This window comes from Podarcis liolepis (genome assembly GCF_965112155.1).
Source record: "Podarcis liolepis genome assembly, chromosome: 17".
In the NCBI taxonomy this organism is placed as follows: Eukaryota; Metazoa; Chordata; class Lepidosauria; order Squamata; family Lacertidae; genus Podarcis; species Podarcis liolepis.
The window spans coordinates 25,272,979-25,345,067 of NC_139571.1; the positions used below are offsets into that span (position 1 = coordinate 25,272,979).

Genomic DNA, 72,089 nt, shown 5'->3' on the forward strand with positions numbered 1-72,089 from the left:
GAATGAGTTTCCCCCAAAACCACTGGCTTTATATACATTATTTACACAACAGGTCCCATGTGATTGGCTGGTTCTGCTTCCCTCCTGGAGCCTAATTGGGCTGCCTAAACAACAACAACAAAATCTATTTGAACTGAAAGGTTCCTGCTTACAATAGAATGGATTCTTTAGTTTGCCTTTTGGAAAAAGGTATTGGCTTTTTCCTGCAAGCACAAACAATTTCCCCGTATGCTGGTGTACCTGTATGTAGCCATGTGACCCTGTCACAGCTTGGGTGTCAGTTGTGCCTATCTTTATTGCAATTGCTGCTTTCCCAACGATCAGTTACAGTATATTACCAGGGCCAGTATATCCAGCAGGGGTGTAGGGACAGCGTAAACAAGGCGACACTTATTCCAACCACCGAAGACTGAGGACACCTCAGTTTTGTGTCTTGTTGGGTGTTTTGATAAGATGCAGAGGGCTGTCCCGGTAGGCTGCAAAAGAGTTTAATTGCAGATTTATTTGTAGAAACCTGGTAGACGTTCACAGTATATATAATCTGTTATGACCCATCTGCTTCGCAAGTATAATTTTGGAAATTACATTTTAAAACCTTAAGTTTAAAATGTAATTAATAAGCTCAGTATGTGTGAAACCCTAAATAGTTATGTTGCCCTTGGTTGACTCGTTTTCTGTTCTTCATTGTCGTCTTTACAGTTTTTCTCCTTGTATTTGCAAAAGAAGAAGATTTAATGAAGAAATAAACAAGACTGTCATTCTGCCTCCTTGCAAAGTCATGGAAAACTAGAGATCACTCTTTAATTATTGCTGTATTACCTGGCATGTGTGCCCTTCCCTTGCCCAGCAGATGGCATAAAGGCTGCCTATAAGGAACAGGCAGAGCTGAAGAGGGAATTGAAGATTGGGGACTTTACTGAGGTGGCACAAAAATGACGCAAAAAACAGTCACATGCCTCAGAGCTGCCGCTGCAATCCAATCTGAGGCCCCCATGCCATAGCTGCTTTTACTGTATTTTTCCATGTATAACATGACCCAATGTATAAGGTAAAGGTAAAGGGACCCCTGACCATTAAGTCCAGTCGTGACCGACTCTGGGGTTGCGGCGCTCATTTCGCTTTACTGGCCGAGGGAACCGGCGTACAGCTTCCAGGTCACGTGGCCAGCATGACTAAGCCGCTTCTGGCGAACCAGAGCAGCACACGGAAATGCCGTTTACCTTCCCGCTGGAGCGGTACCTATTTATCTACTTGTACTTTGATGTGATTTTGAACTGCTAGGTTGGCAAGAGCAGGGACCGAGCAACGGGAGCTCACCCCATCACAGGGATTTGAACTGCCAACCTTCTGATCGGCAAGTCCTAGGCTCTGTGGTTTAACCCACAGCACCATCCGCATCCCTGACCCAATGTATAAGATGACCCCTATTTTTTTGAGAGCCCTCAACAGTTATTGAGCTTCTTTTGTAAGTTTGCTGAGCTGTTGAGCAGCTTTTTGATGATCCCCCGCTCTGGCTGACAGAACTCGTGCCATAATACACCGCATATCGGCACTCACTAAATACTCTTCCTGAGCTGGGAAGAGCAGGTAAGCAGCCAGCCCTCCGACATTTCCCTGCTACCACCACAGCACCAGCCCTTGCTTCCTTAGCATATTAACCCATGTATAAGACAACTCTCAATTTATCACACACACAAAAAATTCAGAAAAAAGTCATCTTATACATGGAGAAATACGGTGAGTGGAAAGTAAATCATTGAAACTTCTGCAAGTTTTTCACATTTGGTTTGTATCCAGTGAAGTCACCCCACTGCTGCCTCTCTCAAACCCTCCAAGTGTCCCTATTTTCCAGGGACAGTCCAGGATTTATGGAAGCTGTCCCAGTTTCTGATTTGATCCCGAAATGTCTCTCTTTTCCTGAGGACGTCCCTATTTTCATGAGTGAAAAGTTGGAGGGTATGGAATAGGACAATCCTATTTTCATCAGAGAAATGTTGGAGGGTATACGCTCCCTGAAAACCCCCAAAATCTGTTCTGAGAGTCCTCCACACACCCTCTGGAGCAGATTGGTTGGCAGGGGACCCACGGAGAGAGGAGATGGAGAAGAAGCTCTGTGGTTGCACAGGCAGGAATCCTTGCACAAACAGGATGACTTCGTTGGATAAAAACACTGATCTCTTTTTAAACAGAGATGCTTGAGGAATTGGATCATTGCAAATTCCACTACAGACTGACCTGAGCTGTGCCTCTCAGACTAATGAGTGGCTAAGAATTGAGTGATTCATTGGTTTTTTTGCACTTCCCAAATGTGCTGACACTGTTGTCAGTTCAATTTTTAAAAAAGAAGAAGTTAAAATGCCTATTTTGAGAGAAAACATTATTGTTATTTTCTTCTGCACTAGGTGCGGATTATGGGGAAGAAAAGTAGGAATCCTTCAAATCAGATGCAAGCCAGATATAAGGTTTGGGGAAGGGATGGATTTTAAACACACCTTTCCTCTGCAACAACTTTTTAAGGAAACCCTCCCACCTCCCTATTTTATTACTCAGGAGAATTGAGTCAGTATCATTAATGCAGATTTCAGATCTCACTTCAAACAACTCACACATTCTTATTTTGTCACCCATTAGGTCTCACCTATGCAACTTGCCCTTTCATGTCTGATGTCTTGAGAAACAGAATCAGGATTTTGACTCTCATTATTATTATCATTTACTGAATTTATATACCGCCCTATACCCAGGAGGTCTCTATTACCATTAACCTCTTGACTGCTTCATACCCTCCAACATTTCTCACATGAATATAGGGATGTCCTATTTAATAATAATAATAATAATAATAATAATAATAATAATAATAATGGTGGTAATAATAATAGCTCACCCATCTGATTGGGTTGCCTCTCTGGGCACCTTCAACATATATAAAAACATAAAAAACTTCCCTATACAGGGCTGCCTTCAGATGTCTTCGAAAGGTTGTATTGTTATATAGATTGGCTCGGGGGGTCACATAACTCCACACCCTCCAACTTTTCTGTGATGGAAATAGGGAAGTCCTGAGGAAAAGAGGGACATTCTGGGATCAAATCTGAAAACAGGACGGCTTCTGTAAATCCAGGACCGTCCTTGGAAAATTGGGACACTTGGAAGGTCTGGCTGCTTGGATAGTTTTGCCATCCTTGCTTTCCCATGAGAGGTGGTGGACTCTCCTTCCTTGGCAGAGGTTGGATGGCTTCTAAGTAGAGGTTAGATGGCCATCTGTCCTGGATGCTTTAGCTGAGATTCCAGCATTGCAGGGCGGCTGGACTAGATGATCCTTGGGGTTCCCTCACAACTCTAAGATTCTCTGATTCTATGATTCTAGGGTATGATTGGGCATCAGTGACATGTCCCTGCATGGTCAGGGGAAAAACAATGCTGTCCAGGGTTGTAAAGATTGTGGAGAGAATAACTGGGTGCCCTCTTCCCACCTTCAATCAAATCTATGCTTCCAGGTGTCATAAGAAAGCTGCAGAGATATTGCAGGATAGTGCACACCCCGGAAATTATCTCTTTCAGTTTCTGCCTTCTGGAAGAAGGTACAGGGTTATATAGACTAGGACTAGTTGCCTGAGAAACAGTTTCTATCCAAATGTGATTTTGAATGCAGTGTAAGGTAGTCTCTATGGGAGTATATTGTATTTAATTATGGGGTATCAGAGTTTTTAGGGGGCTAAACAGGCTGGGATAGCAGGGATAGCAGGCTTGTTGGTTTTGAATGTCTGGTGTAGATTTTTTCAATTTTGTTGTTCTGTATGGGAAAATGACAACAAAGATTATCGTATCGTATCTGAGCACCATTGGTGAAGCAAAGGAAGCATGGTCCTGATTGTGTGCTTGGATGGGGAAACAGTCAAGAACTTCATACAAGAACAGAAAATGACAAACATTTCTCTTTTTTTAAGCAGATGATCAGATGATCGGCTCTTGCGGTATCTTGAACCTGTGGTTCCTGGCGCTGCTGTGCTCTGGCTCCAAAGAGTCTCCAAAGCTGGAATGTGATCTCTGCAAGCGAAAGCGGCACAATCCCCCAAGATTGCATTTTTCCACGTTTTCTAGGCCATTTGCACAAAAATCACCTGCAGTTTCCATTTCACTTAAGTAGCTTTAAGTAGGGCCCCGTTTCCTTTGTATGTCGGCTTGATCTTTCTCCTATTGAAAAAAATCAAAGGAAAATTGGTCATTTGACTTGAATCCGAGAAGGAACCGCATGTCTCTTGCTTACAGAAATTCAACTAACTCTTGAATTTTTTTTGCATCTTACAGAGGAGATTCTGATCCCTGTGCTTAAAAAATAGGGCCAGTTTCTGATAGCTGTTTCTAAGGAAAACACAGACAAAAATTCTGAGTTACACAAGGCCGTTGAGTAAATTCACAGTTCTGTCTTTTCAGCTTTTCACTCTCCTTCTCTGTCTCTCCACACGCACACACACACATACATATACAGACACTAGAAAGTTCAAGGGGATTATTATGGTGCAAGGTTTTTGTTCTGGTTGCTGGGGGATGGCAAGCTATGGTGAGGTAAATATCCCACAGTTGTATTGCACTCGCAGATCATTAGTGTTAAAACACTGAGCTGTAACACCATTATCAATCTTCCTCTGCTTACTGTTGGTCTTCACCCCAGTAAAGTTTAAAAATTAAATATAAAAAAGAGTCCACTGAGAACCTCCGCATCAATCCTCCAGAGAGATGTAATCTATGCATAACAATGCTTAAATCAGCATGACATTTACAACACATATTAAGTGGTTTGTTATTTATTTCAAGACTTTAATTGGCACAATATATTAGCAGCATTGTCGCAATAGTCCCACTTAACGGCTTCTTTTCCCAGCTTGTAAGAGTCGCCCTACCCCTCTATTCCCATTTTCATTACCCTTTAACCCAAATGAATTGTTAAAAACAATTTTTGCTTCAAAAGCTATCCACAGATAGGAAAGCAATTCTGCTTTGTTGAATGTGGACTAGCTCCCTCTGACTTTTTACCGAGCCTGTTAATATGGGGTTTTTCCGGGTGTGTCCCCCCCCCCGGAAACCCATCCCCCTCCCTCAAATTCCTGCTCTCATTTCCCACCCTCCTTGACAAACCTCTGACTTTTCTACTTTTGTTGCTGGTAAGAAGGGGAAAAAACTCATTAAAATATTATGAAGCATGCAGAATAATTATACATGGCAAGCTCTGTCAATGAATAACATCTGCAGAAATGTGTATGTATATTTATATCACAGTAAATTTGAACCCGACCATTTTTATATTTATTTTTTGCTTTGCTCCATTTTTTAAATAAAAAAATCCTTTGTCTGAAGCAATGCACAAGGAAAATTTTTAAACCGCAGAGGCTACAGTACAGCCATTGTTCCTGAGCTGGATCTGCAGCCATCCTGCGCCAAACATCATTATCCCATTGTTTAGATCCTGGTTCACAATGAGGCTGAGTCTCATGTCTGTTCAGTGTTTTCCTTTTCCTCCACCCACCCCCCCCATTTAAATTTTTATCATGATAGCTTTTCACAAGACTGGCAAAGCTATAATGTAGTCACTGTGTTGCGAACATGGTCTGAAACAGTGTTGGGGTGGAGTGGGGTGGAGGGTAGAGGGAGAGGAACCTAAAAGAAAAGCCTGAACAGGGCCGGCCCTACCATTAACCAGAGTGAGGAAGCCACCTCCTTAGGCAGCTTATCTGGAGAGTCAGATAACTTCAGTAAATTGTTAAGAAATTAAATTAATTATTATTGCATTTTCACTGTCATGGAAGGGAGAGGCACTTGTAGGATTTTCTGCTTCAGGTGCCAAAAAAAAATGGCCAGCCATGGGTGCTATGTATTTTGATTTGCGGGGGTGAGATTTACTGTTCTGCCTCAGGCAGCAAAATGTCTTGAGCCAGCTCTGGCAGAAAACATTTGACAAGAGAGACCTTCTAAGACAATGGTACTCCGTTTTCCATCTCTTTTGGTAGGTGAGTACATGGGGACAACTGTGTCACAACAGCTTCAGAATGTTTTCCGGATCTCCACCTTATCTCATCATTTAGGAAAGTGGGGGGAAGCAGAGCTTTTCATATTTAAGCTGCTGCTGATTTTAAAGGTGTACCTCTTCTCAGAAATAGATCTCATAACAGCTTATCACCGTAACTGCAACGTAATTTGGTGGGAGGGAGGGCATATTTGGCAACTTTTCAGGGGGCTGAAAGGAGGTGAAACTGCACAGCAGCAATGTCCTCACCCAAGGGACATTCAGGAGGTAACCCCCCACTCCAAAAGAACAAACATGCATATATTCAGGCAGTATCCCCTGACAACTGAAAATCTGCTTTTGTGAGCTGCAGGTGAATGTTTTTCCAAGTGAACTTTAATAAATATTTCCCTAGATAAAGCAGCATTTTTCAAAAGGCATTGAGAACAACCAAACTGTGCAGCTGTCTTTCTGTCTGAGCTTTTCACAGCACTGCTGGCTGCTCCATTAACTTTTTTTTATTAGGGTTTTTTTTTAAAAAAATAGACTTCTTTATCCAAGTAGCAGTGATGCTATCATGCAACCAATCACATTTTGGTTACGAGGTGACAAAACAGAGGGCAAATGAAACCAATTCAGAGTGAGTGCAGTGGCCTCGACTGATTCAAAAATAATTCCACCAACGCCTTTACTCTGAATAAGCTACGTGATACCATGAGCCACATCCAGCTCCAAATGGCTGCACAATGATGGCACTGTTTGTAGGAAGAAAGCGGCTAAATTTAAAATAAAAAATGGAGATGCAGCAGTTTCTGATCAGGACAACAAAAAGCAGTGAAGCAATGCAAAACATGCCTGCTTTCAGTGGATCTAGTTTCAAGAAACATTACATATGCCTCAAAGCCCCCTTTTTGCACTGAATAATATTGCTCCATGACTACTCACCACAGAACTGGTTTTATACCAGGTTAATGGCAATGGCTTTCTCCAAAGAATCCAAAGTTTGGTGAGGGTGCTGATTATTTTGTTAGAAATCCTAGCTATCTCCTAGAACTACTGTTCCTGGGGCAGAGATAATGCTTTTAAAATCATATTAAGTCTGTAATAAGACATATTGCATGATCCAGAACTCCGCACTGAGCAAGTTTCCACACTGACTACTTCGCCTGTTTGAGATGATTCTTTCATATGTTACATCTGACTTTCAGTACTCCTCTGGTTACTCATTTGTTTAAAAATCAGAGTTAACGAAAACATTCCCGTTTATAACACAGCTTCTTTTGCTGAAGAAAGAAGGTAGCAGATCTAGAGAGGAAGAACACAACTTCAGAGAGAAAGTTAATAACGCTGTGTGAGAGACAGTACCAAGGCGATGCAAAGAAGATATTTTAACATGTACTGTATGCAATGCATGTGGACATGTGTTGAACAGCAGGAGCCATACATATAGAGGATGTCCCCCTCTCCTGCTCCTGCTATTGCATTATGCAAACGAAACCAGGATTCAGGTAATGTTGTGGCTGCAGTTTTCACAACATTGAGGTCCTTCCTGGCCTGTGTTTGTTCGTTCTCTCTCTCTGTCTCGCTCCCTCTTTCTTTCTCCCTCTCACACTACTCAAGAGCTGCAATGCAAACTGTTTGCCAAGAATCTGACATACATCTACCCTCTCATTTTAAAGCTGCCTGCTTTTGTGTGTGTGTGTATGTGTGTGTGTGTGTGTGTGTGTGTGTTTGGGTGGTTTTTTTTTTTTTTTGTTCTTATAAATAAAACCCAGCTTGAAAACAATTTGGAGCCTAGGACAACCGATAAAAGCTACAGTGCACAATTCTGGTTTATGCCTTTCGCTCTCGTATGTTTTTCTTTCCATTGTAGCAAATGCTATCCTTTGGGAACCCTCTTGGAGACTGGACCATTCCCAGATTTTCCTCCTTTGTCTGCCAGTTGTTTGTAGCTCTAAACCATTTTGCTCGACGATTGCTACCATACGCATTTTACTTTTTTATATGTATAAAAAAAGCTTAATTAAGTGAAACGGGAAAACGTCCCAGTAATCTCCCCGTATCCTTCACCTCCACAATGGTCACATGTCTCCAATCAATGCAGTTTGAGCAGTTACTTAAATGTGGGGAGCGTAGGGGAGAAGGCATTAGCCGTTATTCCTTCTGATATTTTTAGAAGTGAACCTTGAATCTCTGACTTAAGTGTTTTGGTATGTTTCCAGCCAAGCCCAGATTACAAACCGTTGTTCCAAAACTCCCGTCACCCAGTTTTCTCAAAGATCACCGCCGCAATCCCCCTTGCTTGATTTTCATTTGGACAGCCCAAACCGACCCCTTCAGTTCTCGATTATTCCAAGTATGATTATTAAGAACAGATATTTCCACCACACACACACATGGCGTATTGCAGAAAGGAAGGCTATACTGTATTTTAGAAAAAGAAAGAAAGAAAGAAAGAAAGAAAGAAAGAAAGAAAGAAAGAAAGAAAGAAAGAAAGAAAATAACTATTTTTTTAAAAGATGTTACCATTCTGAGGATAGCTGTAAGCTATCAATTTACAACCTGATTCAGTTAACATATGTCCCTTTTTGTGGAGACTTTCGCTCAGAGAATTGTAGGGCGGGGAGATTTGTTTACAGGGAGGAATCTCCCTACTTGAAGATGTGCTATTCTAAGCAAGAGGAGCTTCACACACACACCAAATTCCCACACTGGAACAGATAATTGGATCGGGGTGCAAGCACACCATTTACAAAGAGCTGAATGCATGCCCGAAAAAGAGGCATGTGTATAGTCTTTGCAGATCCCAGAAGAGCAGACTGGTTTGGCTCTTCAGCTGTAGGAGCTGCTGTGGCAAAAACTGCAGATGTGCACATGTGGTTCTCTTTTATGCTCTCATCCAGCTCTTTTGGATTAAGGCCCAGCATCATCTCCCTCTGTCTGCAAAACGTCTACATGTGAACAACAGAGAACATCCCCTCCCCTCTCCCTTGCATTGCCGTCTGATGATGTGCCAGTAATGATGAGCACAGCCTCGCAAAGATTCAAGGATCTAAACACAAAAATTTCTTCTTACTACTGCCATCTTTCTACATCCCCTGAACTGGCCCCCACAAGGAGGGATAGGGGAGGAAGCCACCCTACTCAGATTCCAAAGCAGGTTTACCTGATCTGTTCTGGGTAGATCAGGACCTGGAGCAGATCAACGGTCTACTTCAGAAGCTGCAATCTGGTCATTTCCTGTTCCCCTCCTTTCCCTCTTAGCCTTTAAAAACAGGGCAGCATCCAGTCATAGTCTGAGTGGCTAGTGTGTGGGGCTCCTTACCCCACACCAATATCTACATGGCGAAAGGAGAAGCAGGAGCAAATTTCATGCTTTGACACTTTGGGTTGAGGGAAAGATTTGGGAGAGGGAGAGTTGGCTGGCAGTGAATGCGTATGTTTCCCTGCTGTGGCAGCCATTTTGTGATGGTGCTCACAACACTCTCTAACTACTAAACATGCCCATGAGGCTCCAAATGTTTAGGAACCCTGGAAACAGGCTGGACACAGATATAGTGCAAATACGGAGCTCCCATGATCTTCAGCCATGTTCCAAGTCTGCCTTCACAATGGAACTAGCAGATGAACACCAGAGACCTTCAGTTGTGCTTTTTCCATGCTCACCACCTTCTCTACTGCCAACTACTGTCATCTCCTCCTTCACTCCCATGGATAAATTCTTTTTTTGGATACCCTTTTGGATACTTTAGCTATGTGTTACATTAAACCCCTGTGAGCAGACTACATAACCATATTCCAGAATACCAAACAGGGTTTTAATAAATCACGTTTTATACCTAATGTCTCATCAGCCATTGAACACTTCTTCCCCAAACAACAGTCAAGCTAAGTGGTGATAGTTAAGCATACTATATTTTAGATAGGTGCCATTATCCTTTCTGTATTTCTTCTTCTGTCAGCAATCATTTCAGAAAACCATTTCCCCCCCACTGGTCAAGATTTATGGGACACCTAAAGTACAGTCCTCAGCCTTGATCGGCAAAGCAGCACATAGCCAAATTCCACCTCCTAAAGAGTAACTTTTTGAAAAAACAAATTCTTTTGTCTGAATGTGTGAGAGACAGACAGAGAACGAGAGTCAATGGCTAAGCAGGAATATGTTACTCACCATATACAAGAATCTGAATCTTTTAAGTCCTAATGTAATCTCACTGAAATTATCATCTGCGCAGAACCCCAACATTCTACTTAGAAGTATTTGTTTACATTTTCTTTATTTCTTTAATGTTTACCTGCTGATACCTAGAAAAACACATTTCGTTGTTATTTAAGCAGTAGTGTAGCGTGGGTTGCAGGCGTCCAGGGCAGGGTAAGCGTTGTGCCTCCCAGTGGACTGGGCAGCTGGCATGGGGACGTGCATGGAGCCCTTGCAGAGGGTGAACGGAGCCCATATCCAACAGGTTCCTCGCCTGCAGTTTCCACCCACCTGTCCACTAGACCAGCATTTCCCAACCTTGGGCCTCCAGCTGTTTTTGGACTACAACTCCCATAATCCTCAGCTAGCAAGACCAGTGGTCAGGGATGATGGGAATTGTAGTTCGAAAACAGCTGGAGGCCCAAGGTTGGGAAACACGGCACTAGACCAACCCACCTACTGCTGTGCCTCAGGTGCCAGGGTTCCATATGTGTCGTGGGGGGGGGGGGATTGGTTGTGCCTCCTCAGAAATGTGTGTCTGGGGTCAATGTTCCCTCCCACTCTGCCTCTGTATTCAGCCAGCTGATATGGCTGAACAACCAAGTCAATTGAATGTTCTATAGCTATACCAATCTAAATAGGGGAGGGCAGCAGGATTAGGGTTAGTTGCTATTATTGCACATCCTGCTGAACCATTTCCCCAAAGGCACCTTGAGAAAAAGAACCTGTCTAGTGAGGAAGACGAGCAGCATCCTACCCTTGAGGCACAGCCTAGACACATAGCTATGTGGAAAATGCTCAGTAGGCGTGGCCAAACTCTCTAGGGTAACCCATTCATGGCGGCCTCCAGCTAGGGATAGGTAACAAAAACCAGATCTCCTAGTGTTCCCTAGCTGGGAGTGGAAAAAGAAATGGAAGGCAAGAGGATAAAAATAGTGGCAGCCGACAAGGATGGGCAAGATTGACAGGCTGTTGTCCTTGTGTGACTGTTCCATTATTAAGGGTGGTTCAGAGCTTTGCAGACACATTGTGAGCTCTGCTTTTATCATCTCTCTCTCTCTTAAAACTGTTGTAGGGGAAGAGAACCAACGGTTCTGTGTCACTGTAAAATCCAACTGCCTTATTTCAGCATTAGATCTCCTGAGCAACAGCCTCTTTGGCGTCTTTGTGGTGCTTCAGGACTATTTATTTAAAGATGCAGCTCAGCAGATAAACCTTTAAAAGTTCGAAAATAACTTGAGTGTGTGGGATCCAAGGAATTACAGGAAACCAATTGTGTGAACGATCTGGTTAGAAGCAGAGGCAAGAGGGAAGCGAAACACATCTATTTTTACTCTATTTTCTGTTTCCGTTTTAAAGCACTGCATTTCAAAAATACAATGTCCAGAACACATGTTTGCCAGCTTGGAAGGAATGTTGAATGAAAGCCCAGTTAGGAACTTCCATAAACCCCAAGCAAAGTGAATGGCCAAGGTATCCCCGGTCTAATGAGAGCAGTGGGACAAATGGAGTCATGTAGTTTGTACACTTTGTGCCTGGGTGTTGTTCTTGCAGGCTGGGAATGCTTGCAGATGAAGATGCATTCTTATAAGAATGAGGTTTAAGAAAATAATCCACTTGACACCACTGCTTCAGTCGTATTCTGCTGGGCTGCAACCCAAATTATAATTGCACACAATTAAGGAAAGCTGTATGCTATGAATTCACTTAGCTGTCCTAATGGTTATATCATCTGCAGAGCTGCAAAAGGTCCCTTCTGCAAAACACAGAAGTCATCTGCAAAAACTGAAGCCTGCATTCTGATCTACAAATACCTATGAAACTCCCCTTGCAGTTTTGCTTTTCTCTAGACCAGATCAACATCTCCTCTAAAAAAGAAAAAAGCATCAGAAGGGTATAGGAAACAGTGCGGCTCTGAATACAAAGTGCACTTAAGCTCTGTGAAATCAATGGCCATGCAATGCAATCCTATGTATCTTTATTCAGAACTAAGATTAGGTGTGTGCAACAATTCTTGCCAGGTAAGTGCACATGGGATCGTGGCCTTCAGCATACATTCCTCTTTGATGTATTCTTGCCAAACTATAACATATGTACTTCTTTATTTCCATGAAAGCTTGGCAAACAAACAAAAGAATCCCTGACCAATATGCTTATGCTTCTTTTGTTAATCCTTACAATGTGTAACATACAGTCTAAATAGTCTGCTGATATAATGTCTATTGTTGTTCTCTCACCACAGGTAACATTTACTCAACGTGGAGCCAATTTGCACATTTTAGTTGTTGTGTTATTAATATAACTGGCATATTATTAAGCAGCAGAATAGCAAGCCAGAGTCAGCATAAATGTTGCAAATATTCAGGAAGTGTTAACCTGAAATTGTTGCTCTCAAACACACTAAGATTCTGGAGTAAAGGTAAAAGGTAAAGGGACCATTAGGTCCAGTCGTGGCCAACTCTGGGGTTGCAGCGCTCATCTCGCTTTATTGGCCGAGGGAGCCAGCGTACAGCTTCCGGGTCATGTTGCCACCATGACTAAGCCACTTCTGGCAAACAGAGCAGCATACGGAAACACTGTTTACCTTCCCGCCGGAGCGGTACCTATTTATCTACTTGTACTTTTGACGGGCTTTCAAACTGCTAGGTTGGCAGGAGCAGGGAACGAGCAACAGGAGCTCACCCCGTCACGGGGATTCGAACCGCCAACCTTCTGATCAGCAAGTCCTAGGCTCTGTGGTTTAACCCACAGTGCCACCCACGTCCCTCTAAGATTCTGGAGTAGGTTTGCCATATTTCAAAAAGTGAAAATCTGGAAGTTGTCAAGCTTTTCTTGGCAAAATCACAAAAAAGGCAAAAACTACACTGTTGGCAACCCTATTCTGGAGGGCGCAGCAGTCTCCATTTCCCAAAGATTTTTACAGTCTGAACTTCCTATTAGCTATGAAGGCCCAAGAGAGAGTCATCTCCTTCATCTTATGAGCAATTGAGGGAAAGGAAAAGAGCAGGGGGTTTCCCAAGCAGACTGAGGTTGCATTGCTGTGACTTAGAGTGTGATCTTTGAGCCAGGAAGGCCGTGCACATGCTATATCTATAAAGCACATTCAGAGCACATGCACACCAAGAATATGCTTTGAATGTGCTTTAAATTATATATTGTGTACAGTGGTACCTTGGTTCTCAAATGCCTTGGTACTCAAACAACTTGGAACGCAAACACTGCAAACCCAGAAGTAAGTGTTTCGGTGTGTGAACATTTTTCAGAAGCCAAATGTGCTCTGCTTTGAGTGTTATGCTTCCAATTTGAGTGTTACGCTGAGGTCTGTCTGTTTTTGCTATTTATTTTGCATTTTTGTGACTCTCTTGGTTTTTTGTGGCTGTGTGGAACCCAGTTACTGGTTACTGGTTCAGCTACTGGTTGAGTAATTGATTGATTGATTGATTATGTGACTGCAGTACATTGTTTATTACTTTCATTTTATGGATCAGTGGTCTTGTTAGATAGTAAAATTCATGTTAAATTTCTGTTTTAGGGGTTGTTTTTAAAAATCTCGAATGGATTAATCCATTTTGCATTACTTTCTATGGGAAAGCTCACCTTGGTTTTGGAACGCCTTGGTTTTGGAACTGACTTCCGGAACGTATTAAGTTTGAGAACCAAGGTACCACTGTATATGGTCCAAGCTTTTGGTTCAAATCCCACCTCAGCCATGAATTCATAAGGTGGCCTAATGTAAAAGTTGTATGGTTACTTATCTGCTTGCCTCGGGGGGTTGGGTAACCCCAGCCCCTCCAACATTTCTCCAATGAAAATAGGGACATTCCGGGATCAAATCAGAAACCGGGGTGGCTTCTGTAAATCCATGACTGTCTCTGGAAAACAGGGGCACTTGGAGGATCTGTCAGCCTCAAACCACCATCTGTAACACAGGGATAATATACGTGAAGAGTTTCAAATGCCTGAAATGTACTATAAGAATGCAATACAGTGGTACCTCAGGTTACAGACGCTTCAGGTTACAGATGTTTCAGGTTACAGACTCTGCTAACCCAGAAATAGTACCTTGGGTTAAGAACTTTGCTTCAGGATGAGAACAGAAATCGTGCTCTGGTGGTGCGGCAGCAGCTAGAGGCCCCATTAGCTAAAGTGGTACCTCAGGTTAAGAACAGTTTCAGGTTAAGAACGGACCTCCAGAACGAATTAAGTTCTTAACCCAAGGTACTACTGTATACTATTGCTCTACATCTAGGCAAATATTCCAGACCAGGTCTGTAAAGTGTTTAAGCATCTGCATAACTTTAGGAAGCCGAACTTTAAATCAAAAGAACTGCTGCACATTATTAAAAACCCACCTTTAAAAATGGTTTGCAAATCATGCAGAGCATTCCAGGCTCTTCCACATCCATTCCTGAAGCTCTGCCGTGCACAATGGATTTCACAATGGGGAGATGCAGGCCTGTCATCCGGTTTGAGGAGCTAAATCACTGTTTGCCATAGGAGAAACTCAGCCGTTGTATGCAATTTGTTCATTTCCCACATCAAAACCATGTCACAGTGAGTCAGCTCCCCACAGTCAAAGGGAAGTGAAGGGAAAGTGGATAATGTTGGCATGATGCACTGAGCCACCACATCAGATCTGTTGAAAGAAAGAAAGGGGGGGGGGACCGGGAAAAGGGAAAGTGATAGCCAGCTGACACTGCTGGAAAGAGTCATTCCTTCCAGGGGCCGTACATCTGGAATCCGCAGCTGCCAAGTTCACAGTGACTGACTGGTTCTAATCCTGGAGCAATCAGCGGTGAAGCAAGAGCTGCCACACAGCCCAGCCGATGACATTTAAAAGATACGAGCAAGGCTGTTTACTGCTGTGTTATGAATGCTGCAATCTGGCATGGAACTGTGCACATGTGGGATTGCACCTGTGAGTTTGTGTGTCTGTGTGTCTTTTTGTAGTGCAGGATTTGCTGTAAGAAACTTAAAGCTGTGCACACTGGTGTAATTTTGGGCAAAGCCACATGGCTAACAATATGGTCCTTGCACTCCTTATCTTGAAAGATTTGTGAGAAGGCACCTGACTGCCGCTCCAGAATGATATTCTGCTCAGTTCCTGTAATCAATAAAGTTGTGGCCTAATTTGACCCATTAACTTGAATTATTGCGTCCAGTGTCTTTATTTCTATGGGGGGGGGAGGCGGGAACTCGCCATGCAACTTATTAGCAACGCACTGCTATTAAGAGCCAGTGTGGCATACTGGTTAGAGAGTTGGACTAAGACCTGGGAGAGCAGGGTTCAAATCCCAGTTCAGCCCTGAAGTCCACTGAGTGACCTTGGGCCTCTCAGCCTAGCCTACCTCAAAGTGTTGTTGTGAGGATCAAATGAAGAGGGGGGGGAAGGATGAATGCCATGTTGGAGAAAAGTGGGATATCATCATCATCATCAAGGACATAAGAAATCAGCACATCACATCTTAACTGACTAATCTTTCAGAAGAGATTGCAAGGATACATCATCAGTTGCAGGAAATGTTTTATCTGCTACATAGAAGGAGGGTAATATTACTCAAAATTCAAACTGGCCCAGTTGGGAAGTTGTTGTCTCCCAAAAAAGGTCAACAACTTTTGTGTCCAGATTTTTACTTCTTGAAATATGGCGATCCTAATATATCCTGATCACAGGAGTGATTCTTTGGGGGAAATTGGGAAAAAATGTCTCAGCTGACCTAGCCACAAAACAGAGAAGCAGATCATCTTAAGTGTGAAGGACTGGGAAATCTGACATTGGTGGGGAAAGCAGGAGGAAAGCAGCACAGAGACTTTAAAAGCAGCAGAGCATAATCAAAGCAACCGGAGAAGAAAATGATATAAGCAACGATTATTTCACTGCTGGGACTTTGGGGGTGGCTGCCAACCACGGTTCCAAAGAAAACATGGAAGTGTAAACAAGACCTCATCTAATCAGATGTGCGGGTAAATCTGCATTATTATTTACGTAGCCTCACATAGTTTTAGAACAACACGGAGCTGAATATTTTTGCATAACGGTTTAGACCAACTTGAGCAAGAACACTTTTGAGGCTGCAGTCCTGTTTACACTTTCCTTGGGAGTACGTCCTATTGAACACAGTGCAATGTAAACATGCATAGAACTGCACTCCGTGAAATTATTGGGGAAGTGTTATTTGGAAATCCTCTGCTTTTATATTGTAATTGAATTCCATCTATTTTATTCTTCAGTGTTTCAGTGTTAGCGTGTTCTCCAAGAATCTAAATTGACAAACATCAGGCGGCGGGTGGACGGATAGTGTTCAGTGGCCGGATCGCCTTTGAGTAGGGAAGGGGATGAGATTTAATTCTGTTTACATTTGAAAGCGAGTGTTGTGGGAGGCCCATCTCTCAGTCCCACCACCTTCACAGGCATGCTTGGTAGGGATGAAGGAAAGGGTCTTACTGACTGAGACTGAGAGGAGATATGATAGCCATCTTCAAATATCTCAAGAGCTGTCACGTGTAGCATTCGTACAGAGCCCCTGGTCGTCTCACGGACTATTGACCCGTACACCACTAATCCACTGCCACCAACCAGGTCCTCCCTGGAAAATCACTTAGTCTCAGTCAGGTTCTCAAGTTAAAAAAGAAGAGTGTAGTTTATTGCGGACACAAACAAATTTTAACTGCGTTCCAAACATTGTTACTCTTTACCTTCTTAGTTTTATTTTATCCTGTCTCTATCTCTTCTACCTCCCCTCACTCAAGAACCAACTGCACTAACTGTCTCTCTATTTCCAACTGCCTGCCAACTGCTTTTCCAACTGCCTTTCCCCACCAATTAACCCACTCAAACAAACCAACTACCCACTCAAACCTCGGGCTAAGCCCTTTTACAAACAGGTAGGTTCTGCCTCCGGCTTTCCTATTGGTCTACATTTTAACTCTTTCTCTCCCCCCTGTACAGACATTTTCAAATGAACGGGTAAACGCCACAACAGAGAAGATGCAGAAAGCTTCTTTTCTCTTGCTCTGGAGGGTAAGACCCAAACTGATGGCTTCAAATTGCAGGAGAGGAAATTCTGACTAAACATCAGGTAGAACATTTTGACAGCAAGAGCTATTCAACAGTGAAACAGACTCCCATGAAAAGTTGTGGACTCTCCTTCCTTGGCAGTTTTAAAGCAGAGATTGGATGGCCATCTGTCATGGATGTTTTAGATGATATTCCTGCGTTGCATGGGGTGGACTAGATGACCCTTGGGGGTCCCTTCCAACTCTACAACTCGATGAATCTATGAAACGCAGCCATCCTTTGAAATCTGCACTTCATTGAAATTTGCAATGCCAAGTAATGTGCACAAAAATGCACATACTGGCGAAAATAACTTTAAAATTCATTGCATTGGGGAATATTTCTTTGCAAAAGTTTTCAGTATTAGGTGGAATTGCATTTAAAAATATCTATCCGGAGAAATTTGCACTAAAATGCTGATGAATTTTCACGAGAATGTAAAAAGAAAAGAAAAATCCCCAAAACTGGTGTGGAAATGTGAAGTGAATTCAAGATTTGGAAAATGAAAACTGGAGAGAAACTGAAATTGACAGACTCGCCTACCCCCTCCCTCTGAGGTCATGCCCCAAGATAAGTGTTCAGGAATAACAGGAGAACTGTGAACCACAAAACACCACAGCATTCAAAACATTTGCATCTGCCTTTTGCATGCTTTTCTTTTTAAGATACCTTCTCCCCCTCCCCTTTCAAATATGTGGAGCCAACAGCTGCTTTTGATCAAAGCAGTACTTCGACACCACAGACCTGGGGAGCTCCTTCCCCCGGCAAAGCAACATGGAAGAAACACAGCACATTCTTCTCTCATGATTTCCTTCCTTCCTTCAGAATCTATTGGTGTGACCGATTTAAGATCATCAAGAATAGGCAGACCTTCTTCCTCCAGCTTAACTCTACACTTTCCCCTTACAACGTCTGATTCATTTTAATGGAAGGTAAGCTGAAATGTGCAGCAAATGGGCGTTCCATGGTATGCACACCTTCAAAATGTTCATGATCTTCCCATGGGACTAGTGATGAGCCTTTGGTCTGATTCTACAAGGCTCTATTTATGTTCTTGCCAGAGTCCAGATCAGGCCTGTGCAGTGGGAATGGGGCAGCCAGGTACATTTGCCCCAGACCTCAGAGGGCAAAACTGGCCAGGTGGGGGCAGGATCTAGCTGTTTTGTTTTTGTTTGTTTTTGGTTTGGTTTGGTTTGGTTTTGGTTTTAGTTTAGTTTAGTTTACAGCGGTACCTTGGTTCTCAAAATTAATGCGTTCCGGAAGTCCATTCCAAAACCAAAGCGTTCCAAAACCAAGGCAGGCTTTCCCATAGAAACTAATGCAAAATGGATTAATCTGTTCCAGACTTTCAAAAACAGCCCCTAAAACAGAAATGTAACATGAATTTTACTTTCCAACAAGACCATTGATCCATAAAATGAAAGCAATAAACTATGTACTGTACTATAAAATCAATAAAACAGTATTGTTGATTTAAAAAATTGAAAATGTGATTTCCCCCCTCCTTACCAGCACTGATGATAGTTGTTGTTTGGATGGGGGGGGGTCGGGGTGCTCTTCCAGAATGACAATCGGTGACTCCTTTCCTGCCATTGCTTCCCTTGCTTCCGAAGCGTGGCACTCAAACAGGAAGAGGAACACTCTCCAATCGGAAGCGGGGGACTAAAAACAAAACATGTTCGGCTTCCAAAAAAAAGTTCGCAAACCAGAACACTCACTTCTGGGTTTGCAGCGTTCGGGTTCCAAGTTGTTCAAGAACTAAGCTGTTCAAAAACCAAGGTACCACTGTATAACTTTATTCTAACTCCTGCCCAGGCCTCAGACAAGCTCTGCATGGACTTGGTCCAGATCCTGTAATTTGGAGGACTCACACCTGATGGCCAATCAGATTCACAGAAATACTGGAATGAATTACTTCGATGGGGATATAAGGGAAAACACTGCATAGACTTCCCGGGCTCACATTCTTCTCATTGTCATTCTGCATTTGTTTTGTCCTGCCTTTCCAAATTGTAAATTATTTCCAGTGAAGGCCTGACCTGAGCAAAACCAGAATGACATAAGCAAAACTTTTGCTCTGAGTCAGTATGAAGCTTTATGATTATGCTTGCAGGTAACAAAAACATAGAGGTGGGTGGAACATTATTTCTCAGTCAGGTAGCTGGCAAATTGGAATTTGAACTAAATTAAGAAAAGCCACACAGAGTTGGCAGAGTTTGGGAAGAGCAAAGATACAGTGAGGGATAGACCAAGAGAACAAAGGGGTATTTTAAGAAAGGAGGTTAAAAATAATGGCTTCATCTCTTCTTTGAGGGTAACTTCATCTTTCACCCACATGGTGCAGGTATCACACCATGTAGCTAAAAAGAATGATGCAAAAATTAGCAAAGAGTTCCACGAGGTCATCAGACAAGTGTAGGGAATGGAGGATTCTAGCATGAGGAGAGAATGGAGAGTTACAGAGGGGGGTGGGAAGTGACAGGACACAGAATAAAATCGACTCCAGTTCCGTCAACTGAAGAGGAGTTTTTCAAGAACTTCTCCCTCGACAACAGACTTCAGGATGGTCGACTTGCTCTATGGCGAAGCTTTGTCCTGGACTGACCATAAAAGATTCAAGACTCACTTTTGCCTGAATCTTTGCTGAAAGAGTAATTTTGGTTTCAGTAAGCCACTTTTCATCAGTAATTATACCCCTGTTGATGCATGCTAGGATTGTGGACATGTGCATGGCTCCGATCTGGTGGAACACTCTGTCACAAGAGACCAGGGCCCTGCGGGACTTGACATCTTTCCGCAAGGCCTGCAAGACAGAGCTGTTCCACCAGGCCTTTGGCCAGGGCACAGCCTGACTCCCTCCCTCGGCAATCTTCGCGGAGCTCTGGCCCAATGGTTGCCAGTGGCCTGAATTAATTAATTTTACAATGAATGATTTTAGAGTGTTGTTTATGTTATACTTTTATACTGTTTTATTGTTGTTAGCCGCCCTGAGCCCGGCTTCGGCTGGGGAGGGCGGGATATAAATAAAATTTATTATTATTATTATTATTATTATTATTATTATTATTATTATTATTATTTGTACTCAATAAAACGGAGTTGTAGCTTTCCCCCTTTTTCGGTCTGGATTACTGTTCCTGATTAAAAGGCCTGCAGAACCCTGTAAATGAGGGTTCATCAGTTTGGTACCTGCAGGTACACATGTGCCCGCAGAGGCCTTCTTTGGTATGCCAGGGTCCCCTCGCCATGCTGAAATTCAGCCTTATGAAAGCATTGTACTGCAGCCAATAATATAGGCAGAATAATATAGGCTGCAGCTTTCATGCTTTAAAATGGAAAGCGTAATGCTGGTGGTCAACAAAAGAGGTTCAAAGACTCTCTCAAGGCAAATCTAAAAAAATGTAGTATAAACACCGAGAACTGGGAAACACTGGCCTGCAAGCGCTATGATTGGAGAACAGCCTTTACCAAAGGTGTCATGGGTTTTGAAGACACTCAAACTCAGGACAAAAGGGAGAAACATGCTAACAGGAAAACACACTTGGCAAACCCTCACTATGATCTACGTGCATACAGCTTGAACACATAGAGACTCATTCAGACATTATGCTGCGAACATACAATGCAGCAGGAATAATTTCACTCCCCTGTATATGCATCTCTGAAAAGTTCTGTTGTGGCATCCATATGTCAACATTTTCAAAAAAAGGTCACCAATTTAGGAAAAGCAATAATTCTTTGTGAGTATAAATCTCCTCTGTCCTGTCAAAGATAATTTCCTTGGGCTGTTTTAGACAGCAGAAAAGCACCTTCCATTTCAAGTGCGCACACATTAATATATGTACATTTAAAAAGTAGCTTGACTATTTATACAAGTAAATCCATCTCACGCGATGCTTTGAGCAATTTAGATTGAAAGATTTGTCTGAAAAAGGTCTTGTGTATTTGAATGCTAATTAGTAACTAGTCAGAGAGGAAAAATTGCTTCTCTGGCTGTCAGAAGAGTTCTCTAAAGTCAGCATTTTTAAGGACATAGCCTCTGCTTCTTCTATGCCTTCAGCACGTGTTTGGCCCAGTTAGTGAAGCCTTTCTCCTCCAGGCGAAACTGTTTGCTGCATGTTTCACTTAAGTGATGCTGATATCACACACCCTGTTCCTTCTCAATTTGGGCCTTAATTGGAAAGGTAATAATAATAACCTACGCTCCAAGGGGGAGGGGGGGCAAGGTGAGAGATCTATCTTTAAATAATTCCTCTGGGAAGTTTTATGTGTAACTTTCCACTCCTTAAAGGCAAGCACTACAGTTCAAACACATGAGAAAGATGAGCTGCAAACACCCGCAATATGTAACATATTCAAAACATCTAGTGCATATGGCTTGCGAAGCGATAACAAGTGCTATAACCCCAGATACCCATGGCAATTATTTGAAGGGTGCATCGCCACATCAACCCCATTCATTCATCCTGTTTCCTTTACCTGTAGTCTCAGGATGTCTTCAAAAAGTGGTTGCACACGCAATTCTATGGCTCCATTTGTAGAAATCATGGCACACAATTTCATGGCACAGTCAAAAGGCTGATGCAGTCAGGAGGAACTAGGCATTTTTGGCTGTGTTGCTGCCCTGGAAAACAGCCTGCACGCCTCATTTCTCTCTAGGAACACACCACAAAGCAACGAACAGCCATTATATCCTGAATTTCCCAGGCTTCCACTTCACATCATTGCTTGTAGCTTACAGGTGTAGAAAAACTTAGACAAAGAAGATAAAGTTCCCACCAGAGAAGAATGGCAGATGAAGTTAATGAACAATGCTGAAATGGCTAAAATGACCGGAAGAGTCAGAATTCAGGAAGACCCAAATTTTAACAAGGAATGGGAAAAAATTATAACTTACCTTAAAAGACCATTCTAAACAGTTAAAATTGTTAGTAGGGTAGATTAAGACTAAATTTTGGACACAATGGAGATATAAAAGATTTGGATCATCATAAAAGATGCAGGAGGAAATGATTAATAATAGGACCCACAAAGGAGAGGATGGAAATCCAGGAGATTCCTTGGAATCTTGTTTTTTTTGTTTTTTTTTACAATTTATGTTTGATAGATCTCTGTAAAAATTTAATCTGAAAAACCAAATAGATAAATTTAAAAAGAAAAAGAAAAACTTAGACACTATTATGACATGCATAACTTATTTTATACTACATATTATTTAAAAAAAATTATTTTCTTACCTTTATTTTCCATCATAAAACCCAGGGGAGTGTATTTGTGTTTCCCAGATGATCACCCAGCTGGGCAGCGGCCACACCCAGACCCGCTGAGCTTCAGCAAGGGAGATGCAAGGCTAGTTTTGCCCCGTTATCATGCAAACAACTGGATCAATTGTATCCGTTTTATTGCTAAACATTGAATGAGTATGCGGCATGCAGCAGATCAGCAGGATCGCTCCTACCATGGAACCTTCCCTTCCGGGGTAGGGAGAATCCCAAAGCTGTGCAAATGGGCAAGTCAACTTTAGATTATTAGCCTTAGCCTCAACAAACACTTCATAGCCAATCTATTATCTCCACTGGGTCTCCCTCTACTCACCCCCCACTTGTTTTAGCAGTATTTAAAGTTAATGAGCTTTTTCAATTTAAGCATCAGATAGTTAGCCTTTGGATAACATTTAGAGGAGCCTGGGTGTATCTAATTATGTTGGGTGAATTCTTAAGAGGTTCGGCGTCTATTTCATTCAAGAGGCACATTTTAAGTCGCAGGCACGTACTGGACGCCATTCCAGAATGAATGCAAATCACCCTTGTGAAAACAACATTGCCGGTAGGTCTGAGAGTTCAAGGAATGACTGCACTAACAAACACCTTTGAGAGTATGTCTAACTCCAGCTATTCAAGCTGGCAGGAAAGCTGATGTTGCCATTAAGTCTAAACGGAGGGAAGGAAAAGCTGACAGGACAAACTTAAAGGACACCACCTAAGCAGGGCAAAACATGCCTGAATAGAATATTGAAAAAAGTCTCACTTGCTTTAGTTATAAAGCAAGGCACAGATACTGAAACCAATTAGAGGATTAAAACGGAAAGACGTGTTGGTGTGTTGTTGTTTTTACAAGAGTGCTGGATGAAGAATCAAAAGATCGGCTTTCAAACTCTTGGCTTTGCCACAAACTACTTGAGTGAGTCAAACTAGTGTCACTGTTTTCTCTGTGTGTCTCATATCCCCTTTGCAAAAGATGATATTTCGCTTTTCCACAGTGATGGTGTTAGCAGAGTTGCATTAATTCTTGGGCTATAAAGCAGGTTGACAAATAAACCCATAGTTCAAATCCAAACATTTTGGACCAGAAAAAAAGGAAAACTTGGAATGTGTGTCATATAGGGACCAGTATAACGAGAAGCCTTTCAGATGATCCTTCAAGTAATTGTGATCACATTATTAAGTACCAACTTCCATAGAGAAGGCACTAAAACATTTCTATCAATCAGAATCATAGCCCTCGACTGCTATACCTTTGCTGAAGTGCTCCCTTCCCCTTCCAAAGCAGTCATTTCTGCTTAGAAAGTCATTACAAAATATGCTGCAACACTTCCTCTTATGAGTTAGCCTCTTCTCATATCCCGAATTTTCAGAAAACTAGCCACTGGAGCAGTCTTTCTCAACCTGTGGGTCCCCGGATGTTGTTGAACTACAACTCCCATCATCCCTAGCTAGCAAGGCCAGAGCTCAGGGATGATGGGAGTTGTAGTCCAACAACATCTGGGGACCCACAGGTTGAGAACCACTGTGACTATTGTGTGTTTGCTGGTGTGCTGCAGTGGCAGTGAATATGGTCTTTCCAGATGTTGTGGACCACAACTCCCATCATTCATGACTACTAGCAATGCTGGCTTCACATCTGGAGGTCTCCACATTGGCTAGTCCTGTAGTAGGAACTTCACATTACATTTAATCAAGAAAGAAGGTGGTGGTAAAAATAGTTTTTGTTTGCTTGTGTTGTTGTTTACAACATGGTCAGTTCTTAACTCTCCCAAGCTCCCATTGGGGAATGCTTATACAAATAAATAAGAAATAAATAGTTTAACAAGGTGCTGGATAGACAAGTTGAATGCATAGAAAACAAAACATTTGAGAGATGTATAGAAGACTCTGAGACCTTTGTGAATATTTGTAAAAGGTATATCCTATTATGGGACCAGCTTGGAGGGTTAAATGGAAAATGTCTGTGATCTTTTGCAATGACTAGCATTCTACATTTGGGAGGTTTCTGCTCTGATTTCTGAGTTCAGAGGTTGGAAGATGCTCAGCACATTCTCAGTCATAGAACAATTTTGCAAACCATATCATAGTACAACATCATAGCACAACAGCACAACCTTCGCAACAATTAACAGTCCACTTAATCACACTGCCACAAATTTCCAGTTTTCACAGGAAGCATATGATACCCAGAACAAAATGTTCCCGTTTCCATTCAAGAACATGACTTTCCTTGGAAAAGGAGGCAAATTATTATGCCGTAGACCAAACAACAAGCGTGTTTTTCTTAGGAAGTAATACACTATTTTCTCGGGAACATAAAATAATTCCTGAGTCAGAGTGGGAGTTTTCCTCCTGTGAAATGTGCCTTGGATTTGAAATGAAGCATTTTGTAAGTAAGTAAATAAATAAATAAATAAATAAATAAATAAAATCTTATGGGAGCCACAAAAATGTTGAGCAAATGTTTTCCACGCATCTCCAACCAGCATGTAGACCGAATTCCCCCTTTCACTTTAATGTTACCCTACCGACCCCCATTTATATAACCCACACGTCTGCATGTTTTCATGCCATGAGTAGCTGGAAATTTTATTTCCCCATCATTCCCCTAGTTTGCACAAGGCATGTTTTAGATAGCAACGAATGGAAGTGATTGTTCCTGTGACTGAACATTAGCATAAAGTAATTCAGTTATGCACTGCATTTGTACTGAGTTTATTAATATACATCGTTGCAATGGGATGCAGTGAGGCAGATCAACAGTTTAAGGCTGGTAAGATGTATCCAGACCACCAAGTCTGTCTTCCCAGGCCAAAGGCTTTTACAGCAACCAAGTCACATAGCTGTACAACGAGATAATGGGGAGAGGTTTTTTTCTGTGGGGAGCATCTTGGTGAGTTGAATTTGGCCCATGGACCTTTCATTGTCAACACTTGATGAAGAAGGAGCACAAGATATTTAAAGGGGATAAGGGAAGTTTCAACTAATAAAAACATTACAGATACTATTTGAGCAGCAACAGACTTCCATTCATAAATGAAGACTGACTTTCTTTCTTTTCTTTTTTTAAAAAGTGGGATTTGATTGCTTTTAGTGAGTTTCTTGGCTTCTGCAGAGCAGGAAGCAGAAATAAACAAGCTAAACTGTAAAGAGCCATTGGGAGGTGTGGGTTTTTTTTTTTTTTTTGACTTAAAAAAAAAAACTTGGAAAGGTGCTTTAAGAACTTACCTTTGTCATTGTTTTTCGGGCTTCTATCCCAATGACTTCAGCTTGAAAGAATTAAAATTAGTTCCTTATACAGGCTCTGCAGGTGAGGGTGGGTTTTTGTGTGTGTGTATGTGTGTATATGTGTTTTTTTAAAGAAAGATTTAATTTGCTGTTTGATTCGCCCCGGGATTTTCAGGTGTTGCACGAGGGAGTAAAGAACAGAAAGTACCTTCGTTCTTGGTTGTCAGCCATTGGATGGTGGCCATCGCATTATTAAACCAGCCAAGCATGCTGGGTCTCAACCACAGAATTTAATTTTCCCTACTGCAGGGACTAATCAACTACCACAGGGTTCTAAGTCCTGAGGAGACTGTTTTTATCTGTGTGCTTAAAAAGAATAAGGAAAAAAAACACGTTCAAAGACTAGAGTGAAGTTCATTTCATAGTTTTGTCTATCCTCAGGGTTACAGTGACAGAAATTTAATTCGATGAAAAACAGATAAGGTTGGAATTTATGCTTATGCTATGATATAAATTAAAGGAAGATGAAGGTTCCAGGTAGTTAACAGCCCTTCTGAAAGCAGCGTAGGGTTGACCCCATACTCTCCTCAGTAAAGCAACAAAAGGTGAGGTATGCCTAATGCAATTACCCGCCTCACCTATGCTGCTGCTACTATCTATAAAACTCGGCAAGGTTTTCTCTAAACAACATTTCTATAAAACCGCCCTCTCTGATAAAAGGCAAAATTAGCTACAGTACTACCCTCTGGGTTATTGAACCTTTATTCTTCTTTGGTGATCACTCGTAGCCCAGTAATATTGTCTTCCATAAACATGGTTTTAACAATGAGTCCATAAGTGACTGTGGAGGCCAATTCTGGATCCACACGTCCTTCCACAGTGGGGACATAGATTTCCAGGCGGGAGTTGATCACAATAAGGGTTTGCCAAGCATGCCTTCCTCTTAGCACATTTTGCCCTTGCGTTCTGAGTTTGAGTGTCTTCAAAGTCCATGACACCTTTGATAAAAGCTGTTCTCCAATTGGAGTGCTCACATGGCAGTGTTTCCCAATTACTGGTGCTTATACTACATTTTTAAATATTTGCCTTGAGACAGTCTTTAAACCTCTTTTGTTGACCCACCAGCGTTACGCTTTCCATTTTTAAGTTGGGACTAGAGTAGCTGCTTTGGAAGATGATAACCAGGCATCCACACAACACGACTAGTCCAACGAAGTTGATGTTGAAGAATCATTGCTTCAACACTGGTGATCTTTGCTTCTTCCAGTACACTGGTATTAGTTTGCCTGTCTTCCCAAATGATGTGTAATAATTTTAGGAGACACCATTGATGGCATCTTTTAAGGAGTTGGCGATGGCGTTTATATAAGTGGTCCATGTTTCACAAGCATCCAGTAAAGTTGGTAGTACAATAGCTTTGTAAAGAAGAATTTTGGAATCCAACTCTCCACAAAGTGTACATTGTTCACACACCGTCATGTTTCTAAACAGTGAAATGACTATTCGGAAAGGGGAGAAACTAAAGGGGTTTGTTCCTTTGGGGGCAACAATGGGGGTGGAATGAAGGCATGGACCACAGCCCTCTTGTGCTAAAATTATGGTTTTAATGAGGTTTTTAACTTGGGTGAGTGTTGGGGGCTTTGGGGGGCGGGGTTGTTTCACATTGTTCTTAAGTGTTATACGTTAATTTGTATTTTGTATTAGCATTTTTGGTTTTATAAGGCTGATTAATATTCTACAGCCTTTTAAACGGGCTGGTGGGAGCAAGAGGGCTAGTTGTTTTGTTGTTTCTGTTTTTAACTATTTACTTGTGGTCTTGCCTTTTATTTTTTATCCCCCTGAACTGCCCTGAGATCTTGTGATGAAAGGTGGTAAATAAGTCTAGTAAATAAAATAATAAAAAAGCAAATTATAGTTTAGGTTTAAGTGAAGAATATAAGCCATCTAATGATCCTGGCTCCAAACTGGTCATTGGCAAATATTCTCCTTCAACAAACCTTCTGTTTTTTGTGTTCTCCATCTTAGAGGCTCAAGTACAAAACCAAACCAAGCATATTTATTTGCAGAAAGGAATGGATTTGGGAGAGATGGGAGGGAGAGGGAGGAAGGGGGCAAAACAGAAAGGATACCATCACTCAACACTACTGCAGTATTAATCTACATTGTTTTTAATCATAGGAGCTGTTTCTTGGAGTTCTCCCAAGAAAGACTGAGCAGGGAGGGAGGCAGCCACAATGAAATAATGATACCTTAAAATGTACCAATTCTGGTGATAAAGGCTGCACTACGGACATGTTAAATTTATCAAAAAAAGGTGGTTGCAGCCGTGGTTCACATGACTTTTTTTAAAAAAGAAAATCCTTTCAAAATGAATGTTGCACAGGCTTTATAGGAAACATCAGCTTGAAAAGAGAATTTGGAAATGGAAGAAAGCATCTAGCAAAGAAAACAATTATAAATATTCCTAATTGCCTGGAAATAATTTGTCATACAGAACTGCACCAAGACAGATTTATTTTTTGAAGAAAGACTTCAGAACCCCTGACGATGAAATGGCTGTTAAGAAACAGACCGATATGTATTTCCCTTGAAAGTTGAACTAAAGGATATGATTTTCATTTTTATCTTTGCCCCCCTTCCTCCCTCCCTCCCTGCTTCTTCCATTTTCTATTCTTCTGCTGGGGGAGGAGGATGTGGAACAGGGAGGGAAATATAAAATATTCTGGAAGATTCAGTCATTGCTCCTCGGTATATTTTATGATTTCGGGAACCCATTCCAAGCTGTGCTGCAATTACATTTAAAACTGGAGAATAATGGCCCATTGACATGTATATGGTTTGAGAAATACGAGGCCTCATTTTCTCAGCTGGAATTTCCCTGCAATCTGCATTTGCATTGCATTAGGGGTGCTTCCCCCCCTTTTTAACAAGAGCATTGCATGCGTTCAGACGTTTTTGACACTCTCTGGGTCAGAGGGAACATTTGAAAGCAATAGGCCCTTACGTCTCCTGAGAATTTCTTGCAGGCAGGCACAAAGCATTAATGGAAAATGAGGAAAACACTGAGAGGGTTTCTTTGCATTATCAAGCCATGCTTTATGACATACCTGCCTGCTCCCGACATTAATCTACAGGAGATAGATTGTCACGGTCATGCTCCCCTGCTCTATTCCTGCTGCATATACATTACCACAATTGAAATCTGCGCTCCTCTTTCCACAATGTCATGTGCAGTTTGACGTGACTGCACTAGGAATGGCAGGGGCACATGAATGAGCACTTTTTTTTTCACGGTGCATACAATCTCCCTTGCGTTTACCAAGCAGCTGCGGGCTTCTTCTCTGTGGCTTTACAAGGGAGACATTATTCTTGGCTGCTTAGCTGAAGCCCTAAACTAGCTTGTCAAGGTTCAAAATTGCACGGCGTTGGCCAGGTATGTAAGCAACTCAGCACCTTTCCTGTTCCCAGCAGTGGCTTAAGACATAATGGGAAAGGAATGCAGAAGTATTTCACCTGTCGGGATGGCTAAATAAAGAGCTCTTTGTCATCTTCCAAGAATAGGTCAGTTGTAAATGGCAGTGGGCTGCAAGAATGTGAACACTTGAGATGAATAGTAGGGCCTATAAAACTGCTGCAGGCCAGGGTCACAAATCAAGGGTGCAGTCTTAATATAATATAATAATAATTTATTATTTATACCCCGCCCATCTGGCTGGGTTTCCCCAGCCACTCTGGGCAGCTCCCAACCGAATGTTAAAAACACAATAAAGCATTATACATTAAAAACTTCCCTAAACAGGGCTGCCTTCAGATGTCTTCTAAAAGTCAGATAGTTGGTAGGGTGGCATATAAATTCAATAATTAATAATAATTTCCTTGACATCTGATGGGAGGGTGTTCCACAGGGCGGGCACCACTACTGTGAAGGCCCTCTGCCTGGTTCCCTGTAACCTCACTTCTTGCAGTGAGGGAACTGACAGAAGGCCCTTGTCACTGGACCTCAGTGTGCGGGTTGAACGATGGGGGTGGAGACGCTCCTTCAGGTATACTGGGCTGAGGCTGTTTAGGGCTTAAAAGGTCAGCACCAAAACTTTAAACTGTGCTTGGAAACCTACTGGAAGCCAATGCAGATCTCTCAGGACCGGTGTTATATGGTCTCGGCGACCGCTCCCAGTCTGCCGCATTCTAGATTAATTGCAGTTTCCGAGTCACCTTCAAAGGCAGTCCCACATAGAGCACATTGCAGTAGTCCAAGCAGAAGAGAACTAGAGAATGCACCACTCTGGTGAGACAATCTGTGGGCAGGTAGGGTCTCAGCCTGCATACCAGATGGAGCTGGTAGACAGTTACCCTGGACACAGACTTGACCTGCACCTCGATGGACAGCTGTGAGTCTAAAATGACTCCCAGGCTGTGCACCTGGTCCTTCAGGGGCACAGTTGCCCCATTCAGGACCAGGGAGTCCTCCACACCTGCCTGCCCCCTGTCTCCCAAGAACAGTACTTCTGTCTTGTCAGGATTCAACCTCAATCCATTAGCCGCCCTCCATATTTACTAGGAAGTAAAATCCTGTTAGAGTGGCTGAGACAACACAGCCAGATGGGTAGAGTATAAATAAAATAATAATAATAATAATAATAATAATAATAATAATAATAATAATAATAATTTATTAAAGAATGAGAGATTTTGAGCAAGGATATTTAGGGTTGGGATGCTGAGCTGCATGGTGCATTTATGCTCCAACATTTATTTGATGAAAATAGGGACATCAAATACCGTTATTATTATTATTATTATTATTATTATTATTACCCCACCCATCTGACCAGGTTTCCCCAGCCACTTTCGGCGGCTTCCAACGTATATAAAAACATAATAAAACATGAAACATTAAAAAACTTCCCCATACATGGTAGCCTTCAGTTATCTGATAAAGGTTGCATAGTTACTTATCTCCTTGACTTGTGTGTGTGTGTGTGGGGGGTCGCATAACTCCATACACTCCGGCATTTCTCTGATGAAAATACGGATGTCCTAAGGAAAAACGGGGCATTCCAGGATCAAATCAGAAACTGGGAGGGCTTCTGTAAAACTGGGACTGTCCTTAGGAAACAGGGATATTTGGACGGCCTGCGCTTTTCATCCTCCATTTTCTACTTCTGTGGTAGACATGTGCCCTATTTTGCAGAAGACAGTTCCCTGTTTGAGGAAGCCCTCTGTTTGAAGGCTGTCCAGTCCATGTTCAGGTTAAAGTCATAAGAAAAGAAACACCAGGGTCCTTGAACTGGCCCATCAACAACAGACTGAACAAACACAGGTCACTTTCCCCACAGTCTTCCCTTTTTGTTGTTGTTGTTTAGTCGTGTCCGACTCTTCATGACCCCATGGACCAGAGCACCCCAGGCACTCCTGTCTTCCACTGCCTCCTGCAGTTTGATCAAACTCATGCTGGTAGCTTCGAGAACACTATCCAACCATCTCGTCCTCTGTTGTCCCCTTCTCCTTGTGCCCTCCTTCTTTCCCAACATCAATAATGACCAAATACCAAGCAGCGATTAGATAGTTCAGAGGTGATTGGGCATAGGTGTATTAACTGCTAGAATTGCCATTCATCTGAAATGGCAGTGTTTATGTACAGCACAGCTACCAGTTGGTAAATGAATAATAAAGGAAACCCTGTGCTTAACATCAATTCGTTATTGATGCTAAATATTGAGCATAGTATGCAAGGCATTGCAAATTAAGAAGAAAGGATTAAATGAGAGGGTATATAATGGGAAACATACAAGTTCATATGAATGCAGTTTGTCAAGACCCACCCTACAGCATCTTACTTGGCTGTCAGATCTGCACATGGTTAGAACATTAGGCACACAAAATGAAGGATCACATAGAATGGATAATTGTACCTAAGGTATTTGCACTATGAGGCGTTTCTTCTGAGTAGAACAACACAGACCAACAATCCAGTTTCCACAGGTCTATAGTCTCAGTGTCCCTTCAGACAGTATATCTATGTAGAAAAATTATATGCAGATCATAATGTGAGAGAGGTACCAATTTTCCTTCAATGAGTATCCGTCAACACATTCCATTATAATATACCCGATTCTCTTGCATGTAACCTTCTTAATCATTCTCATGGATATGATATTGTCTAGTGTCACAGTATTGTCAGAGTAACATCAGCACAGCATTACTCCTAAATATATAGTGTTAAAGGTGTAAGGCATTGATGTAAATTACCACCATAGAAGCAAGGAATCAAGAGGGTATAGAAAGGTGAATATTTTCAGGGTCTTCTGAATTCTAGAAGGGTCTGCCACTGGCCCCATTCCTGGGGTCCCTGAAGGTGTGCCTGGGTCTGTAAGCTGCCCCCCATTTAAATTACACAGAATATCCTTGGCTTTGCACTACTCCAGGGAATTGTGGTAAATTTAAATGACAGGTGGGTCCTAGCCGTGATAGGTAAATAGCATGTCAGTCTATCATACATACCTGGAGCCAGCTCTGCTTTCAAGAATCACAATTTTACTTAGTGGGCAGTAAAACATTTACACCCAATTCTTAGCATTCCACAGTTACACTGCAAAAAAGAAAAAAAAAGAAAAGAGGAATCTTTAACTTGCTCTGATGAGTCAGCACTCGGAGGAGTAATATAATAAAAGCCTAAATATAGTTGACAAGGAAGATAATCTTTGCACCGTTCAGGTGCTCGTCACCTGGGTATCAAATCATTAAGTGGTCTCTTTTGTACATCACATGAATATTCAGTGAATTAATATCCATTTTTGAAGATCCTCAGCATATTCTCCTCCTTAAGGTTGTATGTCTTAACCATGATATAATCTGTATTTTTACCGAAACAGTGACTGCAGTAATTTTCTGAATTGTTAACCTTAAACAAGACCTGTCAGAAATTAAACAAGACCTGAATTTGTCAGGATTGCTCTAGCTAGAATTACTTTAGTGTGCAAAACGCCTGCCTTGTAAAATAATAATATTTTTTTTTAAAAAAAATACAGCATTTTCAAGTCAAATGTGCAACGGGGGAAAATACAAATGTACCTGTCAAGTTAACATAACCAGAGCATAGTACTTCCCACCTTTCAAATTATTTGTTCCTCTTCTGTTTTCCTCTTCACATTCACGTGGATATGCACACAGAAATGGATGGCAAGTACAAGTTATTCCTATGGATATGCCTGTGGTTTCTTTCCAAGGCTGCCATAAGTCCAGGTTTTCCAGGACATATCTGGGATTTGTCCGTCGGAAATAATGTCCGGGCAGAATTTCTGAAAATCATGAAGATGTCCATATGGCAACTCATATTGGAAGTGTTGAACCTAATGCAGAGAAGCCAATGGGTGGCAGAATTCCCATGGAAAAGAGAGGAGGAAGGGCAATGGAAAGTGAGTGCACAAACCTGCAGCCCACTCCAAATCAATTAACCATGATTAAGAAATGGGCAGCAGAATTTAATTCAATCTATTTTGTGCATGTGGCACTTCACAAAATATTGGATTGCCTTGTTGGCTGGAAGTAGATTGCTTTTGGGGTTGAAGCAAGTTTCATTTGAAAAAAGCAATATAAGTTCAAGACCAATTTACAGATGTAGTATTAGCAACAATACTCCTCATTTCATTCAACAATGAATCGCACCAATGGGGGGGGGGGAGATCATTGTGAAATGTCATCTTAAAGTGCTCTTTATGGCAACAAACACACAATAGTTTTCACCCACAATCCGGAATTAGCCTTTATCTTCTCTTCCAATTACTAATGCCACTCCTGATTAAGTTTCCCCATTTTAATTGGGTACATTTCTAGCCTATGTTAGGGAGATTTAATTACATGACCTCTATTAATATATACATTTATCCCAGTAGGATTCTTATTGTGTGTGGTCTATGTATAATTAGTATTATTGATTGTCTCATAGAGGCAGTTTTCCAAGGAAGGTTAAATTCATCAGTGCAACTCAATGGTGTCATGCAGAACTGGGAAATATACGGCAGGGTAGCGACCTTGAAGAAATGCCTGAAAGCTTAATTCTAATCACTGGTATTCAAATGGAAACACAAATCTGCTACGATGTACAAACTTTTCTTGTATCTGCAAAAATAATTTGCCGACATAAATTTATCTTTTCATTGGTTGAAATTACAGTGGTACCTCGGGTTACATACACTTCAGGTTACATACGCTTCAGGTTGCAGACTCCGCTAACCCAGAAATAGTGCTTCAGGTTAAGAACTTTGCTTCAGGATGAGAACAGAAATCATGCTCTGGCGGCGTGGCGGAAGCAGGAGGGCTCATTAGCTAAAGTGGTGCTTCAGGTTAAGAATGGACCTCCGGAACGAATTAAGTACTTAACCTGAGGTACCACTGTAATATATTTTTATTATGTATATGTATTTGTGCACTAACCAGAGATTTAACCCCCAGCCCCGTGCAATATTCCCAATGCCTCTTGTTTCTGAGGATAATTTTCAGGAAGACTGAAGATTTGGAGGCTACAGGAAAAGAACCTGTATCCTTGAGTCACTCTCAACATTACAAAATGCGGGGAAAGAATTACAAGGGTTTTGTGCTTCCTGTTCCCATCCCATGCTTCCATTTCATCCTCAAAATAGAATTTTGGTGTCTATGCTTAAACTGGGCCAATTCATCCCCTGTGAAAGTGGAGGCTTTCAGTGACATTTGAAGACTGGCAAATTCTAAGAATCGTCAGGGAGAGAGTAGCTGTACCCTTAAATATAAAGCGGATCAGGGTCTTTTCTATTTAAAACAAATGGGCATAAACAGACTCTGCCTCTCACCCCAGTCAATTTGGGGCCACACCAAAGGACAGAAAAAAAGCACACTCAGTTCTTCCCTTTATTCCTTTTCTGACCAGGGGATATGTGAACCACAAGCAGAAGAAAACCTGAGGGATTTGGTTCCTTTTCAGCAACACCAAAATCAGGCCATTACAGTGGAACTTCATTTCTTGAACCCAATCTGCTCCAGAAGACCGTTCAACTTCTGAAACATTCAGAAACCAAGGCACAAAGGGCTGTCAGCAAGTTCAATGGAGAAAAGTGAAAAATGTGCCTCAGAAGCTGTTCAATTTCCGAGGCGCATTCAAAAACGGAAGCAATTACTTCCAGGTTTTCGGTGTTCGAAAACTGAAACGTTTGGCTTTCGAGACGCTCGGAAACTGAGGTTCCACTGTTTTAGGATATGCTGTCTCATTAGATACAAGTTAAGCTGAGTTTAAATAAACTTTAGGCCTTTGCCCACAGTCAGCTGCAAGGAAGTAGAAACATAGTGAATGGGAATAAGCTCCAAAAGGAATACATAACAAAGCCAACTCTTATTCTGTTGCTTTCAAAGCAGTATTTCCCATTCTGAAACTCCCAGTTGGGGATAGCAATAAACCAGGCATTTTCAATCATCTTCAGGTTAGATATTTGCCCACAAGTTGTGAGCCTCAGAGGGACTTTCTTGTTGTTGTTTGGGTCTTATTAAAATAAAATGTGAATGAAATTGGTTTGGCCAGCCTTTTTGTGGCTAGGGAAGAGCCAAAAACAATTTTGTACTGGACAGCTCTTGGAAACTCCCTTTCAGTGCAAAGACAGCGTGGAGATCCATTTCTCTCTTGCTATGAGAAATATTGACAGTGTCCAAGAAAATTGAATTAAGTCACCAGTGTTGAAATCCCTTGCTTGTTTTTAACAATTTTTTTTTATCTTATCACCACATGTAAATACAACAACTCCAAAATAAAATTTGAGACTGGCTGGATTTCAGCCCCTCATGTCCATCAGCTTTTCAGCCAGGAAGGCAAGTGCTTTGATGTTGTTCAGAGTGTGCAACTGCAGCATCTTCCTCTGCAAGAAAGTCAAGGTGGAAGGGAAAACGTCTCGGCAGACTTGCGTTCCCTGCAAATGAGACAAGAAGTATTTTGCAATGGCTTGTGTTCAGTCTTTGGGATGCAATTGCATTTTGAAGTTTGAGGCACTCAAAAGGTGGAGTTAAGTTCTGCACATTGCACAGTCAAGAAAGATAAAATGTATTTGAGAGTTCTTTAAACACACACACACGCTTTGGTTGTATCAAGCATTAGTCCTACTTCAATTAATTCCACTGGGTGAAATTCAGCTAGCTAGTCCTGCTAGTGAAAGTCCACACAAGGACGTCCCCTTAGTGCAATGAGTCTCCCCCCCCCACTTCTCCTTTTGTTGCTCCATGCCCCCCCCCCCCAATTAGCTGGCAGGTTGAGACAACCCCTTGAATAGTGAATGGGAGGGAGGAGGGGGGATTGTTACATCTTACAAGATGAAAAGCTTGCGCTGGCATGATGGAACAATCACCATAGTGCAACGTTCAATTCCTCCCACTGAAAATAATGGACATGAGTGACTTAGATTCATTAAGGTATCTGAAGAAGTGTGCATGCACACGAAAGTTCATACCAATAATAAACTTATTTCTTTAAGGTGCTACTGGAAGGATTTTTAAAATGTTGTTCCAACTACAGCAGACCAACACGGCTACCTACCTGTAATTAGATTCATTAATTTCAGTGGGTCTATCCTGACTATAACTTCGTTGGACTGGGATAACCTGACCACTGCGATCCATGCACTGCTAACCTCTAGGCTTGGATCACGCCAATGTCCTCTATGTGGGGCTGCCCTTAGGGTTCATCTGGAAGCTGCAGCTCATGCAAAATGCGGCGGCTCGAATACCAACAAGTTACCCGTCAGTTGGAAAAAAATTGCACTGGCTGCCAATTAGCTACCAGGCTAAGTTCAAGGTGCTGGTTGGGGGTGAACAAAGCTCTATTCACCTCAGGACCAGGATACCTGAAAGATTGTCTCTTCACTGTGCTCTGCTGATGGGGGCCTCCAGCAGATACCTTCTTATCAGAAGGTCCTTTCTGCACAATGTAGCAACTGGGTGTTCAGTGTTGTGGCGCCTTTGGAATTTAATTCCTTTGAATATTAGGCGGGCACTATTCTGCCGTCTTCTGGGCTCCTTCTGAAGACCTTTCTCTTCAAGCAAGCCTCTTAAGCTAAGATATTTCCCAGTTGGTATCTGTGACTGGAATTACTTGTTGTTAGCCACCCTGAGCTCCTTTGGGAAGGTTCAAATTTTATGTAAGAACAACAGCAGCTTCTCTCAGCATATCTGACCATTGCAAAGATGGCTGGGGCTAGTGGGAACTGGAATGTGTAAGAGTAAATCTCTTTTATGACCTGGGCTAGAACATGGAGTGAAGGGGGTGCAGCCGGACAAAGTTGAACAACATCTGAAGGACACCATGTTAGGTATAGACATCCATATGGAGATCTGATCTCTAGACTGTATATGGACCAAATTCCCCTGAAACAAACTAGCATATTTTTTTCACCATCCCTCAGAATTGGATCAAACTGTGTTAAAAATAATAATCTAGTTGTTGGAACCCTCTGCAGATGTGGTAAAGGTCTTGGTACTGGTTCAAAATTTCTGACATATTTTCATCTGTATTGAATCTGTGGTTGCCTTGCTAATTAGTCTGGGTTGGATACAGTGAATACCGTATCTCACCAATTCCTTCCCCTATTTTCTCATTTACTAGGAAGTGAGGAAGCAAAGCATTTCAAGACTATTAATCATTGGAGTGAAAGAAGTTTGAAACAGAGAAGAAACAGTTTCTGGAAGACGTAGACAAGACTGAATATCTGAAATGGTTGATATCAGCAGTGGGGTGTCTAACAATGAAAAGACTAAGAAGAAGAAGATAATCATATATTCCCGTACTGCAGGCCAGAAGCTGTCAGAGGGCCTAAGCAAATGTAGAATGTGTGATCTATGTGTGATATTGTGAAGGATCTGCTACAACTATTGATTACTTACTAATTTCTGTTCTGCTTTAATCAGTTTGGAAAGTCAACCATATGGATAGGGGCGCTGAGTTTCAAGAATCAGTGTGAAGAAGCTGGGAAGGGATTTGCATTGTGCTCAGGTGTATTTTCATTGCTGTCAGGAGGAACCCAGCAGTAAATCACACAGAACAGGTGAAGTTAACCCTTTATTGGACCAGGATCTGTACAGGGTATGAGCACATCAACTCTTCTTTGGTAGGTCTTGTCTCTATGAGGCAGTTGCAAGACTCAAGGTCCTTGCCTTCCCACAACTGCCTAAGAGTGGATCTAGACACAGGAAAAACCCCGCTATAAATAAGTCAGAAATTAGATTGTTATAACAAAAGAGAAAAAATATCTCTATGAAAAACCGCATTTTAAAATTTCCTGCTCTCTGGCACCATCTGTTGTTGCATGTTTATAGCGCATTCAAATCTTTACAACTGAAGCTGAGTCCTAAGTCTCCTCCTCTCCCAGGTTCCCCCTCCCCAAGCAATCTGAGACTGTGCCTGCATGTCTGCCTTTGCTTTTAATCAATTTGACTTTGAGGGCAGGATGTTTGGATCTCAGGAAGCAGCCTGGTTCAGGCCAGTGATGTAGGCATGCCTCAGAAATAAGCGTTACTGTGTATATGCTATAAGAGCTAACGTAATGTGGTTGAAGCTATAGCCTTAGACTCAAACTGCAAAACTGAGGACAATAAGTCATGGGAGAGAAATTCAGATCAGTTCACCTTTTAATGCACTCCCTCCTCTCCACAATTCCATACCCTTCAATATTTCTCTGATGAAAATAAGGACATCCTCATCCATTATGATAATAATAATTTTACTATTTATACCCAACCCATCTGACTGAGTTGTTCCCAACCACTCTGGGCGGCTTCCAACATATAAAAAAATTATAATAAAACTATACATGGCTGCCTTCAGATGTCTTCTAAAGGTTTCTAGTTACTTATCTCTTGGACTCGAGGGTCCATAACCTTCAACATTTTGCCAATGAAGGTAGGGACATCCTAACATACCGGCCCATATTTCTCTGATGAAAATAGGGACAGCCTAAGGAAAAACAGGACATTCTGGGATCATATAGAAAACTGGGAAAGACTCTGAAAATCTGGGACTGTTCCTAGAAAATAGTGAAAACTGGAGACTCTGCAATTCACACATCTCAAAATCCTTCTCAGATATGTGAACCATCCTTCAAAATGCACACTTCTCAAAATTTTGCAGTGCGATTTTCCAGCCAAATAATGTTTACAGAAATGTGTGTATTGGGGAATGGGTGCACAAAAATGCATATATTCATGAAAACAACATACAAAATGCATTGTTGTTGTTTAGTCGTATAGTCGTGTCCGGCTCATTGTGACCCCATGGACCAGAGCACGCCAGGCACTCCTGTCTTCCACTGCCTCCCGCAGTTTGGTCAAACTCATGTTCGTAGCTTTGAGAACACTGTCCAGCCATCTCGTCCTCTGTTGTCCCCTTCTTCTTGTGCCCTCCATCTTTCCCAACATCAGGGTCTTTTGCAGGGAGTCTTCTCTTCTCATGAGGTGGCCAAAGTATTGGAGTCTCAGCTTCAGGATCTGTCCTTCCAGTGAGCACTCAGGGCTGATTTCCTTTAGAATGGATAGGTTTGATCTTCTTGCAGTCCATGGGACTCTCAAGAGTCTCCTCCAGCACCATAATTCAAAAGCATCAATTCTTCGGCGATCAGCTTTCTTTATGGTCCAAAATGCATTACAGTAGTGAAAAAAGCATACAGAAATGCATTAGGATATGGGGAAACGATTGCAAAAATGTATTATATTTGGGGAAAACTGCTATATTAGGGGATATTCACATTAAAAATTTCATGGGGGCTTTTTTAAAAAAAAGATGCTGAAATGTGGAGAACGGAACTTAAGCTTGGAAACAGAGAAACATAACATTGACCACTTTTTAACAGTAAAAAAATTCCCAACCCCTTTCTGCATTTTGGGAGCAGTTGGCACAGTACAATGTGGAAACTGAACAAGGGCCTGCCACTTATTGTCACGTACTTCTTTTAAATGTACAGTCTTAAATTTAAATGCTGTGTCCTTTGAGAACATCTAAACGAGAGGACTCTTTGTGAATCCACATTTCCTTGAAGCTCTTATTTATGTTCCAGCAAAGAGTTATGTAACCTTACTGATTTCGGCTGCCACTTTCATTAATGCACTAATCTGAAAGGCCATTATTTATTTCCTTTTGGCTTCTTCCCAGTTGAAACTATGACTCTAGTTCTATATATCTTCGCTAACAGGAAATTCTGGCTTTAGAATTTACACATCCTGTTTGCATTCCTTTACTTTGTCCATATCTCTTCTGTTTGCTTATAGAATATACCTTGTTTCTCTCCGCTGCCTCCCCCCCCTCCAATCATTCTATAAAATGTGATGAACAAACACCAGGTGTTGATGGAATTCCATGGACTGTGGAAGGACAAAAGTAAATTCTTAATGATGTAAAAGTAACACAAAGCATTTTTGCAGGAAACATGACGTGCGACGCTAGCAAGGCCCATTGTACAAAATGTACAGAATTAAAGCCACATTTTCCTTTGGTTAGGAGCCAAGAAGAAATGTTCAGTACTGTAAAAACTTTAATATTGCCTTCCATTGTCTCAATAAATATGAAGTCAGACCCTGTTAGAGAAGGAGAGTTGTTCTCTTTCGTCTAATATTTCTGAATAACTCATAGTTGGAGGCTTATCCGGACTATAAAAAGCAAGAAAAGAGTTCAGAAGATTTATATATACTGATATCTACTTTCACATTTTTTCCCTAGAAAAGAGTAAGATGGGCTAAATCTCATGGAAGTAGCTATTTCTAGACACAAACAGGAAATATTAAATACCGTATTTTTCGCCCTATAGGATGCACTTTTTCCCTCCAAAAATGAAGGGGAAATGTGTGTGCGTCCTATGGGGCGAATGCAGGCTTTCGCTGAAGCCTGGAGAGCGAGAGGGGTCGGTGCGCACCGACCCCTCTCGCTCTCCAGGCTTCAGGAAGCTATCCGCAAGCCTTGCAATAGCTTCCTAAATGAAATCTTTAGTCTCAAAGTCTCTGAAAATCTTTAAATGAAGCGAGGTACCAAACTTTATACGATGAAATATAAAATATAATATAAATATAATCACTTTATACAGTGATTCTGGATATTGACTACTGTTTCGTAGAATTCTTCGTCAGCGCGGTGGGAAGATATAGAATTGCTTCATAAACCCATCTTATTTTGAATGAATGTATGTAAATGAAAATATCAAATGCTGTGGAACAGTGCTCATGTAATAATGTAGTCATTATTATAAGATGGGTTTATGAAGCAATTCTATATCCTCCCACCATGCTGACGAAGAATTCTACAAAACAGTAGTCAATATCCGGAATCACTGTTCAGTGTTGGACATCATATTTGCTGAATACACAAAGCTTCACAGCTTGTCTTTCATTGTATAAAGTTTGGTACCTCGCTTCATTTAAAGATTTTCTGAGACTTTGAGACTAAAGATTTCATTTTGAACTTGTTATGGTTTGAAGGAATTCTATAAAGATTGTCTATTATGTATGTATATGGTCATCGTGTTGCCTAGACATTGTTGACACTTCTTTCAGTGGCCTGCCCTGTTCTTGCAGACCCTTGAAGTAAGCAATCATAGCATGTTACAACTAAAGGTCATATACCGTCAAGTCTGGGAGTTCCCCTCTCCCTTCCAGCCTCCCCTTCCGGTGGCTCACCAATAAGAATTAATGAGCATTGGGCAGATTTATAGTCCTTTTATTACAGCATTCTGTTACAAGCACAAAAAGGCAACCCTCTGCAAGGATATCAGTTGCCTACACTGACTCATCCCCAATTCCACAGCAAGAAGCATGCCAACGGAAAGTTCTTTCCCCCTTCCCACCTATCCTTTGTTCTCTGACATGCTTAGACCTCCGAGTTCGGGGGAAGGGAGGGGATCCCCCCCCCACTCTCGATTGATGTATCGCCCAGCTGCTCCCTCCCTTCTGGTTGCTTAGCTACTATCTCATAGCTGGGTAGTTCCTCTCTCAATTGTACAACTTCTGTGTCTGCCTGTCTCTCTGCTTCTGGAAACACTGGAAGCAGGGGGGCGCAAATAATCTGTTAGGAACTGATCTTCCTGCGATTGCATTCCCCAATCTTCCGATCCAGCCCATCCCCTGACATATATGATCCCTTCAACCCACCCAAGGCAAAGCAGTATTATCTTCTGTAACCTGCACCATTGATCAGAGTCAGGGCAGATACTGCATTGCACATGAATGACAAGGATGCAAGACTCCATGCAGTGAAATCCCCCTCCAACTACAGAGTCCCAAGTCATGGAGCAATGCTGTCCGATGCTATTTCCAGAGCCCATTGCATGACGCTGACATAGCTCTGCATGGTGACAAAAAGAAGCACGATTCCTTAGAAATCTTCAAAAGGTGTGGGTTGTTCAAATGATGAAATACCTATGCTGCAGTGTGTTTGGAAGATATTGGTTGTATACCAAACAGCTCAGGGTAGAACCTCAATACACACATACAAGGGAGAAAGTCCAGTTGAACACAATCAGGACATTAGTGTGGAATAACACACATTGAAGGAAAGATCAAACAGAGGCTTCCTTTGCCCAGACACCAACCTTTTAGCAAGAGACCCTTTAAAACAAAAAAGAACTGGGGGGGGGGGGAATTAAAAGGTTCTCCATAAGGAACATGATATATTTACAGTAGGATGTGAATGTTTGAGGCCATAAGGTTGTAATAGGGCCAAGCGGGGGAGACCACTTCTCCCTCGTCACTGCTATAATATTTCAAACGGTGGATTATAATTTTTGGATGATGTTCAAAATGTACAAAATTCAAAGACTGATGACATAAGTCCTCTTCATCTACAGTTTCACTTAATAGGCCATGGCTGCATTACCTCTCTCTCTCTCTCTTTTATAACTATATTATTTGCCTTCTTATTACTGTGCTTGGTAGTCAGTTCATTTGTAGAAAAGCTATCCCATTAGCAGTTTCATGACTTTATTACCAAGCTATTGTACTTTGCTGAGGTTTTAAATTTTATATATGAAAAAATATATTGGAACACTCATTGTTTGAAGCTTTTAATCAACCTCATTCATGTGCACGGGGGGGACGACACCCTTGCAAAGTGCTCAGTGTTCCGAATGCTTCCTTGAGTGCCGTGAAATAAAAGACTAGCATTTAAAGGCACATGGTCGCATTTGCAGACATTGTGCAGGTTAACCCTTTTGCATGGTGGTTTGTAGACTCCATCACTCAGCCAAAAACCCTTGCCCATGAAAGAATATTAAAAGAAAGATATTAGAAATCCAACTCCTGTTATTACAAGTGATTCAAGAGCTACTCCTGCTTGTAATTAGCTAAGAGCAGCTTGGGTTCAGGATAGCGTTAAGGACAACCTGAAGCCTTATATCCCAGATCAATCACTAAGAGCATCTAGAGACGGTCGGTTACCTGTCCCCCCATATTACAGAAGCCCAGCCACTGAATAGCTCAGTTGATAAGAGAATGGTGTTGATGATGCCAAGGTTGCAGGTTCAATCCCCACATGCATTGCGAGCGCTCCAGTTGGAGAACAGTCTTTACCAAAGGTGTCATGGGCTATGAAGACGCTCAAACTCGGGATGAAAGGGAGAAGAGTGCAAAGAGGAAGGCACACTTGGCAAACCCTCATCACGATCAACTCCCACCCGGAAACCTATGTCCCCACTGTGGAAGGACGTGTGGATCCAGAATTGGCCTTCACAGTCACCTATGGATTCACTGTTAAAACTGTGTTTATGGAAGACAATCTTACTCAGCTACGAGTGATCGCCAAAGAAGAAGCAGCAGCATTGCAGGGGATCGGACTAGATGATCCTCAGGGTCCCTTCAGTTCTACAATTCCATGACTCGATGATTCTATAACTAGCCTCAACCAGAAGCCAGACCTTTAGAGTTGCCAGTGCCATCTTGCAGAGCACTCTTCCCACAGAGATTTGGCAGGCATGATGGCTTGTGACTTTGTGTCAACTCTTGAAGACATTTTGTATGCCAACAGGCCTCTGCAGCTGTTTGATACTTCTATGAGTGGCCAGTCATTTTAATAATTGTTTTATATGATTTTTTTATTTATACCCCACCCTCCCCGGCCAAGATCGGGCACAGGGCCGCTAACATCAAATATCAAATACATTAAAACACAATCAAACAATTGACTAAAATACAGCTTAAAAATTAGAATCAGGATAAAATTAAATGACTGCCCACAAATTAAAACCATAGGGGTCGGGAACCTCAAGTATTCACGACGGCCAGCTATCCATGTTGGTCCCACATGAGCCAATAAAAGAGCCAAAGAGGTAACTTACAGGGTCCCATAGAGGGGGGTCAAACAGGGCCCAGACTGAAGGAGAGGCGGAACAGCCAGTGTGGTGTAGTGGTTAAGAGTGGTAGTCTCGTAATTTGGTGAACCGGGTTCGCTTCCCCGCTCCTCCACATGCAGCTGCTGGGTGGCCTTGGACTAGTCACACTTCTCTGAAGTCTCTCACCCTCACTCACCTCACAGAGTGTTTGCTGTGGGGGAGGAAGAGAAAGTAGATTGTTAGCTGCTTTGAGACTCCTTAGGGTAGTGATAAAGTGGGATATCAAATCCAAACTCTTCTTCTTCTTCTTGCAGGCCCTGCGGAAGAATGTCAAGTCCTGCAGGGCCCTGGTCTCCTGCAATAATGCGTTCCACCAGGCATAGCAAATGTCATTTTAATACCTCAATTTTCATGGAAGGCATCATGTTGCAAACTAACAAAATGCTGAACAGGCAACTTAAAGAAGGGCCTCATTTTATTTGGCCAACAAAATGAAAGCTGGAAGTCCCCAAGAAGTGATGGGCATGAAGCTTAGGAAATACACTGGCCGCTTGCAGTGATAGGTAAAGGTAAAGGGACCCCTGACCAATAGGTCCAGTCGTGGTCGACTCTGGGGTTGCGGTGCTCATCTCGCTTTATTGGCCAAGGGAGCCGGCGTACAGCTTCTGGGTCATGTGGCCAGCATGACTAAGCCGCTTCTGGCGAACCAGAGCAGCACACAGAAATGCTGTTTACCTTCCCGCCAGAGCGGTACCTATTTATCTACTTGCACTTTGACGTGCTTTCAAACTGCTAGGTTGGCAGGAGCAGGGACTGAGCAACGGGAGCTCACCCCGTCGGGGGATTCGAACCGCCGACCTTCCAATCGGCAAGTCCTAGGCTCTGTGGTTTAACCCACAGCGCCACCCGTGTCCCTGCAGTGATAGATTCCCTACTAATATTCGTTATGCATTCCTGTCAGTATGGATCCTTATCTAACCAAAATGGCAGCACCCATGCACACAGGAGAAGCATTAGCAGGTTCGGGAGAAAATGGAGGTTTGCAGAAGCACGCGCGCGCGCACACACACACACACAAAATCATTAAAATCAAAATTCAGGTGGGAAAATAGCTCAGTGAGGACTGGGCACCCCGAGTGGTCATAGGACGCTGATTGTTCAGAAGTGGGTGTGAAAAGGGGGCTAAGGGTAGAATGGAATGCTGAACACGAGCCCTCTGTGCTGCAACATTCTGCTGCAGGTACTACTTGTCTAGTACAATTGCTATAATTACACATATATACCTGCCCTTTCCCCTTGCCTCCCCCCCCCACTCCACCCGCCATGTGAGTGCCATTGAGCCGAGCGTAAGGGAGAATGGAGAATCTCTCTGGCTGCAAACATGAGTGGCACATCTTGTTTCTGCCTCTGAAAGGAATGCAAATTCTTGGCATTGCTGGTGCCTGCCTTCTTTCTTATCAGGAGGTGGTATGCTACGATGGCTGAACTGGTGACATGGCACGGTGAAGACGGAGGCTTGAGTTGAGGAGAGGCTCTTTTCCCAGGCCCTGGGCTAAGGGAGGTGGACGTTCCCAAAGAGCAGTTTGGTTGGGGGGAGGCTGGGTGGGACGATGGGGGCACATTAAGAAGCAGATGCTCTCCGTCTCCTGAGCAAAGCTGCTATAATCAGCATACAACATTCTGCTAGACAATCCGCGGCTCTGCTGGAGGAGTGGGGGGCGGAGGGGAGCCTTTTAGTTCAGTGCATAAATGTAAGAGGATTGTCAGACTGGGTTTGCAGTAGTCTATCAGGCTAAAAATATCCTCCAAGTTTAAAGCAAAGCATTGTTTAGGCCTTAATGAAGGCAACAGAATTTTAACAACAGAAGTTCTGTTCATCCGTTCCACACACCCCTCCCGGCCGCCACCTCCCTCCCTCGTGCTCTCCCAACCACCACATTCAGTTCCTCTACCCCCGCACCTGCTTCCAGTTTTGGCTTCTTGGCAATGATGCTTAGAGAGACATCAGCTGGCAGCTTCGAACAGCTAAAAGCTCCCCTGCAATGCAGCGTCGCAAGCGCCAGCCTTTAATTCACTGGCACATGCCAGCTTAACCCAAGGACTTTCTCCCTATCTCTTAGCATCGCTCAGGTTCGCCTTCTGAAACGGCAGAAAATGATTCAAGCGGTGGCTTATCTTAAGACCTGGCCATATCTGTTCACCAGTGGCGGTGGCAGTACGGCTGCTGCTGCTGCCGCTGTTGTTGCCTCATCCCGATGACATTACAGGGTACATAAAACCAGAATGCCGTTTCTTCTTGATTGCTATTGGATGGCAAAGGGGTTTGCTCTTTCGCTCAGCAGATGGTGGGATAAGTGACGCTTTCTGCATTCAAGGCACTTCTTTTCTATCTCGGCTCTTTGGGAGCTGGGCAGCACTCACAATGCTAAAGGGGAATACTTAGGGAACAGATTTGTTGTTGTGCTCGGAAGCATTTAAGCGGGGTTTTCAGACATGCTATGTAGTCGTTCTTAAAATGGAATTTTCACATTGGGAGCTCTTTCAAACATCAGGTGTGAGGTCACAGTGCTGGTGTACTGTGCACCCTAGGCTAATAATAATAATAATAATAATAATAATAATAATAATAATAATAATAATTTATTTATACCCCGCCCATCAGAAGAACCATGGGAGATGCTTCTGTCCAGACAAGGGCCACAGCACTCCCCAGGTGCAATCCATTGGGGCAGTTACCCCTTAATGTAGCTCAGGGAATCTTTCATTTCCATTTGACCCCAAAACACAAGTTCTTCTGGCTGGTGGGCCGGAAGGGGTGGACTCTACCCAATGCCTATACCCAATGCCTATGCCAAACCTCTAACACCTGTTGTCAATAAAGTCATACTGTCAGTAAAGATTAGGGGGGAATGCCTTGCCACACAGTGCTTCATGAATTTGGGCTGCCAGGTAGAGCTTTAAAATGGAGCCCATCCAAGCAGTCGAGACTGTGGCATTCATCGCCAGTATGTACTGCAAGTGTGCGCCTTCCATACTGCTGTTGGCAACTTTGGTTCTCTCCTCTCGTACATTAAGGTAATTCTTCGGGGATCTTTCAATGGACACATGAAGAAGTGCAAATGGTGCCACAAACAAATAAATGGGTGGCAGCAGGCTGTAGGTTCACAAGACAGAGGAAAAGCTATTTGCATCTCCCTCTCAGGCACTGGAGTTTATATCCATGGTGTTACACACCAGTGGGCATGCATCCTGTCCTCCTGCGTTGTTAATGATCTACCATCTGGGGAGCTGATTTAGATTGCAATTTTCACAAGCTCCGCGAGGAGAGCAGCTCCGTAAATCTCAAGACTTCGACCCAGCCTACAGATACAGGCTCAGAGTAAAAGACTCAGGACTCTGAGCATAGTTGAGAGCATTCAGACATTTTAGGAATTCAGAAAGTTTGTAAAAACAAAATGAACATGGGCCTGAAATCTGCCTACATTTCAGAATAGCAGGCGGCTTGCTGAGCACAATTCCAGCTATCTCAATGCACTGAGCAGCCAATTCATGCCGTCATTCCTATACAACCACATTTCATCTCTTGTTCTGCAGCCTCTCTCGTCATGCTAGTCAAATAAAACCAGTGCAAGGATGACATCATCAGGTTTCACAGCCAATCCCGACCCTCATCAGACGAACACAGATCCTTACCTATTTTGCTTATGCATCTCTCCTGCAGCTCTTTCGGTGGAATATGTTAGTGTTAATTGTTTTGTTATCTGTAAGGGGGGAAATATATTAAAACCTGGCAGAAGAAGATTCCCACCCTCATCTCAGACCAATCTGCACGCACAGAGACCAAAAACAATGAAGGAAGCCGTACCTTTCTTTTGTAACCCACCTTCTTTAAAAGTTTGTGTGGTATTAAAATGTGTAAGAGGCAGAAATCTGACAACCACAACATTTTGAAATTTACAAGGCTACCTCAGCTTGTCAGTTGCTTGCTGACAGGCACTTTGTTGGGTTTTGTTTTTTGAGTCACTCGACTCCTGTCAGACAAAAAGCCCATCATTCTTTTCAGTGTGTGTTAATTATACCTGCATTTATTCATTTATTTTAGTGAGAGCTTTCCTTTTAGTGAGAGACACCACGTCCCTATTTTCATTGAAGAAATGTTGGAGGGTATGATACAGATGAGCAGGGAATGGAAACATTCTGGGATCAAATCAGAAACTAGGACGCCATCTGTAAATCCAGGGCTGTCCCTGGAAAATAGGGACGCTTGGAGGGTCTGCTACATGCTATTTGAGAAATATATAGGTGGAAATAGTCATGGTGAAAACTATGCACCATCTTTCACCAAGAGACAGCTCATATATAACCAGATTGCAGAACCCATTTCCCATGTTGTTGGTTCTCCCCTAGAGATAAATCCTGGGTGATGTTTTTCTGTTTTATTTTTTGCATAATTTCAGATGATGGTGTGCTCTCTTTTTTGAAAAAAGTAAATGAACGGATAGGCAGCCCTTAATTATGCTCTTGAGCTAACCCAGAAAAAAAAAATTAGACCCATTTGCCATTTGTATTATCTGGAAAGTCAGGATGGTATGGCAAGCCCTTAGTCCTATATCATTCAGTTGTAAGAGAGAGCAGATCAGCCCGAGACAATGCTGTCTTTCCGAGTAACATATTGATTTCCCAAAGTGCTTTGGAGAAAGAGGGAATCCATAATAACTTAGCACTTACCGCACGCAGCATTTTACATCTCCAAGGCACGGCACAAATAGATGGCATTTAAAGATATAAAAATGAGCAGAGCTGCGCTCGGTATATAAATGTGTGCTTAAAGCGAGCTTGCATTGCTATATAGCCTTGCGTAGAGAAGTCGGGAGGTTATTGAGGAAGGACGGTAATGAATGTCGGGGTTTTCAAACATGCAGGAAACAAGTGCAGTTCACAATATCCACACAAATCAGAAGTTATACAGCCATTGTTCTGGAAACCAAACAGCAGTAAACCTCTTTAACCTGTAGTAAAGCATAGCAAAAGAAAGAAAAAGAATCTGTAAAACCGTGATGTAGGACCATGCACTAGGCTTTGGCCAAAATCCTATTAGACTTTATATATTTCAGATTCCAAGCATTCCACCATGGTGTCAGACAGTATATATATTTTAATTTCCTTCCATAAAACCTGGTAAAAGAGTAAAGGCAGAGTTTCCCCTGACTCAGTGAACTATCTCTGAACTCCCCCTGCAAGGCAGGGTATTTCTGTAGACTCTCATTCTCACACCTCCTTGGGAGAGCAGCTCTTTCTTAGAAGGGAGAAGAAAGGCAGAATGTTGCTGTGCTCTTTGTCAGCCCAGAGAAAACCATATGGCTTGTGCTGTGTACACTGTCTTCAACACCTATCCCAAAGGATCCACATTTCTCCCTGCAGTGGAGCCTTGGGTATTTCTTGGAGGAAATGTGCACTCATAAACATATCCTTGATTGGACAGCAACATCTGCATCGGCTGCCCGCTTGCTTCCAGGCACAATTCAAAGTGTTGGTGATCGCCTTTAAAGTCTTTGGGGCCAATGGTATCTAACACCAAGTAGACTTGTTAAGATGTATAAGACTGAATCGGATAAGTGTTGGAGATGCAATGAGACTGAGGGTATGTTCTATCATATGTGGCAGACCTGTAAAATGGTAAAAGAGTATTGGGAAATAATTCACAATGAATTGAAAAAAAGTACTTTTCAAAACAACAACAACCAGAATCCGTTTTGTTGGGGATAATCAGATAGAAATTCCCAGTTGTCAGAAAAGGCTATTTACGTATGCCACTACTGTGGCTCGTGTTTTGTTAGCCCAAAAATGGAAAACAAGCAAAGTCACAACCAAAAAAGAATTGCAACTTAAACTGATGGAATATGCGCAGCTTGCAGACCTAACATATAGAACAGGGATCGGCAAACTAAGGCCTATGGGCCACAAGCGGCCCAATGGGGTCGTTTAACCAGCGTACAAGCCACCCCTGAACTGAGCCGCCTGCTCGGTGAGTCCCCACAAGAAAGGGAACGCCTTATATTTGTGTATTTTTTCTCCCCCCCCTCCAATTTTAAAGGTGCAGTTTATATTCAGGTGCAGCTTATATTCGGGCCAATATGGTAGTTGTTTTATATCTTGATTTTATTCTGTGAACCGCCCTGAGACCCCCAGGTATAGGGTGGCATACAAATTCAATAATTAACAATGATTTCCTTGACATCGGAAGGGAGGGCATTCCACAGGGCAGGCACCACCACCGAGAAGGCCCCCTGCCTGGTTCCCTTTAACTTCGCTTCTCACAGTGAGGGAACCGCCAGAAGGCCCTCGGAGCTGGACCTAAGTGTCCGGGCAGAACGATGGGGGTGGAGACGCTCCTTCAGGTATACAGGGCAGAGGCCGTATACCACTTTCTCATGGGTCATGTTATTGCTTCTGAAGACCAAATGCAAATACTGTCAGAGAAGAAACAGGTACAGCGGAAGGAGAGAGAGAATTCCTAAGGGAGGGGGGGAGAAGCAGTTAGCCACAGGAATTCAACCTTTGTACACAAAAAAACGGAGAAATACAGAGAGCAGGAATTCAGTTGCAAAGTTCAGATAGTGACACAGACACAGAAATACGGGGGGGGGGGGTGCAATCCCTCTGATCTCGTAGACTCACAAGATTAGCCAAGAAGCGCGAAACGGACAGGAAGAGAGGGTGGCGTTTTTCTTGTTGGGGGGAAGGGGGCGGAGCTTAGTTCCGGCAACTGTGTCATCGGAGGAAGACTGAAATTAGCGGAGTTCCAACCGGGGCTTTTTGTTGAACCAATAAATCTTAGATAATTAACTGCTGGCGGCGTCTCATGTGTGTGGGAAAGACCCAAGCCTTACAGATACCATGCCTGGAGTTTTTAAAATGATCTGATAGTAGATTGCAATATTCTGCAGTGGCCTCCATGAAACCTCATTTTAGCACATGGTTAGAATCTCAAGGCACCAATCGTCCTTTACTGCCTCCTCCTTCCTGCTGCAATTCCCAACTTCAGTTCCTTCAAGGGCACATGGGATGGGATAAAGTTAAACCTTTTAAAAAGAATTACAGTGGTACCTCAGGTTACATACGCTTCAGGTTACAGACTCTGCTAACCCAGAAATAGTGCTTCAGGTTAAGAACTTTGCTTCAGGATGAGAACAGAAATTGTGCTCCGGCGGTGCGGCGGCAGCAGGAGGCCCCATTACCTAAAGTGGTGCTTCAGGTTAAGAACAGTTTCAGGTTAAGTACGGACCTCCGGAATGAATTAAGTACTTAACCCGAGGTACCACTGTATCTCATTTACTGGTCTTTAAGACCACAATAACTATACTTCATGAAGTATAGTGAAGTGTTGGATTTCTACCTCTAAATCTTTGGCAACAGTCATCTTCTCTTTCTCTCTCTCTCTTTTAAAAAAGCCACATTTCAAATATTTCAACGTCAGTCATTTAAAAAGAAAAAAACACTTTGTAATAACTCTAGACTCATGCTGCAAAACATGACCCAGCATTCTTTATGGAATATGCTGCACATTTAGAATAAGGTTCCACACATATCTCATGCCACAGTCCCTCTTTACAGAGTTGAACCTCCTGTGCAAAACATTCATAACTCTTTGCCACTCTTCCTTTTTTTTGTCAGCTACACAGGGATGTGTGCCTAATTTCCTCGCCTAGATCACATTTCCAAATTTTCATCCCAGAAAAGAAGTAAGACCTGCTAAAATGCGGAGCCTCGTTGTCAGACTAACCTTTGGGAATGTCATGGTGCAAGTTCAGAGTCTGACTAAGCATCCATTAAGCTAAATTTTGGAAGCCTTAGAAAGCCCATTGACCAAAATCCAGCTAAATTTAGTTGTGACTAAGTTCTGTGCAAGCAAAAAGGGACTTCAGGTTAATCGTGACTAAATTGTTCCATGGGTTTCGGTGAGTATTAGTCATTAATAACTCCGGATGTCTTGTGGAGTTGGGGTTTTGGTTATGATAAACCTATGATAAACCTTGGGCATGAGTGTTTAGCCCACCTCCCCCAGTGATTTTGCTTCATTCAAATTTGGAAACACAAACAGCTGTTTTAAGCAAAAAAATCAAAAAGATGGGACATCTGATCTCGCCTTGCATATAGTTTGGCCCTTCATGATAGAATTTGGTACGGAATATTATTTAAACATCAGCACAATAGAAGACATTCATTGAACTAGTGCCCCCCTGCTGTGGAAATATAGCCTATGTAAATGGCCCGTATTGTTCCAGATTCACCAAGAAAAGGAAACATTAGGAATTGCTATAAAGTAGGATGAAACATATGCAGTCACTTAGCCTTGTCATCCTCCTGGAAATGTTAAATGGGCGTTGCTAGCAGGAGCTGCAAATGCATATTGATTTTGTATAAGCACCTTGGACAGACCAGGAACAGTAAATTATGATTTGTGGCAAAATTAGCGTTTCCTTTTTTCCCTGAAGGTGCACAAAAAGTTAGGTAATCAAACGGTGACATGATATAGCTGAAATTTCAGTTGCTCTAGCCCAGGGGTCGGCAAGGCTTACGGGGCATGGGCCGGGTCACTCCCACGGAGATCCTCTGTGGGCAGGGCTGGCGCAGCGTGACGCCGGAAATTGCGTCTGCACATGTCCACATTGCCGGAAATCGTTTCTGCGCATGCCCAGACACAAAAAATTGTGCCTGCGCAGATGCGATTTCCAGCATCTGGGCCTGTGCAGAAGTGATTTCCGGAGCCGCGGAAGATAGTCCCCGCGTTGCGCTGCACTGGTCTAGCACAGCGCACGGGGACTCACCAAGCAAGCAGCTCGGTTTGGGGGCGGCTCATGGGCCAGTTAAGCAACCCTCATGGGCCGCTTCCGGCCCATGGGCCTTAGGTTGCTGATCCCTGCTCTAGCCTTACCAGAAACCCATGCATTCCATCACCTTTAACAGAGTGACATAGTGGTTTGGTTTCTGGGTGACAAAATTAGTTTGAATCTAGTCAGTGATGATTTGGTAGCCAGGCTGCCTAAACACACCTGTACAGGAGGGAGGCATTTGCCAATGTCCGTTCCTCTCTCACTCTTTTTTTCTAGCTTTGAGCTCAGTTTGCCGCATTTCCACATCAGTTTGAGCATTTGGTATCCATTGCTTCAAATATACATATTTTTATATGAAATTTTACCTTATATACATATTTCTGCAAGCACCACACGTGTTGTTTTCATGCACACAAGCACACTTTACTAAATGGATTTCTGTGACCACATTTGGTTGGAGAACTGCATCTCAAAATTCAGAGAAGTGAAGGTTTTGAAGGACAGCTGTGTTTCAGTCCGTGTGCTGTGTTGAGAAGGGCAAATGAGGTAGGCTCGCATTCACAGGCAAAGTGAACCAAATTTCTTCCCCACTCTTAATTCATAGTGATTAATAGGAAACACCACAGGCTCTTTCAGTGCTATTTTTCTAGAAAAACAGAGGTGCCGGAGCCCACCATGAACTTCTCCCTTGTTCTCTTAGAATGGCCATGGCACCCACCTGAGAGGTGCCGGACTTGAGCTCCGCTGAGCTCTGGCTGGAAAAAGAAAAAGAAAAAAGCCCTGGCTTTTATCTGGGGGCGTCAGTTTCACTGATGCAGTTTGCTAGCTATGGTCATTGCAGAAATAGTGGCTGCTTCTGCAGAATCCATGTTTTACATTGTGCCCTTGAGTTGCTGCTAAGTGGCGACAACCCACTGGCAGCCATGTGAGCGACAACAGCTATCTTAGCAGAAACATCGCGTTGGACTATGCAGAGCTTGTGCTCCCATCTAATACTCCTAAGGGTGGGAAACTTAGAGAGCCACATAAATGATTGAGTGGGAAGAGGCAACAAACCCTTGTCTTATGCAAAGGACATTGTTGTGTAAGCTCCCGGCAGTAATAGAATGGTCTATGAATGCCTCCAAGTTGTTGTCCCTGAACCTGGGCTTCCTTTAAAGTAATTTCAGCTCGCAGTGAAACACGATCACAATGAATGCCATCAGGGGAGGGCGGGGGAAGGAAGGTGATGGGTGAGGGGGAGCCCTGGAAGGCGGGGGGGGGGGGCTGTCCAGGAGAGGTGAGGCAAGGACACTGTACAGGGCTGGCTGGTTCATTAGCAACATTTGGAGGGGAGCCAGAGCATTCCAGAGTGGCATGTTTGCCTTTAGGTGCTCACTGGTTTTAACGTTTTTCCTGTTCTCTCTCTCTCTCTCTCTCTCCAAGATTTCTTTGCTTTTAGCTCAAAAGACTTATAAACCCCCACCTCACCTTTTCCCACCACAACGTAATTAACTTTCTTAAGGATGCGAGTTAAGTTCAGAAACAGCATTTGTGTGCGCGCACACATGCAGCCCCCCCCCCACTTTCATTTTTAATCCTCCTGCACTTTTGGTTTTCTGGTGTCCAGTTTGCTGTCTGCACGGTCATTGTACTTCTTCCTTCCTTCCTTCTTTAAAATAATAAAGTGAAAGCACCACATTGTGGAAAGCATTGGCCCAAGCAGATGCTCATTTGCTGCTCTGACCTATGACTTGTTTGGGGCAGTAGCTTTAGGATGGTCATGTGCAAAGTCTGTGTGCAAAAGGCAGTGCTGTAAACAAGGAGTACGTTGTGGACCTCAGCAGACAGTGCCCTGGTTTCCCTTTTCTTGTCTGTGTACCTCTCCTTCTTCTCCTTCCTCCTCCCACTTCTTTCCTGTCTGTGTTTCCCACAGCTAAAAAATTGCCTCCAGGACTCTGTAAGTCCCATGTTGGCGGGACTCCTTGTTTGTGGTGCAGGTGTGCAGGAGACCTCCTCCGTGTCGTCGCCACAGCAACCCGCCTGTCTAATCTGTTGAATATAAAGAAGAAGAAACAGATAGACAAAAGCCATCCACCCCCTTCTGCTCCTATCCATGAGCCCCAAAGAAGGCCATCGTCTCCAAGCATTCCTCATAATCCCCCAGTCATTGCCCAGGCAACAGGCACAAGGAACTGGCGGGCCCCGTGGCACGAAAGCTGCCCCCGTCTCAAGTTTGTCTCGCTGGCAAAACACCTCACTGTGCTTGCCCAGACACACATCACCTTCCTTTGCCTCCGCCGCTTCTTGCCACTTAGCAGATCATGATCACAGGCACCGAGCAAAACGAACGCCATCGCATTTCGTCTTTGAGCAAACCACCACACGCCTTCCTGGGAAGGAACACTGGGACGGGCCAATCTAACTTTGCAAAAACTTCCATTGCTTTTTCTTTCATTCATTTGTTTTGCTGATTCCATTGTCGTCTGTTCAATGAGTCACTGCCTTTAATAACAAAAGCCATGGTAGGTCATTTAACACATTTAAGGACGGGCTGCACAGGGTAGGGTTGACGCCAGAGAAAAATCGACGCTATCGGGATCTTAGGAGGTATACACATCATACATTTAAAGGACATATCTTCCCTTCCTGGGAATGGTAGTTAGTTAACGGTGCGGGTAATGGCAGACTACATGTGATGGGTAAACTACAGTTCCCAGGGGGGGACATGGGTGGCGTTGTGGTCTAAGACACTGAGCCTCTTGGGCTTGCCAATTGGAAGGTCGGTGGTTCAAATCCGCGCGATGGAGTGAGCTCCCGTTTCTCTGTCCCATTTCCTGCCAACCTAGCAGTTCGAAAGCACGCCAGTGCAAGTAGATAAACAGGTACAGCTGCAGCGGGAAGGTAAACAGCATTTCCGTGTGCTCTGGTTGCACCAGAAGCGGTTTAGTCCTGCTGGCCACATGACCTGGAAAGCTGTCTGTGGACAAACACCGGCTCCCTCAGTCTGAAAGCGAGATGAGCGCCGCAACCCCATAGTCGCCTTTGACTGGGCTTAACCATCCAGGGGTCCTTTACCTTTACCTTTTACAGTTCCCAGAATTGGGGGGGGGGCTTTTAAATGTATCTCAGGAGAGCACAGTTTTCATGTAAGCAGGGGAGTGTCACCAGAGCTAAGCCTTAAAAGTGTCAAGGTCACAGCTCAGCCCTGGCACATGTGAGGTAGTAAGAAAGGCTAACCAGCTCCTACATCTCTGAGATGCAATAGACAGGCCTTAAGGATAAGGATGATGGATTTCCAAGAAAGCTTGGTTTCTAGGACATCTGATTTTAGACCTTAAGCCCCAAAGAAGGCGGGAGCCGCCGTTGTAGTAGGCAGTGATAATTGTGGCTCAGTATGAGAGGAGAAAGAGAGGAGCCTAGTGCGATTCAAGTCTCCAGCTACCTCTCCGATGAGCTACGTGTTGCTGCAAGTGTGTTTATAAGCTGAAAGAAAGGGCTGGTGAGAGAATTCTTATCAAAGGGAGTCATTTAAAAAGCAGTCCCTGGCAGTTTCAGTTATGACAGCTGTTTCAGGAATATGAAGAGGGTTTTCAGAGCTGTGGGCTCTCTATCCCCCATATCCAGCAGTGAAAGCTCTCATTTGTCTTCCCACCATCATGTTGATGCAGCTGGGGTTGACACTGCTTACCTCAGCACTTTTCCCCCTCCTGTTCTTTTTTTATTTTTTTTTTGTGAAAAGACAGAAGGCTTCCTTGTGATCCCAGCCTTTTCCTATCAAATGACACTCAGCCAGGGGGTTGGTGGCTTATTTACTGGCACCAGACCAGTAAAAACAAAACACACACACACACACAAATGTATATTCACATCTAATAAATCCTCAAGCTTTAGATATCTTCAGCTACCCTGGTAGGGTTACATCAAAATGTAGAGGCTGCAATCTAAAGAGCTGTAATGGGAACTGGGATCTCAGTAATTCTGGCTGGAGCAGAAGAGATACCGTTTGTGATCACTGTATCTTCGGGTCCATTAAAACCGTGCTTTCTACTATAACCTGCAATGTGTTGCAAGATGCTTTGACACTCACACCTCTGTTGGGATAGGAGGGTACCCCAAAACTCCGTTCTTGTTTTCATTAAATGTTGGCATGTGGCTGTGTGTGTGTGTGTGTTTGTGTGCAGCTGACAGGCATATTCAGGAGAGGGGCAAGAGGCACTGAAATCACAGCTTGTTTCACTCCACTAGCAGACACAGTTTTATAGAGGATATCACACCAAGTAAGTTTGCCTAACTGTATTGTAAGCTGCATAGGACACAGTGCTGGATATTGTCACCGGCCACTTCTCACCCTGGGAGAATTCCCTGTACGCTGATAACTCGGTTTAGTGTTGCATCACTTCCTGCTGATCACGTAATAGGTTTACAGAACAGAATAACAATAATTTCATTAAAGTTAGGGGGTTGTTGTTTTTCTTTTAGCTTATTTGGTTCTGCATTCTGTAAAATTCCAGTGTGGTTTTCTTCACAGTAAATTAATGCAGAGCTGTTCTGTGAAGTCTTAGAATCATAGAATCTTAAGAGATAGAAGGGGGGGGGGGTTCCAAGGGTCATCCAGTCCAACCCCGTGCAATATGGGAATATCTGCTAAAGCACCCATGACAGATGGCCATCCAACCTCTGCTTAAAAACCTCCAAGGAAGGAAAGTCCGCAACCTCACGAGGGAGACTGTTCCACTGCCTAACAGCTCTTACTGTTTTCCCATATATCTAGTTGGAATTTCCTTTCCTGCAGCTTGAAGTCATTGGTTTGAGTCCTACCTTCCAGAGAAGGAGAAGACAAACTTGCTTATTCTTATTCCGCTAGTTGGTCCAGTAGTAACTTAGACACACATTTGCATGCACACACCCTGTGTTATATTTTATACTAATGGTACAGCTACCAATTCTTCATTATAAGCCAATGTTTTCTGAGGCTCCTAGCTCTGTTCAAACAAAAATACACTGGTGGTCACCAATCAAACGTCTTTGATTCTGTTGTTCCTGCGCTCTTAATTAACGCCGACTTCTGGGAGAAGGGGGATCAGAAATACTCTCCAGTGACAACATGTCAGCTGATTAGGTAAAGGTAAAGGGACCCCTGACCATTAGGTCCAGTTGTGACCGACTCTGAGGTTGTGGCGCTCATCTCGCTTTATTGGCCGAGGGAGTACAGCTTCCGGGTCATGTGGCCAGCATGACAAAGCCGCTTCTGGTGAGCCAGAGCAGCGCATGGAAATGATGTTTACCTTCCCACCGGAGCGGTACCTATTTATCTACTTGCACTTTGATGTGCTTTCAAACTTCTAGGTTGGCAGGAGCAGTGACCGAGCAACAGGAGCTCACCCCGTCGTGGGGATTCGAACCGCCAACCTTCTGATCAGCAAGTTCTAGGCTCTGTGGTTTAACCCACAGCGCCACCCGTGTCACCTGACTACTCTCTCGCAATTCCCCTCCCTTTCTTCTAACACTTCCCAACTATTTTCTTTGTCGTTCTCTGAGATGTGTCCTTCCTCAGCCCCCTGCTGTAAATCAATGCTGCATTCTTCTTCTCCTGCAGCATCAGGAGAAGGGAGGTGGGTCTTCTCCACTACTCCTCATCCGTCTCACCTCTTGAGTCCAATCCATGACACTTTACAACAGTAAGAGTCCCACCCATTGCATTGCCCACTTGTGCCTCTGGCTCCACCCTACGGCTGGACGATATATCAATATATCATCCCAAACTGGTTTAAAGTCCATATTGTGATATAGGTTTCATAATTTTTGACCTGGCAATTTGTTTATTTATTTTTTCAATTTCTATACTGCTTTACATTTTTAATTAAAAAAAAACCCTCAAAGCGGTGTACAGTATATTAAATCAATAAAACAATAGCCGGGCGATGTTCCTCAGGCCTCATGAGGAGCCTCTTCAGTAGGGCTGGTGAGTCTGGCCAGGTGGAAAGGGCCTTGCGGGGAGTGGCCTCCAGGCCTCACAGCCACTCACAGCAATGTATCGTGAATCATGATGGGGGGGGGGCTATGCAAAAATCACCATGTGGGAAAAACCATGAAGCCAGCCAATGGTTCTCTAGATTCCTGCGACCTCTGCTGGCTCACCTCTCCCCTGCCTCCTGGGGGGGGGGCAGCAAATCACAAGAGCAGTTGCCAGCAAAAAATCACAATGCGGGGAAAACTGGGAAGCCAGCCAATGCTTCTACATAGCACCATCCTTATTACAGACATTGTGATGTATCGGTATATCACAATGTTTAGCTGGTGGTATATCATGATGTTGTGAAAACCAGATATTGCCCAGCCCTGCTCCAGCCATCAGTGGCATACAGCCCCTGGAAAGCTGCCCATGAGGGAATGTCATCCTAGGGATGAAAAGGGTTCCCCAACGCCATCCTGCAGGGCAGAAATGTTGGTGTAGAAATATCTATTTCCTGAGTCCACACAATGGCCTTAAAGGAGGCGGACAAGCACTCAGGGCACACCTGGTTTCTGCAGTGGACAAATGACAACATCCTGTCGCTGCCAAAGAACAGCAAGTAAATTAAATGTCCCTGGCTTATAGGTAGCACACCAGTCTTCACTCTGTGTGCGTATACTGTGCATGCATTGTACATCCGAGCCCATCTACGTGAGGGTACCTTAAATGCAGGCGGCAGCAACCGCAGTTACATAATTCAAGGCTCTGAAATGCTTGCTGGTGCAGGACGTGACTTAGAATTCAAATCCAGTACCTAAAGTTAGCAGAGGTCAATGAAAAGTCCGCATCGCCTGGAAGTCGTGCTTGCTATCAATCACCGAGTGACAGAAAAACTGCTGCCGTCTATCCAGACTTGCTTATTCAGCATGAATGAGAGTACACCGTGAGCTTAGCATAAAAGGAATAATTCAGAGAATTCACTGAAAGGAAACAAATTTCCTAAATGGACTTGAGCATGGCATCAATTTTAAATAAAATCAATCGCTAAAGCAGCAAGAGCAATTCTCCCCTACACCAGTCCACCTATTTTTAGAAGAGGCAAAGAAATCAAAGTTGTACCAGCAGAAATGGCCAAAAATTGTTGTGACAGTAGAGATACTCATGGGTAAGAAACGACTCCAGAGCTCCCCAGCAAATATACTGGTATCTTGCTGGAGTAATTAAGGCAGAACCAGGTCATCAATCTTGGAAGTGACTTTGTGTACCAAGGTGCTGGTAATAGTCAATATAACTATAAGATGAGTATTACAGGTCCCAAATTCTTCTCCAGCTTGGATTTTAATTTAGAGAATTCCCCTCTAACACACACAACCCCACACACCTGAATTAAAGGATGGAGAAGAAATTTTATTCTATTCACATTTGAAGGTGAACTTTCACCCTTTCCAAAACAATACAAGAACTGAAACACAGTCACCCCACAAAATTTGCAGCTTTCTGAATTTTGCAATGCAGTTCTATCATCAAGTATTGTGCATGAAAATGCATATACTGCTGTGAAAGTGTGCATAAAAACTCATGTCTTAGTGACTATGGTATTGATATTTTGCATGAAGGGTGGTCTATAAATATTTGTATGAATAAATATACCATACTAAATGTATTAGGGGTAATCACTTTGCAAAAATAGATGTTTGTGGCAAAATTACATGCAAACGTGTGTACGGGAAGAAATCTGCACGAAAATGCGGGTGAATTTACATGAGGACTTATTTTGCGAATTTATGAAGTGATGTGAAAATGTGGCAAACTATCCTCAAGTGTGGGAAAATGAGTAACTGAAAGAAACACAAATTGACAAATTCATCCATCCCTACTAGAACCAGGCCCCAGAGTCCCTCATTACAACCATTCTCCGGCTTCCCATCTGCTACATGGGAAATGTAGTGTGCCCAGGGGATTTGCAAAAACTACATTTCCCCAGGCTGCATTCTCTCTCTCTCTCTCTCTCTCTCTCTCTCTCTCTCTCATGTCTTGCTTCTGCCATTGCTGTTGCTAGGTCATGTTGAAGTGGGAATAGCGAGAAAGAATGGGGCTGCTTTTCTGACCGGAGAGAAATTGGGATTGCGTGTTCACAGCTGCTGGGTACCTTATTTCTGAAGTTAGATTAACTCATAAATAAACAGAACACTTTACCTATATTTTGGCGGATAGCCTAACATGCTTATGATCCAATCAGACATGGCCTGGGGGCGGGGCGGATAACCAATATCTTCTTGATTTTTCTTTAAGTTATTTCCAGAAACGTTTGTGGGGCTCTATCCTTTTCCCTTTAACTATTAGTTATTATCATTAATAATAATAATAATAATAATAATAATAATAATAATAATAATACCCCGCCCATCTGGCTGAGTCTCCCCAGCCACTCTGGGTGGCTCCCAGTCAAGTATTAAAAACAATACAGCATTAAATATTAAAAACTTCCCTTCAGATGTCTTTTAAAGATAGGATAGCTGCTTATTTCCTTCACCTCTGAAGGGAGGGTGTTCCACAGGGTGGGCGCCACTACTGAGAAGGCCCTCTGTCTGGTTCCCTGTAACCTTACTTCTCGCAATGAAGGAACCGCCAGAAGGCCCTCAGCGCTGGATCTCAGTGTCCGGGCTGAACAATGGGGGTGGAGACGCTCCTTCAGGTATACAGACCGAGGCTGTTTAGGGCTTTAAAGGTCAGCACCAACACTTTGAATTGTGCTCGGAAATGTACTGGGAGCCAATGCAGATCTCTCAGATCCATGTGGCGTTCATACAGAGCCCCTGGTCGTTTCACGGACTATTGACCTGTACACCACTGCTTTATTCTTCCACTGCCACCAACCAGGTTTCTTCTGGTGAAATACTGAGTCTCAGTCAGGTTGCAAAGTCAACAACGAAGAGAAAAGTTTATTGAAGAACAAACAAGTTTTAAATATATTCAGAACGGTTTCTCAAATGCACGCCCTTAACTAGATGTGGCACTATTTCACACTGTCACAGCCTTCTCTCTCAGTTCTATCCCTGTTTCTCACTCTACTGTCACAACCACTATGTTCGACTTTTACTGCCTCTGTCTGAACCTCACTCCTCTATCTCCCTCTGGTAAACCCCTGGGCTGAGCCTCAAAATCAGAGCTTTCTCATTGGTCAATCTACATTAACCATTTCCACCCCCCTGTACAAACATCACAAGGAATGAGCAAACACCACATCCCCTAACATGGAATTCACCTTTTTTCCCTTAGCTGCTGCACACTGGGTTGATATCTTCATTGAACTACCTGCTATGACTTTCTCTCGTGCATTCACCAACAGACTATGTGAGTACATGTGCTAAATTAGGATTATTTTGCCCCAACGTGCATCACTTTACACTTGTATGCACTGAATTGCATTTGTGGTTCGAGGACCCGATCCCCGCATAGTGGAATGAAAACACAAGGACACGTGATATAAAGTTAATGGGCAAGAAAAGGCCACAACTTTATTGATTACAGCAAGTGAAAAGGTATTGGCTTAGGCATTGGATTACGTCAGCTGACTCCACCCACTCGGAGAGGGGTGAGTCTAAAACAGGGGGGGTTATTGCCCATTCACCCAAGGTGGAGAGATCCTTTTAGAGCTCCTTGCAATTCCCCTTTTTTGTTTTAACCACCTAGAACAATTGATTATCATCAGCAAACTTGTCCACCTCAGTGCTCTGCCCTAATTCTAGGTAATGAATGAACAAGCTAAGAAGCACATGTCCCAATACAGCTCATAGGAGGATTATAGTAAGATCTCTCTGGGTTCAGTATTTGGAGAACAGTCCATTTATTCCAACTTCTTTCCAAAGTCCCCTTCCATGCTAAAAAAGTTCACACAATAACATCTCAAACAACCCAATAGAGGGTTAGAGACAGATGACAAATATTTCAGTTTCAGTATATCTCAGTTTCTCATTTTTTCACCACATTTCGCCAGCAGTTTGTGAGTTTTTCAACAACAATAAAAGGCCTCGTGAAAATTCGTAAGATATTTTGACATATTTCTCTTAATATAAGCTTGGATGGTGACTTGTACGCCTCCTTCTGACAACTCCTGCAGCCACGCTAGTGCCAAATGTATCATTCAGGTTTCTTTTGGATCACATCAGCGAGGCCAAGGTGGGGGTGGGGGGAACCCAGGACCTCCATACATACTGTCCAGGCTTGCACCCCAGAGAGGTCACTGCAAATTCAGAAAAAGCAACAGGGGTGGTAGCAGCTACAAGTTACTGCTCTCTGCAGCCACAGCAGGCGGTGTGATTCTCCAGCAGTTTGACTCCCCCCCCCCAGACGGACACTCCATTGTCTTTAGAGACAGACGGATACCAAGAAGAAAAAGACATTTCTGCTACCTAATGCCTAATGTAACACATGGGTTTTTGTTTTGTTTACTAATATTTGTATTTTCATGCAAATTCCCCCCAATATATGAATCTGAGGGCTGCAGAAATCCACAGCAGCATTCAGACTGGTGGGAACTTCAAAAGACGGCTGCATTTTGGTTCACATATTGTTTTGGGAAGTCTAAACTAGGTTTGTATTAAGATGTGATCTCAAATGAATTTCTTCTCTACCTCTACCTATTAAAACCAAAGGATGAAAACAAAAAAGTTAAAGAAAATTATTATATATGTTTCCCTATCCTGTGACTTCTGAAATGGCTCCACTCCTCATGAAGCCTCAGGTGCATGAGGAAACGACTGTTTGACATAAGTGATCTTGCATTATGATTTTGAAGAGTGGAAAGGTGCAGACACAGATGGAGGTTATTTGCAGAAGCATCTCTGGAAGGGAGAGAGAAGAATGCAAGGGTTCTCTGAACATATATATTGCCCTGTGGGAAGAGAAGGATCCTAGACTGGCGATGCCGTAAAAGATTGATAACTCCTGAGCTCTTTGACAATCAAATTCAGCTGGGAGAGGAAAAATAAAACCAGTTACATATATGAAAAGAAACTCCAGGCAAGTTTGGACCTTGGGATTCAAATTCAGCCCCCCTCAGAAGTTCAAAGGAGTCTGAAATTCAAAGTTCTGGTGGGAGTCCAACTCACGTTTAAGCAAAGTTTTTGCAAGCATGATTTCAACCCTAATGGGGATGGGGGGGGGCTTTCATTCCAGCCTTAAAGTTTCTAATTTCATTTTATGCTTTGCCCCTGGCTTTGCCTCTGCTCCCTTTTGCACTGAGTTATGCTTCCTCTTGATCACCAGAAACGAGGCTGAAATAATAAATCTACATTAAGGAATCAGATGAAACAGAAATGAAAAAACAAAATAATAAAAAGAGGTACAGTGACTAATAAAAGAACCAAGAGCACAGTGTTCATTAATTAGAAGTCAGCATGGACACCAGTAAATCAGACTGGAGAGAGAGAGAGGCCTGGATAAATGGAATGAACCTCACCTGTCCTTTGTAACGCAATATGCTATTAACAAAAGAACGTATATATCACAGGCATGTTTGCGCATTTCTCATACCTTTGATAGAACATCTTGAATTAGTAGCAGGCATGCGCATCTGCTAAGTGGTGTATTGTTACTCAAATGAACATTTTCAGGCTTCCTTGCCTTTCTCTATTTTAAATGCATTTCGCAGTCAGACTACAGGTCAGCCTCCAAAAATTGGTCCCAGATTGTCCGAGCCTGATTGAAATGCTGACATAGAAACTGAGGAAAGGTTATCATAGATGTGCAAGTTGATAATGCTTTGGACGTGGGGCGTTCAGAGCTTGCTTCCCCCCACCCACCCAGGAGAGCATGACAACATTTGGAAACGGGCTAGGCATACTAGATTTAAAGTTCACACTTGGCAGGTTCTGCCGGAGTCAACTTTGGCAAGCGCAGCATAATAAACAAAAGGGGCATTTGCTTTAATTATATTTTTTTAAAAATATAGCTCCCTGCAGCTTATAGGGCTCGGTGTGGAGAGAAAAGCCTAATGCTTGTTTGCCCACTTTCATTTGGGGGTGTGGGGAGGGAGGGAGGGGACCTGGTTTATACAAACGAGCTTTGTTTTAATTAGTGTCCAGGCAGCCCCTTCTTTTTGACTCTGGGTGTTTCAATTGTCTGGGACTCCCTCTGCTAAAACTGCTCCTTAGAAGAGAAACTCCATGCACAGATGCAAAGAAAAGGACTAGCCGGTGACTCTGCTCTGAATAGAGATGGGTGTTTTTTTAAAAAAAATAATAATAAAATAAAATAGGGGAAGAAAAAAAATCCAGACAGCCTCTGCAGAGCTGTCCACAGGGAGTGAGTTGTCGAGCTATTATTACTTGAATGGTGTTCAGCTCCAGAGCAATGTCCCTCCCAAGGTTAACAAGATAGGTCAGTTAAAAATAACATTAAATAAGGGGGTGGAGGGCAAGGAGAAGCCCGGCATTTAAATAAAGCCAACAGTCTGGCTTAAACATGACAAAAGCCAGGAAATTCAAAGGTAAGGCTAAAGCTTCATCCCCATATCATGCCCATTGTTGAGAGGAAAGGAAAGCACAAAGGGGTGAGCAGAGAATGAAGTGCCAGCCAGAACTGCAAATTTCCTGGTTTTTGTCTGGCTGAGCCAGACCCTTCACATTATTTAAGCAGGGGGGGGGGGGGCTTAATAATGTCTTTCATGCATGCACACCACACACACACACACAGTATTAAGTGCACACCATTCTGAAGCCCTCTCTGGGTGCAATGTAAATAAGTGTGACTTTACATTTTTACATGGCAATGGGGGGAAAAAATCCCACAATATTTTATATTCGCTGCTCCAAATAATTGTGAGCTGTCTTGTTCTAAAGATTTCACAATCCTTGGGAACCTGTTTGTTACTTAGGGACACCAGAGGCAAGTGAGACCAATGGCTTCTCTAGCTCAGAAGTGTCTACTGCAGGGTTGCCAGACGCCCAGAATTTCGGCAAAATGTCCTGAATTTTACTTCTAGAGATATAGCAATCCTAGACTGGAACCAGCTTTCGGTGGTTTCATATGGGGATTCCTGCCCAACCCCAGCCCTACCAGGAGATGCCAGCAAATGACTTACAACTGAGCCATGGCTCTTCCTCTATTGCTGAGCTCCATAGTTCTGTGTTGTGCCAATGTGTGAATGGAGCTGCGTGCAAGCAGTGGATTTTGGGAGATCCAGAAGAAGAAGAAGAAGAAGAAGAAGAAGAAGAAGAAGAAGAAGAAGAAGAAGCAGCAGCAGCTATTGTTTATATACCACCACTCTGACTAGATTGCCCCAGTCACTCTGGACAGCTTCCAGCAAATCAAAACACCATAAAAACTACAAACGTGGCAGTCCTAGGTGTGTAGGGACTTCACATCATAATGGGGTGGGAGGAATATAAAATTACTTCCTGTATCTGTTCGTGACTTGTATCTAAGGTACTTTTGGTCTTCGTGATGGCAGACTGTGCTCAAAACATGGATACTTACTGTCCAGAAGAGCATGAGGGAATGTAGGCAGTGTGAATACAGTCACTGAACTTTTCTCCATTTGGGCTCAACCTGCCATTATTGTGGAAAGGAGAAACAGCAACTTGTGACCAAAACCATCCTATCAAACAGCACCTATACCTCAGGAAATGATAAGTGCCGAAAGGTCTATATATTCCCAAGTAACATATAGACCAAACACTTCAGGATGTAGTGGTGGAACTACTGGTCAATAATATTTTTTACATTGCTTGTACGGTAGTCCCACTTGCTGTGGCATCTAGGAAGCTACCTTCTTGTTTTATTAAAAACATTGGTAGGTCTAACATAGAAACTATGGCAGGGGTAGCCAACATAGGTTCCTCCAGTTCCTGTGGATTGTAACTCCCCTCACCCCTGGCCATTGGCCATGTTGGCTGAGGCAAATGGGAACTGTAGTCCACAGCAATTGGAGAGCACCATGTTGGTTACCCTGGACTATGGCATTCCAGCTGGTGCTTTATGTAATTTTGTTTCTGTTGAAGTGTTTATCCCATGGCAATGGATTTCGAAACTGTGACTGAATGACGTGCCCAAATCCACCCAATTCTCAGGCATGTTCTGAAAGCTGCACTCATTTCAACAGAGTATGGTTCCAAAGAATTGTGCTAAGGATTACAAGCATGCAACCAGATCTCATGTGTGAGCTCTAGAAGAAAGGCTCATGTGATTCAATGGGACTTGCTCCCAATTAAGGGTGCCTAGGATTGCATCCAAGAACCCCAGACCACACTTGTTCTTGGAAATGCTAATCCTTGCACGCAAGTTTAAATATAGTATTTGACAAATGCGGTTTTTATAATAAAAATGCTTAAAAGAAAGGGATATATATATATATTTGCCTTTGCCTAAAATCAGTTCCCTATGGCTAAAGCACAATCCCTAGATATAAGGCTTTTATAAGCCAAATAGCTAACTTGTAGAAAGGCAAAGAGCTGGGGCTCATTTTTAAAAACCCATAACCTAGCAAGATTGCAGTTTCTTTCCAATCCCATTTTAAGTGTACGTATCTGATATAAAAGGGACGCGGGTGGCTCTGTGGGTCAGGCTAGGACTTGCCGATCAGAAGGTCGGTGGTTCAAATCCCCGCGATGAGGTGAGCTCCCGTTGCTCAGTCCCTGCTCATGCCAACCTAGCAGTTCAAAAGCACGTCAAAGTGCAAGTAGAGAAATAGGTACCGCTCTGGCAGGAAGGTAAATGGCGTTTCCGTGCGCTGCTCTGGTTTGCCAGAAGCGGCTTTGTCATGCTGGCCACATGAACCAGAAGCTGTATGCCGGCTCCCTCGCCCAATAAAGCGAGATGAGCGTGAAAACCCCAGAGTCGGCCATGACTGGACCTAATGGTCAGGGGTCCCTTTACCTTTACCTATCTGATAGAAAAGACCCTGAAGGATCGCAAGCCAGATCTGCCATGGAGTCCTGGCCAGTATGAGAACAGTGCATTAGGAGCATCTCACTTCCCTTTTAGAACCGCATTGCTAGCATTCTAAAGAGATATCCAGCCTGGCTGGACCAAGACAGTTTGCTGCCTGAGTCTGGTGATCATATGACACCCTGTTCCCCCTAGAGAAGTCAAGGTGCAAAATTCCCAAGACCAACCAAGTTCTTTGGTCAACTGAGGCAGAAAAACCCACAAGTACCTCTCCCACTCCCTGGAAGCAAAAAGCCACAATAATTGTGAATTAAATAACAAATTGTTGTCCTTCCAAGACAGGCAAATTCTGCTGCCTCAGGCAAGTGCCTCATAATGGGATGAATGAACAAGCGCCTGTACGTTGCCTTTTGTGCTAAAGGCAATTTTAGAAGGACTGCATGTTCACTTTTAGATGGATCGATTGGCATATTCCTGTAATCCAGCTAGAAAATTAATGCTTGTCCTATAAGAAGCAGTAAGGATGTGCAGTTGTGCCAAAATGCAGTTAGGCAAAATTAAAATTGGCTGAACAACTCTGAGAAAGGAAAATTCCATGAGAGCTTATGGCTATAGCAAAATCACTGGCTACTAAGGAGAATCATTGGCCCCAGGACCTACTCCTTCCCCTTGAAATATGTGAATATTGAATTATCCTATATGTATGATGGAACCTCCCTAATGCCATACAATGTTTTAATAAGTGCTGTAAATGTCTACATGTATGACAAAGGACACGGGTGGCACTGTGCTCTAAACCACTGAGCCTCTTGGGCTTTCAGATCAGAAGGTCGGAGGTTCGAATACCCACAACGGGGTGAGCTCCCATTGCTCAGTCCCAGCTCCTGCCAACCTAGCAGTTTGAAAGCATGACAGTGGAAGTAGATAAATAGGTACGGCTGCGACGGGAAGGTAAACAGCATTTCCTTGTGCTCTGGCACTTGTCACAATGTCCTGTTGTGCCAGAAGTGGTTTAGTCATGCTGGCCACATGACCCGGAAAGCTGTCTGTGGACAAACAGCGGTTCCCTCAGCCTGAAGCAAGATGAGTGCCACACCCCATAGCTGCCTTTGACTGGACTTAACCATCCAGGGGTCCTTTACCTTTTTACCTTACTTGTACAGTGGTACCTCGGGTTAAGAACTTAATTCATTCTGGAGGTCCGTTCTTAACCTGAAACCATTCTTAATCTGAGGTACTACTTTAGCAAATGGGGCCTCCCACTGCCGTCGCACTGTCAGCGCATGATTTCTGTTCTCATCCTGAGATTAAGTTCTTAACCCAAGGTATTACTTCCAGGTTAGCAGAGTATGTAATCAAAAGTGTTTGTAACCCGAGGTGTTTGTAACCCAAGCTACCACAGTATTACAGACATCAGTGCTGCGTCCAGCTAGAATCATCCTTCCAATGACTCTAGCACGAAACCAGAAAGGGTGGAGAGGAGAGACCATTTGTGTGGATTTAGATTGTGTCATCCATATTGATCCTACTTGTTCCTTAACTAATGTTCATCCACAAATTCACATGTACTTGCCCATGCTCAATATATGTGTTATTATGCAGGCATGAATGTTTATGTCCATAGAACGAAATTTTAATTCACTATAATTCAAAAATTGTCGTCATGTTGGCCAACATATTGCAATATTCTTAAATATCTCCACATTTTAATTTGGCGCACACTGGGTTGAATGGGGCCACTGCAGTCTTTACTGCTGTGGTTTGAGATGAAGGGCTCTGCTGTGATGTCCCTAAGTGACACTGGTCTCAGTCATTTGATGTTGTTGAAAGTTTAGATTCTTTCATTGTTAATTCCTTCTCCCTGCCTCTGGAAATATACACTTAAGCACCATACAGTATGTTTTCATGAACTGACATTACACCTTCCTTGCTTGCACACACACAACCATAATTGATAATATCGGCCTCTTCTGGTTTTTCTTTCATCCAGTCCAATTTACAATATGCCTTCACGAAACTCCTGGCAGAAATCAATGTGAGTACAAAAATATTAAAAACTCACTACACTGACTAGGGCTGTATTACTTTGGTATACAGGCTGGGGGTGGGTGGTCATGTGATTAAATGATTCCCCCTTGTCTCAAATTTCCTCTTTGTGCAGGCCAGGAAAAACCTAGTGGCATTGCCTTCTCTTTGGTATGCTAACTATAGCCAACTCGCTACAAGTATATCATGCTGCCTGCTCATTCATTACTCCTTTGTATTGTAAGGAGCTTTGAAGTTCAACCTGATTTTCAAGCAGCCAGGCTTTTGCCCAGATCTCATGTTACTTATTGAAACAGTTCCTTTTTCACTTTTTCGGCATCGGTTTTCACATGGTGAACATCTCATTTTAGGACTGGAAAACCTGCTCTTTCCTATAAGAGAAAAAAAAAATCCACTGAAATCCACAACTCATCTGAACATGACAAACACCAAATGCCAGCAAGTGAGAGCACAGCTGAACTGAAATACTCACCATACAAAACTGACGCACACTAAAATTGTCCCAGGAAAAAGTAAGCACATCAAAAAGTAACATGAGAATCAGGCCAACGAGTGGCTTAGGGGTATAATTAAAATCCTGCAGGTGGGGATATTATGAACCAGAGTCATGACAGCTCTTTTTGAGGGTCTTGAAGCAAATTAGCTTTGAATGATTGCAAACAAACATCTTTGAATATGCTGCTGAGTAGCCCATGAGTGATGTTAGTGCAAGTTGAGCTATTACTCATACCTTCATCACAAAGGTGTAATTCGAACTTTTGATAAATAGCCCGGTATCATTTGATTTCACACGTGCATTTGCTTTAAAAGTAACTAAAATGAACATTCCTCTAAAATAATACAACCTCTTGGTTGAAATCCAATGCTGTGCCATCTGGCTAAATTGGGATCCCACACCCGTATCAGCTAACCCAAAGTAACTCAGGCTGTAACAGAAGCTGAAATATCTCCAACAACAGAGAACCACGCAAAAGTAGTTCCTACAGTGTCATATTAAGAGCAATCATAGTCACAGGAGCCAAGAAATGTTTTTAGCTCCTTTATCATCACATGCTATACCAAGCCCATTCACACACTCAACAAACAAGTGAAACTCAGGAATGGGCAGAGCAGTGGGATTGCTCCCTGTTACTCTCTATATTTTACATAACATCTAAAGAGCTTGCAGATAAATATATTTCAACATTACAACACTAGATAATGTGTACTCCTAACCCCCCCCTCCCCCCAAAAAAAATATCAAGGGGCAAGCTGCATTGCTTTGATCATCAGGATGAGAATGGGGGCAGTACAATGTGGTGGCAATGAGATCAAGGAAACTCTGGGTTGAAGCCACCCTACAGATCTCCAGCCTGGCCCTGCCCCATTTCTGTCCTTATGAGCTCAGTGCCACTGCTGCCAGGAAGGATCCATTAACATGCCTGTCAGGCATGGAGAGTCCTCCCCTCCCTTCAGTAACTTCACAGATAAGAATGAACAAGCAATTGATATATTTATAGTCCTTTTATTACAGCATCATGTTGTGAGCACAAATACACAGCTCTCTGCAAGGGGTGTGGTTGGCTAGTTAATCCTCCTTCCAACTTCTGCTGCATTTTGGGTGCCTCCCTCTGACTCCTTTGCTCTCTGATACGTTTGGACCTCCGAGTCCGTGGTGAGGGGGGTCTCCCCACACTCTCCAGAGACATCTCAACTAGCTGCCCCCTCCATTCTGGTTCTGTTGTCATTATATTATAATTGGGTAACTCCTCCCTAAGCTGTTCAGTTTTTTTCTCTCTCTCTCTGCTACTGAACACGCTGTGGACAGGGGGGGGGGCACGACTCTTCCCCCTCTAGCTCTCCATCGGAGAGAAGCTGCTCTGTCATAGAATGCATTCCTCCAGTTCTCATCTTCAGACCATTCCCTGACAATGCCTGATCCAGCACTGAAAACCCACAATGCAACTGGAAAAGACATGCATTATGGTTGCAGCCCTTTGGGCCATGGAGCATTTGGTATGCAATTGGCCTTTCTCATGCAATCAGTCCATTTTGACATGAAACTAAATTTCCCACCGTCTCTAGAATTCTATCAGAAAGCGCTTGCATGCCATTCCTCAGGGAGAGCCAAATCAAACATGACTCCACCTGTCCCAATTCAAAAGAAAAGTCACGGGGACAGAATACCTTTCCATCTTAAGGGTTATGTGAATGAGACGTTATTTAGTGACGGTGAATACAGTTCCATTCACTTCTTCGTGAAGAGGCATGGAATAACCTTTGAAGAGGACACTAAGGAGATGTGTGCTGCATTGCTGCAAACCAAGAGCCAGAAGGGATATGA

General features: G+C 43.0%; 2 long non-coding RNA genes across 2 annotated transcripts; one reads left to right on the plus strand and one right to left on the minus strand.

Annotated features, from left to right (window-relative positions):
* Nucleotides 1-22,524: 22,524 nt before the first annotated feature.
* LOC310696624 lies at nucleotides 22,525-37,809 on the plus strand. Its single transcript, XR_014520654.1, has 2 exons — nucleotides 22,525-22,612; nucleotides 37,370-37,809. It is a non-coding gene; the product is annotated as an uncharacterized lncRNA (long non-coding RNA).
* LOC310696634 lies at nucleotides 34,304-49,027 on the minus strand. The gene is made up of 3 exons (XR_014520664.1): nucleotides 48,791-49,027; nucleotides 47,756-47,823; nucleotides 34,304-35,680 (listed from the first exon to the last, which is right to left on the minus strand). It is a non-coding gene; the product is annotated as an uncharacterized lncRNA (long non-coding RNA).
* Nucleotides 49,028-72,089: the final 23,062 nt, after the last annotated feature.